Genomic DNA, 72,089 nt, shown 5'->3' on the forward strand with positions numbered 1-72,089 from the left:
TACACCAACACCACCCACTACGACCTCAATAATAAAGTAGAATAATCACCTTTATGACAAAAGCTGAAAATGTAAAAGCTTTGTAAACGTAGAATGTGTGGCAGAGCTGTTGTATTGACTTGCAATAGATTGCACAAGTGTACCTAATAAAGAAGCCAGTAAGCCCCACATTTACACCACCAATCCATGCCTGCTCTGGATCTCCCCGCAGCCCCTGGTTGCTCGGCAGCCTCAGTCCCTGAGACCATGCTGATCAAAAGTTATTAAAAGCTTTTCTCTATGTTAAGGGGTGTGGCTACTATGACGTTGCCCTCGCCACCAAATATGTTTGGCTTTTTGATGGCTTCAGCGACATCATATTCACATGAAATTGATACACAGGTCAAAAATGGCGATCTCTTACATCTGATAGGGGCATCGCCCATGTGACAAAATACCTCTATAGCGTCCCCTTGAAATTTTCAACATACCCTTCCCATAGGGTTTTTTTTGGAGTAGGAAGATGAAACGTCACACCACGTCAGGGTTAACTTACTCTGACTTTACACATAACCGCTTCAGTATTGCGCGCTGCTACCCCCCGCGTTGACGCGGGAGAGCGAGGGCCCGGGCACAGCTGCTTGCAGCTTTAATTATTATTATTCTTCTGTGCATATAATCCCCAATTTGACCCCTTTCCCAAATTCAAAAACTCACCAAATTTGGCACACGCGTTTGGTCTGGTGAAAAATTTTATAATCTATTGTCATCCTGAATTTCCACCACTAGGTGCCACTATAATCAAGGAAAGTGCGTTTTGGGTCATAACTCCCATATACTTTGTGGCACATTCAAAACCCTTATATCTACGCATTCAGTGAATTGTGCTGAATCTCGTGATATAGGCCACGCCCATTTTCGCCTCCTTTTTCTTTTTCCCGCAAATTCGCAAAATGTCGCAAACCTAAACAGATAAGATGGTGACAAGACGCAACTTCAGTGTTCATTTAAAGCTAGAAGTTTTGAAATATTCCGAACAAATGTCAGGGGAATACGCCGCAGGGCATATGACACCTGGTATGCAGAGGATGGCAACAAGACCTTCACAAAAGGAGGGAACATGAGAGCAGCTGACAAACGATAAAAAGATAACGACTTACAGGCGACAGACAAGTCACACTCCAGGTCCAGTAATTTCCTCTTTTGTTGGTGTCATGACTGCCCAGTAGTACCTGGACAACCGAGCCATGGCGGTACACAGGTATGTGGAGTGTCAGAGGAGAAACAAGCTGTTCACATTTCTCGTTAACAGCGTTAGGCTGACCAAACGTCCTCTTTTGCCCGGACATGTCCACTTTTCATGTCCCGTCCAGGGCGTCCGGGGTTTTTTTTATAAACTGATAATGTCTGGTTTTCCGTGTGTTTGTGTGTGTTAGAGTGCGGCATGGCCGCATATTTCTGTTCGAAGCCGTACCAAGCCCGACATTATTTATAACCAGAGCACTGAGTTTGTGCCACACTTTTGCTAATTGTGTTCCATTTGTGCTCTGTAACTACGGTTACAGGGTCTTTAACCCTATGGGCCCGAACGACGCATAGTCCGTCCAAATTCACACCTGTTCTTCTCTGCAGATTTTCTCTGTGACTGTACGTCATAGCGAGAAGCCACACATATCATGTGAAACAGTGGAATCATAGCTTTCCGACAATGGTAGTCCACTGTTTTCACAGCGAAAAAAAAATGATAAATTTACACTAAAATTATGTATAACTGAGCTTTCATACAGCTCTGCACACACATTACTCTTGGATGGATTACTCGCGAATGCAGCATCGCACAGAAATGCCACGCATATCACATGAAAGCGCAGGAGCAGAGCTTTCCAATGATACCACATATCATTGTGCTGTCATCCCATCATGCTATAAATACAGATTATTTGTCTACAAAATAAAAACCTGACGAATTTCTTTACAACCCATTATACAGATCTTGTTATCAGTCACTTCATATAGTGAGGAATATCATATCTTACTTGTCTTAGGCTTGCCTGTGTTTCTCCCTGTCTATCCACATTTGTAGTCCGGCTTTCAAGATGCAAATATCTCCATATTGTCCAGTTGACACTCCATCAAACTTTGTATGACAAAACCAGCCACTTCCCCTTTGCGCACCCAGACAACTGAGGCCTAATTATGCATGCCTGACAGGGCCGTAGTCACCATATACATTGAGGGGGACATGTGCCCCCCCCCCAATGCCCAAAATGCCCCCCCAGTATATAACTGAAACTGAAAAACAACAACAAACTTTGCAAACAAAGTGGCAAATATTATCTTGGAGGACATCATTGCACTTGGTTGACTATTTTTCTATGATCTTAGATGTAAATATTGCATGTTTCTTTCAGATAAAACACATTTTTGACTTGTGAATGAGTCAATGAAATTTCTTGCAATAATGAAAAAATACTGGCAATCATTTTCCACCTGGGACAAACCACAAAGTGACAGAATGTCCCACCATCATGGTTCTTATATTGCCAGATTCTAGAGAGTCTCCCCTCTTCATATATGGCAGAATATGTCATTTTCCAACTTGCTATGGTGAGATACATGTAAAAATGTAAGAATTTAGTCACACATATTTTTTTTTCATTGATATAAAAATTAATATAAAATACAGGCACATAGTAGGACATAAAATGATGGCAAATCTGGTTAGCCCAGATTGTCCTGAAAAAGATGTAGCATGTGTATGTAGCCTTTATAATGACTGTGATATGAGCTTAAAAGTAAGGGCAGTAAAAATACCCAAAAAATGCCTAGGGCCCATATTAACAGGTCAGGCGTGTGCCGTGGGTGCTCATCGGAGAGTGAGACCTCCGTGTTTGAAACAGGAGCGGAAGCGGGAGGCGGGAGCGGGAGGCGGGAAGTCCGATGCTTCCAGCGAGAGGAGAGGGAGACATAAAACAAAATAAGATAAAATAGGAAAAACCTGTCTCACTCTCTTATTTTATTTTCAGCGTTTAATCAAGGCGGAGGCGGGCGGCTGGAGGTCCGAGACTTCCAGCGTGGGGAGAGGTAGAAAGAAACAGCCAATGTGTGTCTATGTGTGTTATGTTCAGGTGTTGTCACGTAAATAACAGTGCCCAAGCAATAACCAGGACAGACAATAGGATTTTATTTATTTTTACACTACATTCTTACTGAAAGCTGACCGAATCCAACCCGAGCCCGAATACAATTTATATAGCTATAACGGGTCGGGCCGGGCTTGGTCAAAAATGTATCGCTACACTCTAGTGTGTATATGTGTCCCCTATAGAGGCCTATTTGAATTTCTGTCTTTGAGAGGTATTATTTTGTAATATAACTGAATTTTCTATCCATACATATAAATTTTAAATATATTAAAATTTGAGTAAACTGCGAGTATCATTTAAGTAGGCTATGTCGTGGCCGGCCGAGTGCTCTCTTTTTTGGAAATCAAAATATGGTCACCCTAGGTAACGGCCCACAAACCTCACCGCACTTTAGGGACTGTTCTTTAGTTATGGAGGGACTGTTCTTTACTTGTCAGGGGACGTGGGTGGCGGGTTGATATTTTTACCATACCATCTTTATCTTTGGAAGCCCATTTTCACCAGTAATGGAAAAAGAAATCACCATTCCTAATCAAAATTGTGAGACAAAAAGTCACAATTATGAATGTAGCCTAGTTTTAAAATTAATTTGTGGCATGTTGTCTTGTAAGGATTGTGGCATCACGGTGGCTGCAGATGGGACAGAGGATGAGATGATTCACTGTTTCAAGGCAGGACAACTAGTACACTGTGCTGTAGTAAATAGTAAATAGTGGTGAAAGTGGGTCAAAGACGAATAAGGATTTGAAAATTGAAAATAAATCAAATTGGCTAAAAGTACCAATTTAGGCACTTTCTATCTTTATTAGAGTGTTCTGTATACAACTCAACAAAAAGAATAAATTTTAAAAATGCAATTAACATTTTTCAGTCAATCATATGGATAATCCCATGGAAAATGTCCTTCCTGGGTAACGGGAATGGAACTGAAAATTAATTAAAATGTCTACCATTGTTGGCATATAAACGTTTATAGATAACTATAGTTAGAGCTCAATAAACAATTACTGCTCAGAAAACAACATTTTCATCAATTAATGTGATATATTTGGATATTTATACTGAAATGGGTTTATTAGTTGCTGTTGATCACACAATGTTCCATGCCAAAAAGAGAAAAAAGATGGAAAATGTCATAAAATGTTTTATCGTAAAGGTAAAAGGGTTGTTATTGTATCCTCAACTCAAGAAACATGATTGAGTAATATAACATGAAAACTTACTTGACTGTGTCATTGTTACCCGGAATGACATGCTGTTAGCCAGGAATGACATACTGCAAGATTTCAAAGTAATTATCATTAAAGGATGTCTCAGAACAACATTTTTTCAACAAAAATGCATAACACAAAGAGACTGACAGCTGTTAAAGATCTGAAAAGATGTTTTTTAATCTTTCATTTCATGCAACAATGTAACTCATTTATTAAGTAATGCAATGATGTTCCCGGTTCAAATTGACCCGGTGGATATTTAACCATCTGAAAGTAGTTCAAAACTAGAAAAGCACTCAGAGAGTGCAGACCTCCGCCAAGTAGGTGATATTCCCTCCCCCTCTGGATCAGATTTTGCAGCCTGCATCACAATTAGGTTATTTACATCACTATCATTATTAGGTTATAAATGCCTTCGCCATGGATACACTGTGGTGTATTTATTTCATTTTTATTTTGTACCAACACAGAGTATAATGGTGGGGTTTTTTTTGTATTTTTCAGTTTCTTTTTTCCAACACAGAACATTAATTTCAATTTTAGAATGTAACAATATTTAGCAAGTAGAACGAGACGTGCTTTCCGGTCACCAGATGGCGCTATTTTCACCGTCTTAATTGCTGCTGAGGCTGTCAGACCACAGACTTTATTTATTATTTTATCCACTTTGCTTCAACCAATTACCACCAAAATTTTATCATCTGTTCCTTGTCCCATTATCCGCCTTTCATAAATGTTTGAGTTATTTTGCAGACAAACAAACAAACAAACAAACAAACAAACAGACAAACGAACAAACAGACAAACAGACCAATGCCGGTGAAAATATAACCTCCTTGGCGGAGGTAAATATATTTTTCTCTATAAACATTATCGTTAGCTCAATTGACATTAATGTAATCATTATTTAATGTAATCAAGTGTTTCACCCCTTACAAATCATCGTTTACTTATGAGAATTCACTCGTTTTTCATTAAAAAAATAACTTTCAAACTGATTTCTTTTAGTACACTGGCAAAAATGAGGCATTCAATATTCTATTTGGCCATTTTTTGATATTAATGTTTCTCTTGGAGTTGATGGTCTGAAAATTCATCATCATGATCAGAGTTGACCTCAAGATCATCTTCATTCCTCCTCAACTTCACTATCCTGATCAAGGATATGTTCCAGAGCCTCCTGGGCTGTCATTCTCTTCTCTTGTGTCTCGATTTGCAAGAAATGTGATATTTTTACCCTTCCTCCATTATCACTGCCGCGTCAGTAGTCATTTTCATTTACATGTTCATTACACTAATCAAGTCCAGCAGAAACAGTTTCATGCTCCAGAACTTAATAAAAACATGTTTTCTGTGTTCTTAAACTTTGAAACGGGTCAGTTTGACCCACAACATAATAGGAGGGTTAACTAAAACATCTAAGCCTTTTGCAATGCGTGTAAACCTATTTTGATATTTTTTTTTCCTTTTTACTGATCTGCCTTCACTAAATCCCAATACCTTGCTCTCTTTTCCTCAAGATACTCAGCCCTAGCTTGTGGATCAGCATTCTTCCTGGCCCTGTGTAGTCTCTGCCTCTCTTTATCAGACAGAGGCATCTGGAAGAACAAAACCGACCCTGAAACATCAAAAGCTATACTAAAACCTTATTAAAAACATAAATATTAGATTATAGCATTATTATTGGTTCATTTTTAGACAATAACTTCACAAAAATCTATGATAATGGCCTGTGTTCATTGAATCAGATAAATTCAAGATAAATTACAGAAAATGCCATAAAAGTTAAAAAAAATACATAATATTGTTATTAATATAATATAACAATATCAAGTCAATGCCTAAAAAGTTGCAGATACTAATACAAATCTGCATTGATAAACATGTCCACTCTGGATAACAGAGGACATGTCCTGGGTAACAGAAGATCTTTCTTATCCAGGGAGGACATATCCTTGTCCAGGAAGGACAAAAAAAAAAAAACACTTTTCCCTTTATAATCAGGCTTTAACTAGGCCTACTGTGGAAAACTATAACTTAAACTTCAACGCATCACTGTCATATTTCACATGAAATAGGTAGTTTTTAAATATATAAACATCATAAATGTTTTATTAGCGTTATCCAGAAAGACACATGATTTGAGGACATATCACACCAATGACCGAAAAGGTCAAATATCAACATTTTAAGAGAGACTTTTTGACCTTGTAATGTGTTTTGGGGGTCTTTCAGAATCTTCTGGCTGATACAAGAATCTGTCACATGACTATCCAAATCCAAATATGGTAATATATAGCCACTATAGTCTGTTACCCAGGAAGGACATTATGGAAATCCAAATTTGGAGACAAAAGTATTTCTTGCGTTAAAATGTAAATAAGCTTAGCATTGTTACTATATTTGCATATGTCATTGCAAACATTAACACAATTAGATACCAGTAGATAATTAATGCCTTTATTAAGATTTCTGACATTTTTTGCATATTTTTGTACTTAGATTTAAGCGGGGACATTACCCAGGAAGGACAATTTGGTACTTTTGAGGTCAATAGCTCCTTAAATTTTCATTTCTTATAGTGAATACTCATATGAGTAAGTAAAGAGGGGAGAGTTGAGTAACATAATGTAGTGTTTTGAAATATTTATATATTTTTAACATTATAAATATGCTTTGGACACCAGAATTGACATGCCACGTCTTTGACCCAAATAATACAGTACTTTCTTTGTAATACTATATAGAAAATATACATTTTAACTATAAAGACAAGTTTACATAAATATTTCTGCTGTTTCAATTAAAAAAAAATACAGTATTTGTATTTTCAAATTTGGCTGTGATTTTTTTTTTTTTTTTTTTTTTTTTTGATTGAAAGCCTCCTTCAAATAGTAGCCTGCCCGTATTGTAGCCTTGTCCCAAACTATTTTTTTTGTTAATAGTAGCCCCGGCTACTATTTGAGGAAATACGGTATGTATGAACATACAGTCACTGGCCACTTTGTGTACACTTGTGTAATCTAATACAATCCAGTAGAACGACTATACCATGATTTTTTCCCCGAAGCTTATAAATTTTCGGTTATTATTGACATATTCTAGAAAGTGGTGATTCTACTTTGTTTATTATTGAGGTCATAGTGAATGGTGGTGGTGTACTGGGGTGGTCTCCTAATTTTGTCTAATTGAGGGGGACAAAATATTAGGAACACTTTTAAATATATTGCACTCCAGTACACCAACACCACCCACTATGACCTCAATAATAAAGTAGAATAATCACCTTTCTGACAAAAGCTGAAAATGTAAAAACTTTGTAAACGTAGAATGTGTGGCAGAGCTGTTGTATTGGATTGTATCAGATTGCACAGGTGTACCTAATAAAGTGGCCAGTAAGGCCCACATTTACACCACCAATCCATGCCTGCTCTGGGTCTCCCCGCAGCCCCTGGTTGCTCGGCAGCCTCAGCCCCTGAGACCATGCTGATCAAAAGTTATTAAAAGCTTATCTCTATGTCAAGGGGTGGGGCCGCTATGACGCTGCCCTCGCCACCAAATATGTTTGGCTTTTTGATGGCTTCAGCGACCTCATATCCTCACGAAATTGATACAGGTCAAGAATGGCAAGCTCTTACGTCTGATAGGGGTGTCACACATGGGGGGGATAAAATGCCTCTATAGCGCCCCCTTGACATTTTCAAAAACACCCTTCCCATAGGGGTTTTCTTGGAGTAGGAAGATGAAACGTCACACCACGTCAGGGTTAACTTACTCTGACTTTTCACATAACCGCTTCAGTGATGCCTGCTGCTGGCCCCCCGCATTGATGCGGGAGAGCCAGGGCCCGATCCCAGCTGCTTGCAGCTTTAATTGTAATATGAAATTGTAATATATAATTGTAAAATTGTGTAATATATTTTTTATATAATATAATTTTAATATAATATAGTAATATAATAGTAATATAATTTTTTGTAATATAATTTTCATAACAATGTTTCCATGAGCTGAAACTAGGAATCGATTTATTTTCTTTACACAGATAATTGAAGAACTCATGTAACACAAGTTAACCTTGACCCCGATCTTACAGTACAGCTGCTGCACATTGGCAGGTGCTATCTGTCTGTCCTACATAGTTTTGGCCTTACAACAGAGATTTATTATTATAGTCCCTCTCTCACCCTCCCCACTGGTAGAGGACTACTATTTCTAGTCAAGGACACATTTAAAATAACCTTATCTGGGTATTTATTGTCATGTAGACATCCAATTCCACTCTATACTCAGGATATGGACAATACAGGAAAAAAATGTAGTAGTAGTAGTAGTAGTTATGAGCTCTGAACATTTAATTTTCTTCAACAACTAGAGTTGCTACCCTTCAAACTCCTCAAATATGAGCTCATATGCTCATATGTTTAAGGTGAAATGGATATGACTGACCTAACATGGATTCTCCGTGATGTCAACCCAATTGTTGGCAGGGCTTTCCAACAGATCCTTCACTCTAACCTGTGAGCACCATTTAGGTTGAATGATGAATACATAGAGGCTGATCATATCTTATTGCAGATACAGTCAGGTCCATAATTATTTGGACAATGATACAGTTGTCGTCATTTTGGCTCTGTACACCACCACAATGGGTTTTAAATGAAACAATGAATACCTGCTTAAAGTGCAGACTCTCAGCTTTCATTTAAGGCTTTTTTCAAAAATGTAGTATGAACCGTGTAGGAATTATAACCATTTCTTCACACAGTCCCCCAACTTTAAGGGCTCATAAGTATTTGGACAAAGTAACATAATCATCAATTAAACAGTCAGTTTTAATACTTGGTTGCAAATCCTTTACAGTCAATGACTGCCTGAAGTGTTGGACACATAGGCATCATCAGATGCTGGGTTACTTCCCTGGTGATGCTCTGCCAGCCCTTTACTGCAGCCGTCTGCACTTCCTGCTTGTGTTTTGGGTGTTTTGCCCTCAGTTTTGGCTTCAGCAAGAGAAACGCATGCTCAGTTGGATTCAGGTCAGATGATATGACTTGGCCATTGCAGAACATTCCACTTCTTTGCCTTAAAAATGTCTTTGGTTGCTTTTGCAGTATGCTTCAGGTCAATGTCCATCTGCACTGTGAAGCATCGTCCAATGAGTTTTGAAGCATTTAGTTGAATCTGAGCAGATAATGTAGCCCCAAACACTTCAGCTTTCATCCTGCTGCTTCATGTACAGAAATTTTGAAGCAGTTAGGATGAATTATGTGGGAGAGAGAGCTGCTTGAATGTGCATGGCGATGGATCAAAAATGGCAGCACCATAGCAGCCACGCCCTTTGACCTACAGACGTGCAGAGCACAACTTTTGATCAGCATGGTGTCTGGATGATCTGTAGAAAAATTGAAGTTGATTGGATGAAATCCCTAGGACTAGTTCGTTAAAATACAACATGTGGAAATCACGCCAAAATGACAAGTCAAAATCAAAATGGCTGACTTCCTGTTTAGAGTAGACCATTGGTGCCAGAGACTGTTATGTGCGTCTGGACAACACATAACATACACGCGATTACAATAGGGTCCTACGGACGACTTTGTCGTCGCTCGGGCCCTAATAAAGAGCACGATTACAATAGGGTCCTCACGGACGACTTCATCGTCGCTCTGGCCCTAAATATGATTACAGTGTGAAAGGTTATTATTGTGCACATTAAAATATTTATCAGAAACACGTCTTCATGGTCAGTCATTAATCAGAATGATCTAATCGCAGTATAATGATCGTCATAATCCAGGAGGTCCAGCAGTATCCGAATATACGGAACTGCGAGCAGACCTCCACAGGCTGATGCATAGCCTGTAAAATGAACTTGTCTTTCCCAATTGAATTGTGATCATTTTGGCATGTAAATCACAAAATCAAAGTTATGAAAACGTTTGATGAACTTTATTTTGACATAAACACAATAACCGCTTCTGTGAACTAAAAACATAAACCTAGTCCTACAAGTACAAATGTATATGTAAAAAAAAAAAAAAAAAGCTTTTAGAATGTAAAACTGAAGATCATCTTGTCAGGAGGAGGAGGAGGAGGAGGAGGAGGATGACGATGACCCCAGCTCTGCAGCCAACACACTGCCAGACCAGACAGGCCCGGGTGCAGCCATGGGACCAGCCCTTCCTGCACCTTCAGGCCGGGGGGTTCAGGATGCTGGAGAGAGAGCTGGGCTCTCTAACCTCCCGAGTTAAAATAAATTACATTGAATAATTTACAATTTGTTGACAGCGTTTCTCTCGTGTGCACGCGCTCTCTCTTTCTCTCTCGCAGTCTCACTCTGTTTCTTTTCTTTTGGCTTTTCTAAGATGACAGATGCTGAATATATACTCCCTATCTGATGCTGTGGCTGTTTGTGGCTGGCTGAGAGGGATGTGAACTTATTAGTTTGCAGCTGTGTTAATCAAATCAGGTTGGGTTTCCATTACGCGTGCCAAACGTGCCAAACGGTGCCAATCCCCTTTGATCTGACATCAGATGTGACTGGACAGTCGATATAGAGATACATTTATCATCTCCTCAGCTGTAAAACGCTCACTCTTTCCAGTTGGTAGGTCCACCATCTAACTAGCTCTCCGCCGTGCGCTCCAGTTGCGCCTCTTCTAAAGGGAATGAGAGGTGACACTCTGATTGGCTTATTGAATGATACGCCCAAAACACACCCATGACTAATTCACAGAGTAAGTCCAACCCTTTTAGGCTCTCTGCCATGGCGCACAGTCTGAAAACGCGCTGTCTAACTAGCGAGTGACTGGGACACACCTATGCACTGCACGCCTGGCACTTTGCATTTCAGACCATCTAAATAGGGCCCAAAGTGTGTCATGAGCCACACCTCCCTCTACCTCTGCTCTCCACAAATTGTAGCCCCTTTAGCTCTCGCAGTGCTCTCCACCTTGGAAATGCAAGGCCAATGTTAATCCGGGTTCTGTCCCTTCCTTCATTTTTCTTTCTTTATCCCTTTTATTAACTTCTTCGCCAACGACTCTTGTTTCTTTAGAGGTAATGTCGGATCTTGGTTGTTTTCAGGTGAATGTTTCGTTCTGCTCTCCGCCATTTCGCTTCAAAAATACGCACTGCCATTGCCCACTGGCTGTAGCCTTTTATAGGGAGGGAGGGCCAAGGGCTCTGAGAGGAGGGAGGAGGCAGCGATTCACATGAACGTACATGAACGTGCAGCCAGACCGGCTTGTAAACAAGGGGCTGGAGATCAACACAGAGAGAGGGTGTGTGACGTCATGCTATACTCCAGATTAAATTACACCTCTAATTCTTCACATAGTGAATTTTTAATTCCTTCATTCTAGAAATGATGAATTTCCGCTTATTGCCCCTTTAAAGAAGCTCGAAGCTGAAAGACATTTCTAGAAAAGATGAAAGCTAAACTGTAAGACTGTGAAAGCTTGAAGTTAAAATGAACTGTCTACAAGGGCTGACAGAAGGAATGCTTTCTATTAAATCACTAATATTATAACAAATTGTAAAAAAAAAAAAACAACATAATTTTTAAAAGTGGGGGGAAGCAAAATCATAGCAGAAATGAAAGAGAAAAATTAAAGATAAGGTGGGGGTCTCAAGTTAAAAAGCATAAGTAAGAGTGTGTTTGTGCATACTCGTGTGTGTGTGTGTGTGTGTGTGTGTGTGTGTGTGTGTGTGTGTGTGCACGCATGTGATAGAGGTACATGTAAGGTTCTCATCTAACAATTCAAACAGTCCTTGAAAGTGCTGCGACAATCTAAACAGGCAGAAACCGATGGAGGTCTAATCAACTAATCAGAATCACCTATGCGTCTGCCTGAAAGTGATGAGTTACGGTTAGGCATAATTGGTAGTTCTGCTTGGAAAAAAAAAGTCTAAATATAAATTATAGCTGCTGCCCAGCAGTGGGTCGGGGCTAGGCATTTTCAAAAAATGGTCTCATTACAATAAAGTGGTTAGTTATTGGGTCTAACATTATCACAGATGAGTACAATTGGTCTAATTGGATCCACAAGAGTCTCAGCTTTCCAGTAATGTCCAGAAATAGTCAAATATACACAGGCAAGAATAACATGTACTGCATGTAAAGAACTGCATGGTTTTTGACCAAAATTGAATGGCATTAGCATCATTCAGGACTTGAGCTGACAACCTCTGACACCAGTGTCTTACTGTGATCCAGTCAAGTTATTATATGTTAGTAAACCCCTACAGATAAACAAACTATTCTAAAGCCTAAGAGCTAAGCTTAACATAACCTACAAAAAAAGTGTTCAGAAAAGGAGGAAGAAAAATAAAAAGGAAAGAAGAAGAAGGGGAGAGAAAGAGAAAAAAGAAGAAGAGGAGGAAGACGAAACAAATCCATGGGAATTGCTGCCAAGAGAGGTGCAGTCTCAGCAATATATAAGATCATGTCTTCTGCTGTCCTTGACAACAACTTCCAAACTAAATTACAATGGGAAGGTGATGTGGGTATATCTATAACAAATACACAATGGGATGCTGCCCTTAAAAATAGCACTAAAAGATCAAAATGCATCAGATGTAAAGTTTTGCAAGTAAAAATCATACACAGAGCATATATTACACCATGCACATTAAAGAAAATAGACCATAACTTGTGCTGGCATGGTTGTGGAGCAGAAGGTACGCTGATGCACTTGTTATGGTACTGTCCTCTTGTTAAATAGTTCTGGTCAGATGTAACTAAAAACTTATCATTTCTTTTTAAAATAGATAGTTAAACCTTGTCCCATGTCCTGTGTTCTGGGTGTGAAAACTCCTACTGTGCAACCAAAAATTGTACACATCATTAAAATGCTGGCCTTTCTGTCAGCCAAACGTATAATTTTGATGAACTGGAAACAATATAAACCAAACTGTTTCAGCATGGAGAACTGGTATAAGGACTTTACAGACTTGCTATCGATGGAACAAGCTGCTCTATTTCTCCAAGACGATGTAATTCCTGATGAACTTGATGGTCCCTGGGACTTTATTAGATCCACCCAGGACCTTTAGGCACCAATGGCAAGTTGTTATCAAGTTGAGCTACCTCACCAGTGTAGAATTTAAAGGTGACTTTGCACCATGATACAGCCAAACACCAGGGTGCAGCATAACAGCTGTACATGCAAAGATACTCCTTTTGCATTGACTACTATAGGCTACATGATGGCAGAATTCAAAATACTGTCAAAAATTCAGAATTTCCCCCTCACTCTGTTTATTCGGTGACACATCAGTCAGAAACCTAAACACACCAGACCAAATCAAACTACTTCTTGTAGCCTTAACTATTGCCAAGAAAACTATCCTCATAAACTGGAAATCCAAAAACAACACAAACATCACACAATGGAAAAATTTATTTATCGATCGTATATCCATGGAAAACTTATCCGCTCCAACCCACCACCCTGCAATAGTACCTCTCCATCTGGTCACCACTCATAAACTTATTACAGTCTTAATTAAATTCAGTCATGTACCTCATCAACATCCTTTTTGCCTGGGAACCAATCACAACCATAGATCATAATATTACCATTAATACAAATAGGTACTACCTTATTGTAATTATTATGATTATTATTATTATTATTATTATCATTGACACGACATTATTAATGTGATGATTGTTTTGTTTTGTTTTCGGAGGAGGAGGAGGGATAACGGATACAACCATTATTATTATTATTATTATTATTATTATTGTGATGAGTATTATTATTATTATTATTATTATTATTATTGCCACTTTCCGTTAGACATAGGCTCTGCCTCGGGCCCCTGCTTGTTGGACCACAGTCTGTGGTCTCCTCGCTCCTCCTGGCCTCTACCCTTCCCCGATTTTCTGCCCTGGACAGTTCCCACGTGGCGCTTCACCTTTTTTTAATGCACTACTCACCAGTTTAGGAAAAGGAAGGGGGACATAAAACAAACAATCAAATCACAGCTCATGACACTCCTCCACCTTGTTTTTTTTTAATACATCACATACACTCTGATTTTAATGCACTACATGTATTAGAAAACACACACACCTTTTAAAAGAAATTATTTAAAAAAAAAATAACAAAAAAAATTATATGTATACATATAGAAGTAGGGTAAGGTGTTGCGCTACATGCATTCTGGGGCACCCGGGGGAAGGGGTGGGGGGCCCGGAGGTGTTGGGGGCTGCAGGATGGTCCCTTGCGGGTCGGTAGGGGCCTGAGGCATCCCGTAAAAAAGAAAAGGGGGGAAAAGAAAAAAAAAGAGAAAAAACCTCTGACCCCCTCCACCTCCATCCACCCTCCATATTGCTATTATTGTTATTCATTCACTATTCACTATTCATTCACTATTACTGTTGTCATTATTGTTATTATTATTATTAGTATTATTATTATTGCAAAAACTGTAAGTTGGCATTTCTATTTATTTATTTATTTTATTCATATTATTATTATTTTTTGTTTGTTTGTTTATTCATTTCTGTTATTGTTATTGTTTTTTCCTTTTGCCTGTCTGTTAGCTGTAGTGTTTATTATATTATTGTTACTATTATTATTATTATTATTATTATTATTATTATTATCACTGTTATTATCAAGCTTTATAACTATCATTATTGTCATAACTATCATAATTATCTTTGTAACAATGCAACTGTTAATACTGTTAGTTGTACTCTCAAGTGATACAAACATGCACATACACACACGCGCATAAAACCACAAATATCGTTGTTTGTTTGTTCTCACTTTGTCTGTCTGTCCATGTCACTGTATTGTCCTATTGCAGAATTAAAGAAAGAAAAAAAAATCAGAATTTGACATACAGTTCTGATATCAGACACACCTTATCTACCCTGAAAGCAAAATATTGTCTATTTTTTTCATGAACATTGGAGTTTTATTTAGCAAGAATTTGCAGTAGCTGTTTACAAATGCATAAGAGACATGTTTGGTGTAAAGTGAGCAAAAATGTGGGAGGAGATAGGTTTAATTTTTTTTTTTTTTTTTTACAGTTTTTGATAAAAACAGAGTGATGGACTTCATAATTTGCATTAGGTTGTAGGTCATATAGTGTCAGAAATGGGCCTACAATTTAGACAAAGTTGCAAAGCCATAGGGCATACAGGTGTTGCTGTAGTGCCACCATCAGGACTGTTGCCCCCCAATTCCTGTTGAAGAAGTTTAGCATGGCACTGGACCTATGTGGCAAGTTTTGGTTTCTATTCATGCATGAAAAGTTAGAAGGAGAAGGAGTAGGAGAAGGAGAAGGAGAAGGAGAAGGAAGAGAATATTGGCAAATACAAGAGGGACTGCAGAGCTGCCCGGCCCCAAAAAACCCCAAATTATAGCAGAGGACAGAGACAGAGACAGACAGTAAGACAAAGAGCGAAATGACGGACAAACCTTTTATCTAAAATCATATTATGATTTCATTTGATAAACAAATTAATTGATTGATTGACAGAAACAGAGAGAGGGACAAAGACAGATAAACAGATACATAGGGAAAGAGAGAAAATGACAGAGATACAGAGAAAGGAAGGCAGAGAGACAGACCCACCAATCAGAAACAGACAGAAAGATAATATGGTAAGATGGTCTTATCGGCCAATCACAGTGTGCTGCTGTCTATATCCAGGAAATGAAAATGTTTATTGTTCAGTAGAGCCGCTAGTTACATTGAGAAGTATTACTTGAAAAAAGAGATCCAAAACCACACTTTGTTATACTTAAGAATTGCTTTACCTTGATTATCCCAAGTCTTTGCTCAAGATGAAGACATGTCATTTGTGTGGATAAAAGACCACAGCACACTTTCAATTTTACATCAGTCTATCTCAGATGAGCTTGGGCTCAGAGAAGTTGGGGTGTTTATGGATGTTGTTGAATATAGCTTTCACTTTGCATGGTAGAGTCTTGACTTGCATACAGACAGTGGCTTTTCAAAGTGTCCTAGAGCTAACTATGTTGGTTTTTAATGCAGTGCAGCCTGAGGGGTAGAAGGGGTAGAAAGTAGAAGACATTCAATCAATCAATCAATCAATCAATCAATCAATCAATCAATCAATCAATCAATCAATCAATCAATCAATCAATTTTATTTATAAAGCCCAATATCACAAGTCACAATTTGCCTCACAGGGCTTACAGCATATGACATCCCTCTGGACCCTCACAGCAGATAAGGAAAAACTCCCCTATACATTATATACATTCACTGTTGGTTTTCAGCCTTGCCCCTTACATGCAAAGATTTCTCCCGATTTTCTGAATCATTTGATGATGTGATGATTGTAACTGGTGACATCCCTAAATTTGTTGCAATTGTGTGTTGAGAAATGTTCATAAACAGCTGGACTATTTGACTATGCAGTTTTACACAAAGGTGTGCAATATCGTTATATCCTAAAGGACAATGTTGCACTCAGTTGTTCACCTGAATATTTGTGTAGGCTAAAGAATGAAAAAGAGATCTAGAGAGATAGGAACATTTCTCCAGCTTTATTTCAAGTATTGAAACAGCAACTTGTTTGGAAACTTTCTCTTATATCATGATGATAGTTCACCAGAATGGGTTTCTGAAAACAACCGAGATGAGAAATAAGCTATGCTTGACTCCCCTGATTTGCATAAAGTAGCCTAGATCTCTACTTTGTGTAAATGAGGCAACGTGATGCTTGTCTGTCAAACTGCAATGTGGTGCTACCAGAATGCAGTGCACAGCTGCTTACACTAACATAAACGGAAGCGTGGAAACGACACATACTGACATGTACCATAACTGCAACCTGAAGCATTTATTTATGCTACAAGGCTATGTTTTGACAATATGCATGTTGATGTCCAATAAAATGGCACTGAATAATATAATTATCCACACTTTATAACCTAGGTGGAATGGTGCTGTCTCTACACAGAGCACAATGTGTTCTGCTCTGCTATGTAATCCAGCTCTACACTGTACAGCAGTAGTGGCAGTAAATGTATTTACTGCCACTACTGCACACTGCACAGAGAGCCTGGCTACTGCACAACACTTAAAAAATCATGGACAAGACAGATTCATTATAGACAGTCGCTTTAGTTTAGTCCTGAATGCTGTAAGACTGACATGACATTTGTGGTCCAGAGCAGTGGTTCCCAGCTGGAGGGTTGCAGTCCAAATGTGGATCGTGGGTTGTGGGTCCATTCTGAATGGACCTCAAATGACTCACGAATGTGTCAAGGTTGTAAAAATCACACTGGATAAACAGGAAACAGCTGATAGCAGGAATTAGCGAGCACCTAGTAGCAAGAGGGAAACGCAAACCTGACAGACACTGTAAAGATGAGTAACTGAGGAGACAAGGAATTGCGCGCCCTCCTTGCCCTCGCAAACAAAGAGGCCATTAACCATCAGATGACAGGAACGGTGAAGAACGGGCTGACTTATGAGAGAATCGCCAAAGGACTGACCAGCCGCGGCTTCCCTCCTATGTCACCTATGTCACTGTTTATGTCACACGCTGAGCTACACGTTTTGTTACTTGCCCCCCCATTGCCCCGATAAAGGCGCATTCTGTATAAACAGAAGTAGGTAGGCGGCAATTTTACGCCCTCCCCGATTTTGTTTTTATACTGCCAATGCTGAAAAAACACTGACTGGGCTTTCCTGCAATTACTATCTAAAAAGGGCTAGTGACTAATGGACACCTACTTGATAGAGACACCAAACTAGTTTGACAACATGGCAAAATGCAAGTATGATGCTGAATATGTTAAATTGTGAGGATCTTGAACATATGACTAAAGTTGGGAACCACTGGTCTAGATGGTGTAACAGCTCTCTGGGTTTTAGAGGCCATTGCAGTTACTGTAGCCTGTCTTGGTTTTTAGTCCCCTTTTCAAAACTTACTGAACTATAAGCTTTGCATGATGTTTTCTAATTTTGTTTCACATTTCTATGGCATAATTACTCTTTGTACTGTAAAAGAGATGTCACCGATTTACATTCTGGTCTTAATGTTTCATTTTAAGGCTTTGTCGGGCAGTAGAGGTGAAGTCTAATAATAAAAGTAAAAATAACAACAAGACTTTCATTTAAATGACCTGAGAATAACTAAGGCGCAGCTTGTCTACTCAGGTGCTGCTTGCGTGGCATCTGTGGTATAGATGGTATGATAGCTCTCTGGGTTTTAGAGGCCAGCGATTTACAAGCCAGAATGTCGTTACTGTGGCCGATCTTGGTTTTTAGTCCCATTTCAATAATTTTTGGGTGGGTTCTGTTGCTATTCTGTACGCTATTAATAGATGTCTCTCTCTTTCTCTCTCTCTCTCTCTCTCTCTCTCTCTCTCTCTCTCTCTCTCTCTTTCTCTCTCTACATATATATATATATATATATATATATATTTCTCCTCCCTTCATCACCCTTGGATTTAGGGGGATGGGTTGGGAGCTTTTTTAGTGCCACAGTCCTCCAACAGTAAAGACCAAAGCAGTTATTGCTAGCTGCATTTGTGCTGTGTCTCAGTGCAGCAGTGTGCCAGAGGCAGGGACGGACCAGCAGCCATGGATGACGTCTATAAAGCAGCGGTGAGTAAAGATAAGGCCAAGTGTGGTATGGTATTTTATTTCTCTTTCTGACGATCATTTTCTTCAAGGTGACTCTAAAGCATGTAAAAATAGAAACATCCTAGAACAGATCTTGCCCTTGTGTGTTGTGCAGTAAGAAAATAAAGAAAAAGGAAGCATGAAATGATATAGGAGTTCTCTGCTTGCATACTTGTATTTAATAAAGTTTAGAAGCCACCGTGAAAGCTGCTAACATTATCAGATGCTCCTGTAATTCTAAAGTCAATTTAATTATTAGTAGAACAAAAAGACCCACCCCAAGTAAAATCCAACACAGTAGCAATGCAGTAATTCCCACCTTTGTGAAGATACAACATTCCGTTTTTGTTGAGACTGTCGGAAGTTTGGATTCAGTCGAACTCTTTTTTAGTTTGTCTTGCTGTATTAATTGGTTTCGGTTAAATCGTCAGGAATTCTTGTTATTTTGTTCATCTTAACATAATAACCTATACATCATGTAGAGGAATACAGATCTGTATTCAGTGATGTAGACTGCATAAAAGAGTTTATCACATTTCTGAGGCTCTGACTTCAAGTGACTTTAAGTGATGTTAATGTAATATATTTTACAGTATTTGTCCTTGTATTGGATAGATAAAGTTAAAATAAACTTCTATAAATTAATGGGGAATTGTATGGCTTGTGGTTGTTTGCCATGACCACTGGCTAATGTTATAGTATATCTAAGTTTCTTTAACTTGTATGTCACTAAAACAGGCGTGATAAGCTCAGAAAGAGCACAGAGTGGCAGCCTGCTATGTTTGCTTCATATGTCTGTGCCTGACAATGGAACAAAGTGCTGGACAGTTCAGAGGAAAGAAGAGAAGGAACAGCTGATGGCTATTAAAACAAATGACCCAGCCAGATACCAGCAGTGGGGTCAGAAATCCCTCTTTGTACTCTGCCAAACAACAAGAATAGTAAGTGAGGAGAACAGTTTGACATTGTAGTCATACTGCACTGAGAACGGCACAGACTGAAGATTATTAGATTAGTTGCTGAGCTGAAAGTTCTTCTTAAACTGTACAGTGGTAAAAAGAAGTGAGGAAAACACAGTTATATTAGGAGTGTAACAATACATATATTAGTACTGAACCATTTGGCTTTCAGTTCGGTATGCATTAAAAACCAAACGATACTTTAATAATAATAATAAAAATAATAATAATAATAATGATAATAATACATTGGATTTATATAGCGCTTTTCAGGATACTCAAAGACGCTTATAATACTTACACTTTAAACTATCCTATGACATTTGGAAAGTAAAATATACAGCTGTGCTCAATATCACATTCTCTGTGCCACTGCGCTTATCAAGGCAGCCCACAGGAAGGAACAGGCAACATGCATCTCCCACCCCCAAACCAAAATACAATGTGCCAGGAATGAGTCCTAAAACCCGGAAATGAGTAAGCATTCAGTTCCCTTGTCTTGAAATTAATGGGGTTTTTTTTGGATTGGGTTTTGGTTAGATGCCTGAAATAAGGTATGTGGTTAAGACAAGCTTAAGAGACTTTCACTTTTTGTTCTACAACATTAAATTGGTTCTGGTCTCAGTTAATACCTCACTCATGAAGTTTGAAGCACCTATAGCCCCATTTCCTCCAAACACTTTCTGTGTAGTACCTTTGGAACCTAAAATAACCCTTCAAACATGGTACCTAGAACCTGGACCCATTTAGCGTTTCCATCGCAGACATTACTCTTAAATGTCGGCAGGGTTGTTGTCACTCACTGCTCCGTCCAGCTTTCACTGTATTTCCCATTCACCGGTGACACAGAGGGAAGTCTCCTTGTTTATCATCCACAGAACAAGGTTGAATGCCAACATTTTCAGAACAAAATAGAACAGGCTGCAGTGAGAATCTCTGTCAATGGGATATTTAAAAATAGCTGGTTGGTGCATTTTTTACTTGTCAGGCAAGCACAGGGGTTTAGTGTTGCTGTAGCCCACAGGAAAGATGCTCTGCCATGCTTTTTTTCTCTCCAAATGAGGATTAGAATGCATGCAGCTCACATAATCAGGTCAAAATTAATATATATTTTTAAATACTTGAAGATCCACTCATTACTAATAGTGTGTGTCATCCAGGAGAGACAATAAAAACTAATGGAATGGTCAAAGTTGTCATATTGAAATTTAAAGTGTGTTGATGGATTCACATTGTCAACTCATGCACTGAGTAACATTACGAGTAAATGTTGCACCTTAAAAGTTGCCGGCTGTCAGCCTAGTGAATTAATTAATTTTTTTCTCAGTCTACAACTGCTGCTAGAGACAGCAAAACATCCTTTCATTTTATAGTTATATACTGAACAAAAATATAAACGCAACACTTAGGCACACCTGTGCAATATTCATGCTGTCTAATCAGCATCTTGATATGCCACACCTGTGAGGTGGGATGGATTATCTCGGCAAAGGAGAAGTGCTCACTAACACAGATTTAGACAGATTTGTGAACAATATTTGTGAGAAATGGTCTTTTGTGTATATAGAAAATGTTTTAGATCTTTGAGTTCAGCTCATGAAAAATGGGAGCAAAAACAAGCGCAAAACAGGTTACAGTTTTGTTATGGTAGTGACATTAGGTCATGCTACTGTAGTGTAATTTGTTTATAGCCTAATGTTAGATTTTCACTAATGGCGATTGCATTTAGGCAATAATCATGAAAACTGTTTTAATTTGTGAAGATTATCTTTCTGAACAAAATGTGCAAGTATAATAACTATAATAAATGTTTGGTGTCGAAACGTTAGTCATAAATAAATTCATCACAAGTGATCTGAGTGCTCCAGTGCTTTTCTTGTGGATTCCTCCACGGGGTTATTTTGTATCATAAATGTTTGTTTGCCACAGAGTTTATTTTCAGCAATAATCCAAAATCTAATGGAAAAATCCCATAGGCTTTTTGACAACAGAACCAGTGTGATGGTAACTTCTGTGTCGGCCTACAGAAGAATGTCATCCCTGGAACACTCTACATTCTGCTCCAGTAAGATACGCTGAGAGACATGCTTTCCCCATAGCCAACACAAGACCAGAAATAGAAGATCATCCGATATCCTACGGGTTTGGTGTTTGGAGCCACCTTGGTTTCGCTGTGAATTATGACGGTGGTGGCGACAAAGCGGTGGATAAAATGAACATACTGAGCCAAAGAACGAGCTGCTGTGCATTTACAGACTTTCCTTAGCAGCTAACCTAGTAGCAAAGTAATATACACAACCCCTTAGCCAAAGCATGAACTGCTGCACAGCTACAGACTCTTGTTAGCAGCCAAGCCAGCAGCACAGACACCCAGAGCCAGGGAATGAGAGCCACTGTGCGGTGGCAGCCTCTCGGTCAGCAGCTAACAGCAGCTAACGTTAACACAAAGAGCACATCCACAGCATGAAGTCAGCTCTAATGTCAGTAGTAACAAGGCACTCAGGCCAACATTTTTTTAAGGTAAAAAAGATCATAATTTATGATGTTAGTTGAAATAAATCTATCAAATCAAACTGTACCATGCATTTTGTGAACTGTTACACCCTAATACCTACAAACATACATATATCTATATCAATATCTATACTGAAATCTATATCTATATCTAATCTCATCTATCAGGTACCAGATATCAGGTAAATATCAGGTACCAGTTAAAATGTTATACATAAAAAAGATACATATATAATGCATAAACATGAAAATAATTCTAAAATGATTTCAGTGAAAATTAAAGGGGCCATCCATTACTAAGAGTACTATTGTCTCTATCCTTTGAAATTGCCTTAAAGTAAGTAATCAGCTCTGATGATTTCACAGGCCATATTGATTTTGTTTTTTTGTACGAAGATTAATACTTATATGTTGTGACCACTTCAATTTCAACTCCTTGAAAAGTTGAGATCTTAGTAAGATTAGATATTAACTTATGTATGAATGTACAATGATCATTCTGGTTTTGTTTCCCTTAAGGTTGAGAATTTGACGGAGGAGCAGAAAAATGGTGAGGAAAGTGCTACTGCTGTTATTTATTGTTATTCTTACTACAATTATCTATGTGTGACATTAAATACCTAAGCTGATAATGCTTATAAGACTTGTCTACAAGTACAATATACCAAAATACAATGTGATAGAAAAATCTTACATAAGTTTTTTTGTTATGTTGAAAAAATGAAAAGGATAAAGAGATTTGCAATGGCTACTATACATCCATGTGGTCCCTTTCAGGGAATGTGAAGGGATAGGGGTCTATATGTGGTTCCTGAGCCATAAAAGGCCTCTGCCATAGGATTCATATTAGAAGGAGGGGCATTTCATGGCATTTTCTTGTCATATTTATTCATGTTAATAATATCTGGTCTGAGATAAAGAGAAACAATGTGTGAGTGGGAGAGACAGGTAACTGAGAAGGACTGACCTAGTCAATGAGAGAAATAATAAATATAATAAATACAATGACACCGCTGTTGTTTTGTCATGGGCAAAAGTTGTATCCAAAACAAAGCTGCCATTTTTAACCCATTAGTGGTTCAATGGACTAATCTTAATGGCAAAGGTCATTTGACTACTCTTTAGGTGTGATTGAAACACAAACAGCGGTTCCTCTGTTTAGTTCCTTGATCAAAAAAGAGGCTTTCAAGGTTTTTCTTTTGGTTCCAGTTTAACAGTACAGGTTTGAAGTCCTGTGTTTTGTGGAGGGTAACTGGCATGCATTGCCTCACTTCTCTATTGTAATATCTTTTTTATTTCTTCACTTAACAGCTATGCCATTTTCAAATATTTTGTAAATATTTTGTTGTTTTGTTAAATTAAATAACTCAACTTTATTAGTTCCACTGAGTTGCTAACTTAACATGGATAGTCTTTTGGTCTGCCACTGCAGTTTGATTAATCGTTAAAAAATATATTTAAAAAAAATATGTTCACAGGCAAGCAAATAATTCAACCTACATTGACAATAATGTATTTGTTAAGAAATGTTTAATGAATATTTACTTGGGTTGTTGGAGCTGTTCTGTTCATGAAGCTTCCTTTATAACCATTGCATAACAAAGATTTAGTGATAAATTCCCTGTTTCCACTTACATATGTGTACGGAGAGAGGCCAACTGGAAGTCCATTTACTTCTATGGGAATCTCTGTGATATCTGTTTTGCCAGTGAAACTCCTCCCCTCCGTAATATTTCGGTTCAAAATTTGCCTGTACGCTCAAAAAATTGGACTTTTGCGGTGGATTTCGAGACTCTATGACAATATGCTAGCTTGCTAGCTAGGCTAACAGGCTTCTAACTAGCTATTATTACTAGTTTTATGATTAAAAGAGCTTGTTTATCGAGCTTGAACACACTATGAATCTGAGAAATGTTACTCCGCTAAAATATGGTTATACCTCACGTACAGTAAGATTGTCACTATGACTTATTCAGCCATTCATATGTCTTTTAAATGAAATATTTCACAGAACATGCTATGTACCTGGCAGGCCATCATCTTCATTTATTTGTTGCCATGCAGTATTGGTGCTGTCCTAGAAATGTTCCAAGTGCATATTCCAAACTAGTGGATGGCAAAAAAACAGACAAATTTAGCCTCTCCTTCATGGCTGCAGGTAGTTTCTATCAGTTTTCTATCCATCCATAAAGAAATGTATGAGGGGCCGTACAAGACATAATTCATTCTCACCCTCTCTCACACATACATTCTCCTTACACATACATATATTTTCTCTCTCACACACATACATTCTCCTTACACACATACATATATTTTCTCTCTCACACACATACATTTTCCTTACACATACATATATTTCCACTCTCACACACATACATTCTCCTTTCACATACATATATTTTCACTCTTCTTTCACATACATATATTTCCACTCTCACACACATACATCCTCCTTTCAAATACATATATTTTCATTCTTCTTTTACAGACATATATTTTCACTCTCACATATATATACACTTTACTTTTCAACACATACACATAGGCTGCGGTCGGAAAGTCTTTTTTGCTTAGGAAGGTTCCTAGCTGAGTGAAATGACCCGGAAGTAGTTTAGTGGCCGCCATGATAAAAGCTGTTCGAATTCTCTAAACACTAAGGAAAGGAGGTTCAATACATCCTTTCAGATCTCCTTTAGCATAGGATACATCAGACCTTCCTAAGCAATAGGAAAGGAGATAATTCCATCCCACGAGTCACTGTGGTGGCAATATTTACGCACCATTCACAAACTCAAATGATTAGGAATGAAAAAGAGCAACATGACCGAGAAAGGAAGGAGATCACCATCTAAGTTACCGCTGTTTATGAAGCCTTATACATCTCATGCCATAACTTGTTCATATATATTTTTTCAACTTTCAACATTATGTTAAACTTAGATGCAAACTATGAACGTTTCACTACTATTGGTGTAGGCTACCCTCCGTCAACAGCTTTGTTTAACTTGTTTTATAACAGGATAAACAAATATACAAATATACAATGCATCATTTTAATTTTCCGATTTTCGTGTGAATGAGAAAAAACGGAAATCCACGTGATTTTCCCATTTTCGTCTTCAAATGGCTAATTGATATAGAAATTAAACCAAAACCAGAAACCTACTTGTTTTTCGCCTTTATTGTTATATCTATATTATCTGCCCCTACAGCATCTCAAAACATTGGCATCAGCTATGCTTATGGCCTAGACAGATAGATAGATAGATAGATTGATAGATTGACTGATTCAAGAGTATTATCTAGACCCGCTCTAAGTGCCCTGAGATGACTTTTGCTGTGATTTGGCACTATATAAATAAAATTGAATCTAAAAAAATAGATAGATAATCAATAAAGTAACGTTGCTGTGCCTCGTGCGTAAATGCGCATATATTTGGCGTATCTGGAGATTTAAATAATCAATGAAGTTACTGCTTCCCACTTTTTATTCCCCTGTACAGTGTTTCCCTGCAGAGCTACAGTGGAAGGATTATAACAAAAAATACAAAAGACTGTAACGTTAAAAGATATCTGCCTGAGTTTATTAAATACCTGCAATGAGCACCCCACCCCACCCCGCAGCAGAAACAATAAGCGCGATTCCCCATAAAGAGAGACGCTGTGCGCATTTACGCATGAGGCACAGCAGCGTTCCTTTTATTATTAATATTATTATTATGTAGTATTTATCTGTCTATCTATGCAGTAGGAGCACATACAGGGGTGTCGCTAAGGTATGGCAATATGACATGATGTCACAGAGCTACTGATGATGGAGTTTAAAAAATATGAACTTATATAAAACTTCACTTTGGTCTTTGACCTGTCAGAAGTACATACTATGCTACTGAAAACTCTTTCAAAGGACATGGAGCTGTTTCTCACATTCATAATACCTCATGTCTGCATGTAATGCATGACTTGGTGAGAGCAGTGAAAACATTGGACCTATTTCGGCGCATATTTCAGCACCACGGACAGCAAGCAGACCTTTAATTATCATTAGTCATGTGTTTAACTTCACAGAAAATAAAGAAAATAAATTAATTACAAGCTCATTTCTAGAAGATAACAAAGGGGTCCGGTGTATGAAACACAGTAAAACAAAGGCCAATTTGGTACAATACTGTATAGACGAATTTATTGGAGTGTCTCCAGAGACCGAAAATACAAGTTTAACATGCCGACATGAAGAAAAAACCCCACATACAATCAGACAGGCTTCAAGACATCATTTAGACAGGCTGTCTACAGCAACAGAGCAAAATGCTTTTACAACACATAGATACCGTATTTTTCCAAATAGCAGCCTGGGCGTTTATTTCACAAAATCGATTTTGACCCCAGGCATTTAAAAGAACCAGGGGCTATTTGCTCAAGGCTTTTTTTTTTTTTTTTTTTTTTTTTTTACACTGACCTGCACCAGGCTGTTATTTGGTTACAGTTCCTGTCCAGTATAATTTTAGTGCAAAAATACTGTATGATGTAGGGGTGAGTTCATGTACAAAAATCTCTAAACATTTAGAATGGGTCATTTAAACCCATGTACATGTGTACACGGGTTTCACTGCTGGGTGGTGCTATTGCATTATACCAGTAAAGCCCCAGTTATCCGAATACCAACTGAACGGGCCATTTAACCAACAGTTACAGGCCGCCACACCGAAATATCGCCATCCCGACGGTCCGCTGAATTCTGGTCCCTGAGTCCTGACAGTAAGCTATGGCGAGCCTGTAGAAGCTGTATTCCTCATGCATGTCAGCGATTTTCACCGGGGACGCACGTGAGTAATTCAGGCTCATTTTACCTGTTTTTCAGCGAACTCTTCTGGTAATTTCATTAAAAGGCATGGCATATAGGTCCACAGTAACTTATTATTATTATTATTATTATTGGGTCTTATAAGAGTGGGCTACAATGAGTACCGGGCCATCAAATCACAGCATCTGCGGTGAGAGGACACGGAATTGTGTGCGCTTTTACGCACGCGGGTGTAGGTGATCACTGATATTTGATGTGGGAAAGATGTAGGCAGATGTATTACCTGTTTTAGATACGTGGTTGTCTGTCCGTCCATCCGTCCGTCCATCCGTAGCACGAGTCATGTGCACCACTTCACCACCAACCTGTGCGTAAAAGCGCAAACAGTCCCTGAAGGGGTCAAACCCCCAGCGGCTACTAAGTGCCTGGCAGCTATTTGCCACCAGGCGACTATTTGGAAATATACGGTAACTCACTCAAAACTTGCGGAGGAGCGAAGTGGCGAACAATTTGATTCAATATCACTCGTATTAACTGATGAGCATGTTATTGACCTATTTAAGTGCAATACAATGAAAACAACCAGCCAGTGCACCTCAAATAATGACTACAGAACCTCTCTCTCTTTTTTTTCTCCCGATTCCAAGGTATGGCAGCTGCCATACCTCGCCATACCTGAATGACGCCTGTGGGCACCCGGCACATAATATTGATTTAACAATAAAGGCCAAACACAAGTTAATTACTGGTTGTTGTCTAATTTCTACTCCAATTGCCCATTTGAAGAAGAAAATGTCAAAAGCACGTGGATTTCAATTATTTTTTTTATTCACACGGAAAAACAAAATAATGCATTTAATATTTTTTTATCCTGTTATAAAACAAACAAGTTGAACACAGCTGTGGACGGAGGGGACATGCACAGTAACATATGCTCAGTTTGCATCAGTCATTTATTCATTTGAGCGTTGCTGTATTGCTAGCCTTTAGTAATATCATTAATTCATTTTACTACTTGGGATTCAGATGGGTGAGTGTGAGCAAACATTCTCAATGCGACAATTTCGTTTCAGTTTGTGGCTGGTAGCCTATATTCCTTTTTTTTAATTCAATTCCGACCTTAGTAATTAAACAATATCTTTCACTGTGTTGTCCACGTTTATATATCCTGCATGAAACAACACGATGAGAACGTGTTCTCATCGTGTGCATTCTGTAGTCCATCTTCAGAACATTGTAGTTTCACCACAGCAGATCCATGTCAATAACATCCTTCTCAGCCAATCACAGTGCGAGAAATTCTTCTTCGTTTGGTTTTATGGCGCGTTGTAACTATTGCTCATTAAGTGTATACCGCCACCTACTGTACTGGAGTATGTAGACAATAAATGGACTGCCTTTCGTTTCCACTATACTCCTTCCGTTTCCACTATACTCTCACTCACACATGCATACATTATTCTCTTACATACATATATTCTCTTTCAACATACATAGATTTTCCTTTTACATACATATATTACTTATAGTATTAAATGTATACATGACATGGCAGCGTGAGACCGCGAGACTGTGAGATTTTGAGATTCAACATGGCGGCGCCTAGCTGCTAGATTACATATCAACAAACTAGCCAAACAAATATATATATCTAACGGGTGACAATTCCAGCCTGCACCATCAGCCAGAGTGGAGGACCTAGAAGAGTTTATCGATCACTGCTACTACGAGTGTGTCATGGAGGGTCCTGCCGACAACCCCAATAAGAGGAAGAAGACCGACTCCGCTACCGATACACAAGACTTATTATCCTCCGAATTTAGCGTCTTGGAATCCATCAACAATAAGCTAGAAGTGCTCGGTATGCTCAAGAAACCCACTTGCTAAAGTCAGAAGAAAAATCTCTTAAAGATCCAAATTTTAATCAGATTTTTTCATCATCATCTGCTATAACAGCAGACAAAGAGATGTCTCTATCATGGTCCACAAGAGACTACCATTTAGTTTAAACAGCACGGTAACAGACCCAGAAGGCCTCTACATCATTATTCAGGCAACTATCTTTAACAAATTGTATACAATCGTTAATCTGTATGCCCCTAATAATGATGATCCAGCCTTCTTTCACACAGTCTTCTCTCTACTATCTAACCTATCAGACAGCTCAACAACTATAATTGGAGGAGACTTTAACATAGTCCTAAATGCTTCATTAGACCGATCTAGTAACTCAGTACACACAAAACAATCACAATCGGCTAAGGTAATACAGGAATATATGGATGATTTTGGGCTTGGCGATGGCTGGAGACTCAAATACCCATCGAAGAGGGAATATACTTTCTTCTCTCCTGTGCATCGCTCATTTTCAAGAATTGACTTTTTTCTATTAAATAATTCCATCTCACAAAAAATTACCACAAAAATACACCCGATCATTATCAGCGACCATGCACCAATATCACTGAGTCTGCAAATAGAAACCACCCATAAACGGTCCCCAACATGGCGCTTTAATATCTCTTTACTTAAAGACCCAGACTTTGACAAAATGGTGAGACGGGAGTGGGCAAACTTTCTTGAAGACAATGACTCTCCAAATTTATCTCCATCTTTAATATGGGAAACTGGGAAGGCAGTAATCAGAGGAAAAATTATATCATACTCCTCCTACAAGAAGAAACAGGAATTGCAAACAGAAAAAAACATTGAGGAAAAAATTTAACAACTAACACAGGAATATGCAAACAATCCAAGTGATCAAGTATGGACCCAATTACAGTGGACAAAATCGCAACTGGACAATATTCTATCAAAGAAAACTGAATTTATCATACAGCAACTAAGATATAATAACACAGTAACAAATCAGGAAAATTTTTGGCTAATCAGCTCCAACGCAATAAAGAAAAATCTCTGATACCAACAATCCAAGGGCCGTCCGGAAATTACACACAATCTCCCCAGGAGATTAATCAGATTTTCTGTTCTTTCTACCATAACTTATATTCAACAGTAAATAATCCAAACCCAGAAGACATTCAGGCTTTTCTCGATAACCTAAATTTACCTCAGTTATCCACGGAGCACAGAAATATCTTAGAGGCTCCCCTGACTATTAATGACCTACAGAGCGCATTAGACAAAATGCCAACAGGTAAGGCTCCAGGTCCAGACGGCTTTCCTGCCGAATTTATAAAACATTTCTGGACAATATTAACACCACTTTTCATCAGGACAGTGACAGAAATCAAAAAGAACGGAGGTATAAGACCTCACATGAATACAGCAGCAATCAAATTATTACTAAAGCCAGACAAAGACCCCACACTTCCTTCTAGCTACTGTCCTCTATCACTAATCAACAGTGATATCAAAATTATCTCAAAGGCACTTGCTTCTAGGCTGGAGAAAATAATTGCATCAATAATTCATAATGATCAAACGGGATTCATTAATGGCAGACACTCAAGTAATAACGTCAGAAGAGTTCTTAATCTGATAAGTAAAGTACAACGCATTAATACAAAAGCAATTATTGTTTCACTTGATGCAGAAAAAGCCTTCGACAAGGTCAACTGGTCCTTCCTATTTGCCACCCTGAGTGGATTTGGCTTTGGAGAGTCATTTATCCAGTGGGTATCAGCCTTATATAATTCCCCTAAGGCCACAGTCACCACCAACGGGATCACATCTCAAAGCTTCACTTTGCAGAGAGGAACAAGACAAGGGTGCCCACTCTCACCTCTACTGTTTGCAATATTCATCGAACCATTGGCTATGGCAGTCCGTCGGCACAGCAAGATCATAGGTATCCACTCTGCCAACTCAGAGCACAAAATTGATTTATATGCCGACGACATTTTACTTTATCTACAAGAACCGAAATCGTCTTTACATGAAGTATTTAATCTCATAACAAATTTTTCTAAACTTTCGGACTACTCCATCAACTGGTCCAAATTGACAATGCTGCCAGTAACGGAGAACTCTTGGAATTCTGCAGACCGAAAATTTTCTCTCCCTGTGGGCAACATAAGATATCTTGGCATAAATATTTCTTCCAAACTATCAGACTTGGTCCACCTGAACTTTAGCCCACTGCTAGATAAGATCTGTGGTGACCTGAAGCGCTGGAATAATCTTCCCATCTCCCTCCTGGGACGAATAGCCACAGTTAAAATGAAAATTCTTCCCCAAATTAACTATTTTTTTTCCATGATTCCATTCACACGCACATTGAAATGGTTCCTGTCATTAGACTCTGCAATTATAAAATTCTACTCAAAGAACAAAACAGCAAAAATTAGCCTAAGCACCTTCAGAAAAACAAATTGGAAGGGGGATTGGACGCTCCTAACTTTAAATATTACTATCTAACCAGCTACAATACCTATCCAAATGGTTATATCCTAACGAAGACTACAACTCCTGGCTCGAATTAGAACAGGCGGACTGCAACAATATAAAACTCTCTGACCTCCCGTTTATCACCACTACACTCAGACGACATAACTTTCCAAGCCTGGTGGAAAACACTAGAAATCACAAACTCTCAGATAGAACCTTGCTTGCTCTCTCCAATTTGGCACAACCCAGATTTTGAAATTAACAAAAGACCTCTCCATTTTAGCACATGGGAGATGAAGGGAGTAACTCATCTCCACCACCTTTTCCAAGACAATATACTTATGACATACACAAACTTATTTCAAATTTTTGAAATAAGAAATGGAAATTTTCTACAGTATTTACAATTGATAAAAACAATCAAGAGGAGAATTCCAGCACCTCAGGACACTTTGCAGCCACCAGAATTTGCCAAACATATTACAAAGTTTGCTCCGAGAAATAAGAAGAACCTTTCTAAGATTTATAAATTACTGTCAGTGACCAGTTCTATACATTTACCAATTTTAAAATGGGAAAAGGAGCTGGGTGTATCACCGGACCCTGACTTCTGGACTCAGATATGCAAAAATACATTCAAGATAACAAGACACACAAATATACAACTTATCCAATTTAAAGTACTCCACAGAACACACATCACCCGACCAAAGATGAATAGAATGGGCTTTAGTCAATCTGACATATGCACTCAGTGTACTCAGAACACTGCAGACACCTACTTTCATGCACTCTGGTTATGTTCACCCGCCCAGCACTTTTGGTCAACAGTCACTCAAAAACTCTCCTCCATTTTGGACTGCAGGATCCCATTATCTCCCAACCTGTGCTTAATTGGTGACCTGATGAAAATTGACCTCCCAAACAGCCTCTGCAATTTTCTTCTTGTACCTCTCGCCATCGCCAAGAAAACAATCCTAGTCAATTGAAAAGATAAACAGACCCTCAACATCAACCACTGGCTGAATCTCCTCGCAGAACATATTTCACTGGAGAAAATATCTGCTGGCCACAGAAACCAATTAACATACTTTACAGAAAAATGGTCACCATTTATCCACTCACTAAACCTGTCTGTATAGTGCCACTCATCCTGTGAGCATATGCCACCTGTACATATAAATATTACAACTCGAGAGAGAGACTGTTGTGTAATATGTAACGTGTTTCTGTTAATGATGTAACCCCGAATCCCTCTATCTCTCTCACCACAGTATACCACAGCGGTCCGTGCACCCTAGTGGCGCGCCTCGTCCTTCTGCTGGGAGTCGGGTTGCTGCGGGCGGTGTGGCCCAGGTCGGGACCATTGCGGGGGCCTGACGCTGCAGTTGCTTGGGGGGCAGGGTTGGGTGGGGGCCCATTGGGTTTCCTTGGGGTCCGCCTGGCCCGTTGTCCATGGGCGCTGGGGGCCTCGTGGCACCAGGGTCTGGTTGGCACCACCTTCTCATCCCTCTCATCCATCCCTCCAGCCTTCGGGCAAGGCCTGTACTGGCCTGGCCTCCTAAACTACATTTAGTTCACCCCCCACACATTCCACAGTTTTAACGCACCACATACATTCACTCTTCGAGGTGCAGACCACTGATGGATTGAGGGGCTTCATGATGGGGCAGGCTATGGGACAGTGGTGTCCTGTAGCCCTCCATACTGCCCCCCAGCCCATCCTTATCTGTCCTCCAATTTTAAAACACCACACACACCTACATCTTGGGGGACAGATGGGAACAGTTTCCAGGTGCCTTAAGGCCGCACGGGCTGCAGGACAGCAGTGTGCTGTAGCCATCAGCCTTGCCCCCACCTGTCTCCTATGTCCCTCAATTTTAATCACATCACATTTATGGGCACTCACATTCACACTCACGGTGTAGGGTTAATGTTTCTCCGTCAGGGATCGGAGAATCATAGTAAGAGGGGGGGTGGTGGGTTTAGACACACTGTAGATACGCATGGCATGGCTCGTGGGGCCCGGCCCTCCTGGGCTGAGGGTTGGAGCCAGGGAGCCCATTTACATCATGGTAGGTTTTGCTGGGTTCCCGGTGTCGGGGGGGTCCCGTGGCCCTGTGGCGGGTGGGCCGGGTGGCGCCCTGGGGGCTCTGTGGGGGTCCCGATGGGGGATTGACTGCTCGTGGTGGGCCGCTCTCTCGTGTGTTGGTGGGGGCCCGTCCTGGGGGGTTCGGGCGGGGGGCCCTTCGCGGTCCCCTGGATCCCGGTGCGCTGGGGGCGTATGCCTTGCGGCATCGCCGCCTCCTTGCCTGCCTCATCTGCCTGGGCCTGGGTGGGCTCTCACTACCTTCTGGTCCAGTGCCCGCTGGCGGCCGGCTCCTAGTGTGGGCCCGTCCGTTGCGGTGCTGGTCCTCTCCCCGGGGGTGGTGCCGGGCCCCCGCTCCTGGCCCCTTGGGTCGGGGTCGGTCCCCGGGTGTGTCCGTGGGTGGGGGTGGTGGTTGGGGGGCGGGTGGTCTGGGTTGGGTGGTGGTTGGGGGGGGAGTCCGCGTCGCTATCAGCTGCATTATCGGATGCCAGAAAAATGGGTTTTTTAATATTATTCACAGTCGTATTTTTTGTCCTCTTAAGGTTCACAAAAGATTTTCTGTTAAGTACATGTAGAAATACCGAGGCAGGAGTTTGATGACAGTGCAGGAAAAGAAGCACAGGTGTAATTAATAGTGGCTGCACTCATTTAGGTGTTCCAGTTTCAGGGAACTAGTATTAAGCATGCTGGTTCACTGGCATGGTTTTCCGGGACATTTACGTGGAACAGAGCCATTGTGATGTTTTTAGTTACACCTAAGCTTTACCTGCTGAGACAAGTCAGCTTTTGAAGAGGTCTCATTCACATTTATAGCATTCAGCGCATTTCAGTATTCAATTAAACACAGAGTTAGGAATGAAAAAGCACAATTTCAGATTATTAGAGAAGGACTGAAAAGCCATTATAGAGCTATAATGTGCATATAAAAAAAAAAGAAAAAAAAATGTATACATGATTGCATGTGCATGAGAGCAAAGTGTATGAATGTGTGCATAAAATATATGACTATGAGAGAAAAATATATCAATGTATGCGTTCAAATATATAAATATGAGAGTGAAAATATATGAATGTGGAAGTGAAAATGTACAAATGTGTGAGTAAAAATATATGAATGTGTGAGTGAAATGTATAAATGTGTGAGTAAAAATATATGAATGTGTGAGTGAAAATGTATAAATGTGTGAGTAAAAATATATGAATGTGTGAGTGAAAATGTACAGTATAAATGTGTGAATACAAATATATGAATATGAGAGTGAAAATATATGTATGTGTAAGGAGAATGTATGTGTCTGAGAGGGTGAGAATGAATTATGTCTTGTACGGCCCCTCATAGAAATGTGCTTCCTTGCATTGGACACTAGAGGCATCATCCATATATTTACAGATCTACGGACACCAGTCGTCGGACATGCGTAAGTGGAAATGAGGCATAATGTATCGGGTCACAAAAAGACTTGGCTGGCTTACTTGTAAATTGTTTTGTGAAGGTTGTGTTGTCTAACATTTCTATATGGTTTTTATGTCAGCGGTCATTCTTGGTGGATATGGATTGTAAATATTGATATCTTTGTTGGTAGTAATGAGTAACTTAAAGCCCTGTTTCTTTGTCAGAGAGTAACAGTTGCTGTGTCCCTTCTAGAGTTCAAGGCTGCATTTGACATCTTTATTCAGGATGCAGAGGACGGCTGCATCAGCACAAAAGAGCTGGGAAAGGTGATGAGGATGCTGGGACAGAATCCCACCCCTGAGGAGTTACAGGAGATGATTGATGAGGTGGATGAGGATGGTATGTCAGCAATATTAAGCCTGTCACATTGCTGCAGATATCAGAAGCATGTATGTTTTAATAGGGTAAAAAAAAAAAACGTTTTAACATTCAAGAAACTTCAGTGCAAATATAAGGGAAGGAAAACTTTTTAAAAGGTCCCATAACTGCAAATATGATATAGAGATTTGGAATCTTTAAAATATTTTGGTGTGTTCACAGGCAGTGGCACAGTCGATTTTGACGAGTTCTTGGTAATGATGGTCCGCTGCATGAAGGAGGAGAGCAAAGGAAAATCAGAGGAGGAGCTGGCTGAACTGTTCCGCATGTTTGATAAGTAGGTTTCTCTTTGTATTTCTTTTCACACAGTGCACAGAGTTACTTCAATATCACTAAGTGATGTGATAAAGAGAAATGAGAGCTGACTCCCACTATTAGATTGACAGATGGTTTAAATATCACTTAAGTCAAACAAAACACTGGTAACTTTGATAAAAAAAAATTCCAAAATATCCAAAAATCCATGAGAACACACTGTGGTAAGCTATATTCTCATTGGACACAGAAGCACCCTGACTGTCATGCAGCCATCCTTCAGCAGTCACCTGGCCCTTCACACCAGAAGAACATTTATCTGCTGCGCCTCCTCTGTAAACAGCCCAATTGCTTAACATGGGCGCAGACAGCTCTTCACTGTGGACGCTGCCACGTCCTGTGTGAACCAAGAGTTAGCAAGATATTATGTGGGTTAGCACAGTACACTCAAAAAAGTTTAGTGTAAATGGGTTAAAATCAGTAGATATTCCAGATAAGTATAAGACTGATTTCCTTATCTTGTGTTGAGGAACGGAGATGGCTACATAGACTTAGAAGAGCTGAAGGCCATGCTGGAGTCCACTGGAGAAGCCATCACGGAAGATGACATTGAGGAGCTGATGAAGGATGGAGACAAAAACAATGATGGAAAAATTGATTATGACGGTATGGAAGCAAGTCCACTGACAGTACAACAGACACCAAATGTATGTCCTACAAACACTGTTCATATGCAAAGATTTTGCATTTGCAATTAAAGATTGCAGGAAACACGACAACCAGTCCTCCAAACTGAACATTCTACATTTTTTGTCATCATTTCCCATAACATTACCTTGTTTGTCACTGAGAGTCAAAGTCATTATTTACACGACCACTAAAGATTCTTGTCTGAAAAACACAATGTATTTTTAAGTCTTTCAAGTGTAAACAACTGACCAGTGCCAGGGGTAGTTTTAAATATAATGCTATCCAGATTATACCATATCTTAAAATAAGATTCTGGACTTTCATGCTGAACTTTTACCTGCAGAACATTGGTACAAAACACCAGGGTGCATACTATTCCCAACACATATATTCAAGTTGGATGAGAGAAGAAATAATACTGAAAAGACAGAAATAAACAAGTGAACAAACAGCAGAAGTAACCCTATTTGAATGCACACATGCATGCATATCTACATGAGCATGAGAATGGGGGGGACGCATGCTCATGTTGTGCCCAGCCATGGGTTTTTTGGCAGCCTATGTTTTATGTTTTTAGTGAGTTTCTGTGTTTCTATGATTGACTGCCCATGATCGTCATGGTAAAGTGCTTTCAGACACTGTTCTATTAAACTGCAGTGATGGAGCTTTTAAGTATGGCTGTCTTGTGGATTTTGAATAATTTAACTCTTGTCTGCAACAAGAAAACCTAAGAAAACAGCTTTTTCTTTCATGGTCATGGGAAACATTCAGTCCCTGCAGAATAAACTTGATGAGCTGCAAGGAATCATACCATGGTCTGGGTGAATACTTGATTCTGATTGGCTGCAGGGTGTGATACATTAGAAAGTGATATAGGACACCTACTAAGTAGTTCTTTCTTTCTAGTTTAATGTGCCGGCATTATATTAGTATCAGCCTGTTTCTAATATGAGTAAGGGATGCTGTCAAAGACTCTGTATACAATTTATTTCCAAAATCTCAGGGCTGCCTTAAAACTGCACTTGCCTGGGCAACAAGAAGGTTTGCCTTGCATCAGTACAATAGTCAGAAAAAGAAGGGACTGCAGAGGAGATACTCGCACACCAATTCAGCTGGGCTGGACAGCCATAAAAAGGTGCACAAATCAATGCAAAAAATAGACTTTTTTCTGTTTGCAAGCTAATGTTAGTGACTGGAATGTTAACCATAGGCCTATGTTTCAACGAAGTATTACAAGCTTTAAAAGTCACATCATGCAAACATTTATATGAGTGAAGCTAGAAATCTTCAGCTGAAATGTACAGTTTGCTTGTACAGTTTGATTAATAGCAAACATTAAAGTAGCTAATGTTAGCTTACAAGTAGGCTAAGCTAGCTTGGGATAGGGACTGTGGTTAGCTGCCTAGCTAGCTATAGCACATTCTCTGGGGATTTGGGGGGCTGCAACAATTTCTGTCTCCCTTTTTTTTTTTTTTTTTTTTTTTTTTTTTTTAACTAACAATCTTGCATATAGTGACTCTGAAAGATCCCCAGTCTTTTTCTGTGACTAAAAACTCTGAATTCAATTTTTCAATTTTATTTATAAAGCCCAATATCACAAATCACAATTTGCCTCACAGGGCTTTACAGCATGACATCCCTCTGTCCTTAGGACCCTTGCAGCGGATAAGGAAAAACTCCCCCCAAAAAAACCCTTTAACGGGGGAAAAATGGTAGAAACCTCAGGAAGAGCAACTGAGGAGGGATCCCTCTTCCAGGACAGACAGACGTGCAATAGCTGTCGTACAGAACAGATCAACATAATAAATTAACAGTAATCCGTATAACACAATGAGACAGAAAGAGAGAGAGAGACAGAGAGAGATGCAGGACAGACGATAATGATAATAGATTACAACAACATTAATGAAAGTAATAAAATTATAATTATACTTCCGGCTATTGTGGTACAATATGTTGAAAGTATATATGAATATCTGATAGTATACATGTGTGTGTATTATAGGTGGTCCCCCGACAGACTAGGCCTAAGTCAGCCTAAATAGGGGCTGGTACAAGGCAAGCCTGAGCCGGCCCTAACTATAAGCTTTATCAAAGAGGAAAGTCTTAAGTCTAGTCTAAAATGTGGAGATGGTGTCTGAAGATGATTCCACAGGAGAGGAGCCTGATAGCTGAAGGCTCTGGCTCCTGATCTACTTTTGGTGACTTTAGGGACCACCGTGAGTAACCCTGCATTCTCAGAGCGCATTGTTCTGGTGGGATAATAGGGCACTATGAGCTCTCTAAGATATGATGGCGCATAACCATTTAGAGCTTTATAACTTAACAGTAGGATTTTAAATTCAATTCTGGATTTTACAGGGAGCCAGTGCAGAGAAGCTAAAATAGGAGAAATATGATCTTATTTCTTAGTTCCTCTTAGCATACGTGCTGCTGCATTCTGAATTAGCTGGAGAGTTTTTAAAGACTTATTAGAGCTACCTAATAATAGGGAATTACAGTAATCCAGCCTAGATGTAACAAAAGCATGGACCAATTTTTCTGCATCTTTTCAGGTGAGGATAGGCCTAATTTTTTGCAATATTACGTAGATGAAAAAATGCAGTCCGTGAAGTTTGTTTTAAATGAGAATTAAAAGACAAACCTTGGTCAAATATTACTCCGAGGTTTCTTACGGTAGTGCTAGAGGCCAGAGCAATGCCATCTAGAGAAACTATGTCATCAGATAAAGAGTCTCTGAGTTGTTTGGGGCCAAGAACAATAACTTCAGTTTTGTCGGAATTTAATATAAGGAAATTGGTGCTCATCCAAGTTTTTATGTCTTTTAGGCAATTATGAAGTTAAGTTAATTGATTAATTTCTTCTGGCTTCATTGATAAATACAATTGTGTATCATCCGCATAACAATGGAAATTTACAGAGTGATTTCTAATGATGTTACCTAAAGGAAGCATATATAAAGTGAATAGGATTGGTCTGAGCACAGAACCTTGTGGAACTCCAAAACAAACTTGAGTACGTAAGGATGATTCATTGTGAACATGAACAATCTGAAAATGATCAGATAAATAAGATTTAAACCAGCTTAGTGCAGAACCTTTTAAGCCAATTAAATGTTCCAGTCTCTGTAGCAGAATTTGATGGTCACTTGTGTCAAATGCCACACTAAGATTTAATAAAACAAGTATAGAGACGAGTCCTTTGTCTGAAGCAATCAAAAGATCATTTGTAATTTTAACTAGTGCTGTCTCAGTGCTATGATGCACTCTAAACCCTGACTGAAATTCCTCAAATAAATTATTATCCTGAAGAAAATTACACAGCTGGTTTTAGACTACTTTCTCAAGGATCTTTGACATAAAGGGAAGATTAGACACATTGTCTCTCAACGTGAGAGGGTTTCAGACTTGAGTCTTTAAAAGGTATTTTCAAATATTCTCGTGTGTGGCAGGCATTAACCACTTATGATGCAGCATGAATTCTTTTAGCCTACATGAAAATGCATCACACTTAGCATCAGCAATGAAACCTTATGATGAAGCATGCATTATTATAGATGAATCATTTGACTTTACCTAATGCATACAATGATAACTTATGATACTGCATGGACTATTACAACATTGTATGAGTCCTTACTACAGTTGATTGTTGAAGTGTGTATAGGTGATTATAATTATTGATAATGCATTTGTTGGGAACATAAATTCGGGCTTCACACAGAGGCACCAAATATGTTGGGATCAACATATTAGGCCTCACCAAGGAACACCAAATATGTTGGGATCAACATATATATTTTGGGAACATACTTCTAGGTCTCACCAAGGGGCACCAAATATGTAGAGATTTAATGGGCTATCGGAAATAATTAATAATTAATAATAATTCTTAATAATTATGTTAAATAATGTGACTTAATTAACATTAAATCACCTCATGGGGCACCATTCCCATAAAGGAAAATAAATAATAAATTGATTAATAATTAAATTAATGACAACAACCAAAATTAACAGTAACGCCTGAAGGATCTCAGAGTTCTTGACGCAGCAGAGGTTGACTATTCATTCAGTCACGTTAGATATCAAGTCATGGATGGCAGTGAATTTCCTACAGCTCAACCAGGACAAAACAGAGGGTTTAATTATTGGTCTTGAAGGCAAGAGAGATAAACTTTTACCAAAACTACAAGATTTTAAATCTTCACAATGTGTAAAGAACCTGGGCGTCATTTTTGACTCTGAGCTTAATTTTATTCCACACATCAAAAATGTAACAAAGATAGGTTTTTATCATCTTAAGAATATAGCCAGAGTCCGCCCGTTTCTCTCTCAGGTTAACACGGAGGTGCTGATGCATGCTTTTATCTCTTGTCGTTTAGATTACTGTAATGCCCTGCTCTCTGGTCTTCCCAAAAAGACCATCTCTAACCTGCAGCTACTCCAAAACTCAGCCGCACGAGTGCTGACGAGGACCAGAGGGCGGGCGCACATTACACCAGTTTTAAAATCGCTGCATTGGCTCCCCGTGTGTTTCAGGATCGATTTTAAGGTTCTTTTATTAGTTGTTAAATGTCTTAACGGTCTTGGGCCATCTTATTTATCTGACCTGCTTTTATCATATCAACCCTCGCGGATCCTGAGGTCCTCCGGCACCGGACTTTTAATTGTTCCAAAAGTCAGAACAAAAACCCACAGAGAGGCTGCATTCAGCCATTATGGCCCTCACTTATGGAACAGCCTGCCAGAGAACATCAGGACTGCAGAGACTGTTGATGTTTTTAAAAGGAGGCTCAAGACTCACCTCTTTAATTTAGCTTTTAACTGATTTCTTTTACTCTTTTATTTCTTCTATTATATGTTATTTTTACTTTCTAATGCTTTTAAACGATTTATTTTTAAAAGGAACCCCGACTAGTTAGACATGTAGTATATCATCAATATTAGTGTCTGTTATATTAATTTGATATAAATAACATTGTAGAAGTCTTTGTTCTAAAAAAAAAAAAAAAGAAAAAATAATTTCACTCGTAGGTCGCCATTGTTGTTTACGTCGCAATGCAGTGTGGGTAGTGACGTCAAACCGCTGTTTCTGACAACTGGTAACTGTGTGAAAAATGTCAGCTATTCAGCCGTTTCAATTCGAACCCGAGCGACAAGCTAGCGAGGAGGACAACACAGAAAATATACAGGAAGAACACGAAGATGTAATAGACGAACAGAGACATGAGGTGCGAGTGGGACAAAACAGCTGGTGTCAGTGTGGAAACTGCATCTCCATGACAGCCAAGCGAGAGAGCGTGTGTTGTCAGGAGCTTCAATTTTTGTCAGCAGCTGTTCAAGGTACCGTAAAATGTCATCCAATATCAATGATCCCAGAGATTAGCATCCACCACTGTCGTATACTTTATATGTTGTGATACACAGTAGACACACTGACAAGATGCTTACGAGTCTGATCATTGTTGAAGATATCCCGTGCATCACAGCACACGACACACTGCATCCGACGTGTCTTTAACATAATCCGTCTGAGTCTCTGCATCGGACTTAGTTGGAGAACACTGTACACTTACACTTACAAATTGAACGGGTGGACTGTCAGCTTCCTCCATAACCAGTCGTGTGTCCGATGGTTCACCTTCAGAAGCTACAGCAGCAGGAGCGGGTTCTTTGCAACACAAGAGAGCATCCAGCGTCTCCGTCAACTAAAGGCCTCAAAATCATCTGGGGAGAAGTGGCGAGAACAGAGCCGCGGTTCTTTAGGAAGTTCTGTTCATCCACAAGCACTTTCCCACTGCTTTCTTCCTCTTCTTATCACTAGGAAACATGTAAACTTACATCAGTTCCCTTGTTGTCTTTCGACTGGAAATTACATCCGAATGCAGCGCAATGTGGCATTTTCTCTGGTGATAGCGTCAGGTAGCAGCAGCCGTCAGGTCAGAGCAACCATTCTACGTCATCACCCCGGCATGCATTGCGCGAGTTAAATAATGGCGGCCTCCTGTGGTAAAGATACGTTGGAAACATTGAAGAAATGACAACATTTCATGTCTTTCTAACAACATATTTTAGTACAATAGAAAAATTGTGGCTTATTGAGCCCTACATGTCTAACTAGCTGGGGTTCCTTTTAAATCTTTATGCATTTTATTATTATTTAGTTTCTAAATCTTCATTTATTTATTTATTTATTTATCATTATTAATATTATTTTAATCTTTAAATTTTTAATTTTTTCTAATCTTACATTTGTATGCATTTTATCATTATTTTATCTCATATTTGTTTTATCTTATCATATTGCCTTTTAGTCTTTTAGTTTTTAGCTCCAGTGTTTCCTCATGGGGGGCCTCCACACTGAGAGGTGTGTCCCGTCTGCCCATGGGGACGTCACCCTGGAGATCCCTCAGGCCCAGAGGACCGGGGGGCTCTGCACCATGTGTGGAGTCCACCCCAGTCTGTCTGGGTCGGGGTGGTCTCTGTGGCGGCGTTCCCTGTGGCCGTAGGCTGTGGCACCTCTCAGTGTGGATAACTCCCCATAGGTGGTTCTTTCCTCACTTGGTTCCTCAGTACCCAGCCATGTTATTGACTATATTGACTGTGTGTGTGTGTGTGTGTGTGTGTGTGTGTGTGTGTGTGTGTGTGTTTATATGTGGGGGGGGGGGGCGGGTTTTCAATATGCATGTAGTATTTTTGTTTGTTTTTATTCTGTGAAGCACTTTGTGCTGCATTTTTAATGTATGAAAAGTGCTATACAAATAAAGTTTAATTTGATTTGATTTGATCTTGTGCAACATTAAACAGACAGCAGGTATGATTCCAAAGAATTATATTTATTCACAAACTAGCAAAGCAAACCAAAACACACAAATTCTAACTAACTATATACAAGCTTGGTGTGTGTGTGTGTGTGTGTGTGTGTGTGTGTGTGTGTGTGTGTGTGTGTGTGTGTGTGTGTGTGTGTGTGTGAGAGAGAGAGAGAGAGAGAGAGAGAGAGAGAGAAAGAAAAGAAAGACAAAGGCAAGTGTGGTGACCAAAGAGCCGTTTGGTCTACAAAACAAAATGGCTGACAACAGGGAACTTCAGGTCGGGGGAGGTATTTGTCTGACCGTGTGGTCAAGACAAAGGGAAAAAAGTGGGAACTTTGAGATGCCTGTTTGGGTGTAGCTCTGTTGAAAGCCTATTTGTTAATGAGTCTATGTCAGTGTGCTTTGTGTTGCAAACGGTCTGGATTAGTGCAGAGATTGTTTAGTTGTGTGCAAGAATCTGTTTGTGAACAGTATTAGCAAACTAAACACGTAGCTTTGGCGAAGCCAACTAACCAATGACCTAACTGCAAACAATCACAAGAATAACTCAATGACAGCATTAAATCACATACAACAACTTAAACAGTCTTGCTTAGCCTGTAAAGCTGTGATAAAGCTATGCCCAGTTGTTACATTACCGATGCTTGAGTGGATGGAAAAGAGTCACTTGGTGGTGTACTGCTTTGTTAGCCGGCAAAAGAAGACTGGGAGAACTGTGGTTCCAGCTGCAGTCTTTGTTGTGTCCTTTGTTCCAAAGGTGAAACTCAGAGGAAGCTGGTCACTCAGGGTTTAGCAGAGTAAGACACTGGGTGCTAACTCACTTAGTTCCTTGTTGCTGGAAAGCTAGTTGCAAACCTTGTGCTTGTACCTCTAAATTTCTGGTTCGGGTTAGAGAGTCTGTGATCAGTTGCCCCACCTTTGATGGTTCAGGGCAAGGAGCAAGAGTCTGAGCATCTGGGCCCAGCCGGAAAGAAGTGTGTGCTGCTCCACAGTTGGAGCAAGAGAGAGTTGTCTGAAGGGAGCAGACCTTGTACAGATGCCTGTGACATCAAAGTCACATGTCACTGTAAAGGTCCTGTCCAATCAAGTTTTGGGACTTGAGTCTCACTGAGGTGTGAGGTGAGACCTCCTGTGGAGATGGGTGTCACATAGCTCTCTTTGTTTGAAGACAAAGAGCACGCAGAGGAAAAAGCCTTCAAATGTTCCGTTTAGATTTTACCAAATGATCTTTGTGGTCCTGTGAATCCCAACACATTATAAGTCCCATCAGTCAACCTCTAGTTTATAACTAGGCAAGAGCATCCATAAGACACTCGACACTTATATTTATAAGTCACATCTATAATGTTTTATGACTGTTGATATAGTGTATCAGTAGGCATTTTTTGTGTTTACAAGTGCAGTCATAGAGCATTTTAAATGCATTGTAATTTACTATATTCTCTGACTTTAACAGGAATGTGGCTTTGAATGTACATAGCCACTCCTTCCCCATAGGCAGTTGCTCTCTCTTCTATATGTATTATATTCCTCTATTGCCACTGTAGCATCATCAAATGAGTCATCTAAGTGGGTCTCAGAGAGGACCAGAATACGAATGTTATCTAATGTTAATAAATTATTGATATCCCAAACCTTATTTCTGAGGCTGCATATATTAACACTGGAAAATTGCAAAAACTTTAAATGTGTCCCCAAGTGGAGTCGCAAAAACCATCAAGTGCTACAACGAAACTGGCACACATGAGGACCGACCCAGGAAAGGAAGACCAAGAGTCATCTCTGCTTCTGAGGATAAGTTCATCCGAGTCACCAGCCTCAGAAATCGCAAGTTAACAGCAGCTCAGATCAGAGACCAGATGAATGCCACACAGAGTTCTAGCAGCAGACCCATCTCTAGAACAACTGTTAAGAGGAGACTGCGCGAATCAGGCCTTCATGGTCAAATAGCTGCTAGGAAACCACTGCTAAGGAGAGGCAACAAGCAGAAGAGATTTGTTTGGGCCAAGAAACACAAGGAATGGACATTAGACCAGTGGAAATCTGTGCTTTGGTCTGATGAGTCCAAATTTGAGATCTTTGGTTCCAACCGCCGTGTCTTTGTGAGACGCAGAAAAGGTGAACGGATGGATTCCACATGCCTGGTTCCCACTGTGAAGCATGGAGGAGGAGGTGTGATGGTGTGGGGGTGTTTTGCTGGTGACACTGTTGGGGATTTATTCAAAATTGAAGGCACACTGAACCAGCATGGCTACCACAGCATCCTGCAGCGACATGCCATCCCATCCGGTTTGCGTTTAGCTGGACGATCATTTATTTTTCAACAGGACAATGACCCCAAACACACCTCCAGGCTGTGTAAGGGCTATTTGACCAAGAAGGAGAGTGATGGAGTGCTGCGGCAGATGACCTGGCCTCCACAGTCACCGGACCTGAACCCAATCGAGATGGTTTGGGGTGAGCTGGACCGCAGAGTGAAGGCAAAGGGGCCAACAAGTGCTAAACACCTCTGGGAACTCCTTCAAGACTGTTGGAAAACCATTTCAGGTGACTACCTCTTGAAGCTCATCGAGAGAATGCCAAGAGTGTGCAAAGCTGTAATCAGAGCAAAGGGTGGCTATTTTGAAGAAACTAGAATATAAAACATGTTTTCAGTTATTTCACCTTTTTTTGTTAAGTACATAACTCCACATGTGTTCATTCATAGTTTTGATGCCTTCAGTGAGAATCTACAATGTAAATAGTCATGAAAATAAAGAAAACACATTGAATGAAAAGGCGTGTCCAAACTTTTGGCCTGTACTGTATAGACAGATATTTTACAGGCTTTTCAGATTTGCAAATACCAAGTGGCGTACCTGTACAGGTTACACCAGTCCAGCACTGAGAGGCACAGGAAGAGCTTCTACTCTCAGGCCTCAAGGATCCTAAATGAAGACCCTACCTAATCCAAAACCTAACCCCATAGACATTTATTTATGATTACTGTTGACTCTTTGCTAAGCCCTGCCCCTTTGTGAAGGTCCATTGAGCTGTTTAAGATAGCATGGAGCCCACACTTTAACTAACTGCACTCCCTGAAGAAAAATTATCAAATTTTTGGAAAATCAATAAAACAATCTCAGAGAAAAGCAGACAAAGTGGTCTGTATTATGCATTTGAAAGATATATCCAGGATGTCAAACTCACACAGCAGTGAAAACAGCTTAAAAGATGAAGGTTGTTCGAAGCTAAAGCCTAACTTTAGGCTACAGATGACAGTGTAAACTGAACCACCATGTTACTGGTGGGACAGAAGACAGTGAATATAAGGGAAAACTTGACCAATATTCAACCAGCTGTAGTAGTGTGTGCTGATGAACAGCGTTTGACATCCCCCCATGCTGCCCTCAGCCAGCCATGGGAAGTCAAACAATGTTCATCTGCACACAGTGCGATGACAGACAGCTGGTTGAATAGTAGTAAAGTTTACCTGCTTCCTTTCACTAGTTCCTGTAGAGCAGGATAGGTCTTCATTCAGCATTATAATAATTAAAAAGCAAAAATAGCGTGTATACATTCAGTAGGCTATACCTTCAATAGCTAGCTAGCTAACCCTACACTTTTCAGGGTTTGATTTGGGTTTTGGAATGGGGAAGACATATCTCCCTCCAACTTCTCTGGGTAACGAGTATCATTAATATATATTAACGAATATCATTAATATACAGGCAAAAACTTTTGCTTGAAATCCACAAAACCAACCTAAAAGTAAAGGAAATCTGTAGAACAGCCATGTTGTTGTTGGACCCTTGACGGACATGGCCTAGGCAATGCTATGATTGGCCAGTCTGTATAAAATGGGGCTGGACTTAATGAAGGATTTTTGGGGGTTGCTTCAATATAGGAAGAAAAAAAATGCTAGATGTCTTAAAAACATATTTTCATTCTTGCATTTTCTGAATTAATTAATATTCTGCAGGCTGGACAAAAAGCTTTGGCTGGCCGTATGTGGCTGGTGATGATCGAGTTATATACTGCCACTGTGACATCTAATCAGAATCAGAATCAGAAATACTTTATTGATCCCCGAGGGGAAATTGTTTAAATGAAATGAAATCACATTGCATCAGTTTCCATTTTCCCCCTGGTTTACCTCAGTTGTGACACCACTAACCTCAACAACATGTTGTTCTTTGAAACTGTCATAAATTCATGAATGGATTGCTCAAAATTTCCTTCTGCTAAACTCAAAAAAAGACTGGGATACTTTTATTTGGCACTGACTCCTCCAATATTCTAATTATAAATGTCCTAGTATTTTTTTTTCTTATACTTTTGTTGGGATTCACTCTACCACAGATGATTTGTCATTTGTTAAAATCTGAACTGGACATGTGAAGGCTTCTCCTCTTGCCATCTGAAATGGTAAGAGATCTCATGTTCTTTGTTCTTCAGCAGAGGACAGCTATTTGACACCCATCTCCACAGGATGCTCCACCTCACACCTCAGTGAGAGACAAGTCTCAAAACTTGATTGGACAGTACTTTTACCGTGTCAGTTGAATCTGTGATGTCACCAGGCAGCTGTAGAAGTTCAGCTCCCTTCCCTGTCAGTCCTCCTCTTTCCTTATGGGCCCTTGACCAGCCCAGAGGGGCTCTCTTTCCTGCTGGGCCCTTGGCCAGCCCAGATCTCTTCCCTGCGGAGCTGCTGACCAGCTCAGAAGCCCTTTCGCCTAAACCACCGAAGGAGGGCAATTGCTCAAAGACTCTCTTTCTCCTGGACCACGATTTGCTCTCGCTCACAGCAGAGGCAAACCTGAAACCAGAGAAATTAGTGTGCAAATACAAGGTTTCCAACTAACTTTCCAGCAAGAAGGAGAACCAAGTTGAGTTAGCACCCCAGCATCTAACTCTGCACAGACCTCGAGCGACCAGCTTACTCAGATCTGCACCTTTGGAATAAGGACACAACAAAGACTGCTTCTGGAACCACAGAAGAACCACCCCTCCATCCATTCAGGGATTGGTAACGTAACAACTGGGCATAGCATTAGCTCAGCTGTATTGGCTAAGCAAGAATGTTTAACTTGTTAATTGTGAATTAATGCTGTTTATTGAGTCATTGTTATGATGTTGCAATTAGGTTATTGGTTAGTTGGCTTCGCCAAAGCTAAGTGTTTGGTTTGCTAATGCTGTTCACAGACAGAGTCTTGCATACAACTAAACATCCTCTGCAATAATCTAGACCCTTTGCAATGCATATCACATTCACATAGACTCATTTACAAATAGGCTTTCAACAGAGCTACACCCAAAGAGGCAACTCAGAGTCCCACTTCTTTTCCATTGTCCTTGTCCTGACCACATGGTCAGGCAACACCTTTTTTGGAATCATACCTGCTGTCTGTTAATGTTGCACAGGAGTGAATGAATAGTCAACCCCTGCTACGTTAAAAACTTAAAAATCCTTCAGCCTTTACTGTTAATATAGTAATTTTGGTTATAGTCATTAATTTAATCATAAATCAAAATCCCAAATTCCCAAATTGATAGTTTAGTAAACTTTATGAGACTGATATCTTAAACTGGCTATAATTTTTCCCTTTTTGGGAGTGGTGCCCCACGAGGTGATTTAATGTAAATTAAGTCGCATTATTTCACATACTTAATAATTATTATGAATAATTATTACTTGGATTATTATTTGGAGATCTATTACGAGGTCAAGCTTGTGTTAAGGCTTAAGTCCCAACAAATGGTGCCGCCATGTAAACCCGCCTGCCACAACATTTTGTGTGTTCCTGTGTTATTTGTTCCAAACAAAAAGTATCCCGGCCTAGTAGATTCCCTACAATTTTGGTGCCTCCGTGTGATGCCCAGTATTGTTCCCAACATTTTTGGTGTCCCCCCATGAGGCCTAATATTGTAATTTACAACACTTTTATCTTACCACATCACAGTGAAAAAAAACCTTGGTGTGTTATTTTGACAGCAACCTCACTTAAAACAGTCACATTAAATTCATCATACAGTCATGCTTTTTTCAACTCTAGAACATTTCCAAAATACACCATTTCATTCTACATAAAAGCTTGAAACAGTTATTTATGCTTTTATTATCATCACAGCTAGATTATTGCATCTCCCTTTTCTTCGCCTGCAGTAAAGAATCTCTTTCCTAACTACAATTAATCTAAAATGCAGCCACCAGGATTTTCACAGGTACCAGACAACGAGAACACAGTGCGCCCTAGAATCTTTGCACTGGCTGCCTGTCGTGTTAAAGTTAATTTTAAAATTGTCCTTGTCACTTCAAATCTTGGCCCCATGCTACATTTCTGACCTTTTAACTCCCTGCATGCCATCATGGGCCTGAAGTCTTAAATTAATCATTCTGCTGTTATTTTTACCACACACACTTTGTCAATCTTGTTCAAAAAGTTTATTTTTATCATTATTTGTATTGTTGTTATTATTATTATTATTATTATTATTATTATTATCATTGTTATTATTACTGACTTTGTGTGTTCTCTCTGACAGAGTTCCTTGAGTTCATGAAAGGTGTCGAATAAAGGATTCAGCTCAAGGCCTCATTGACTGCATCAAGATCTATGTCCATCACTGAAGACAATGTTGAACACAGAGCTTTATTCTGCATTTAACAATACAAACAATGCACCTGTCCTCAGCAGTCGCTTGTCCTGTAAGTTATTTTCAAACAACCTCACAGAGGCCCTGAAAGTTTTGCAAAAAGATCTCATTAATGAGAAATGTCTTTAATTCTGATACTGATAATTAATTGAAAATGTCATAATACAGACTATTTTCATTAAAAATGTTTTCATAATTGCATCCTTTGTCTGTCATAATAAAAGAATTTTCTGTGAAGAATAACACAGAACTTCTTATTTTAGCAGACTGTAGATTGGAGAGTCTCACAGCTGAAAGTGTAGTTGACTTTGGGGTGTGTGTGTGTGTGTGTGTGTGTGTGTGTGTGTGTGTGTTAGAATGTGTACTCTTGTTCATTCTATTGGATTTTGTTATAAGTATATCATTTAAGATTTTTACAAGCCACAATATAACAATATGAAAAGTTTGCCACAGTTTAAGTTTCATTAAGAGGTGATAATCCTGCTCTATTATCTAGCCTCACTTTTTTTACATGATCAAAGGAGTCATGTAGCAATTGACTTAATTTTCTCTTATATTATTTATTCATTGTTTGAATGAAGTCCCCTGGTAGCATAGGTAATGTCCCCGAAACACTCTTTAGGGGCAGACAATGTGCTGTGTGTAAAGACTCTAGCAGATGCCCAAGAGCTGGAGCGATGACATCAAAAAAGGCTGTAAGAGGAATAAGAACTTTTGCAGTAGTTAAATCGATATTCTGTTAAACTCAAAAGTAAGAATGTGATTTTCCAGAGTGCCAGTACTGGTATTACAGGAAAATCAAAAAACCCAGCAATGGCAAAACATCTGTGATGTTGTAAATGTCGTATCAGCAGCAGTGGTGGAGGATTATATCCTTCCTCTAGAACTCACAGATGCAGACATCCAAGAACTTTGCTTGATTGCCCCTGATGGTGCCATTCCAACCTGCACTGAAAATAAAGACAGTGACAAAGAAAGAAGGAAGGAAGTGCTGCTTGGATAAACAAGGCTCTGACTTGACAGGTGCTCTTCAGTGAAGTGGGTGAATTGATTTTGAACAAAAAACCAAGGAAGTCTTCTTCAGACCCTGCATAGGTTTGTCTTGTTGCCTTTGCTCAAATAAAAGTTACTTCATATATTTTTACCTGAAGATGGAGTGCCTCAGTTTTTTTCCTTGGTTGTCTGCATTTTTTACAAACAGCAAGACTTCCTTGGTTTTTTGTTCAATAAAGATGGTGACACTGACACTGCATCTGAGTGTGAGCTTGAGGATCTTCCAGAGTTGCCAGAGCCACTCAGTGCCCTGTATGACCTAACACTCTGACAGCAGGCACCAGGTGACCTCAGAGAGAAATGTGAGGAGGCCTTTTGCCACATAAAAAGGAATATCCATCCTGACCAGTGTAAGAGACTTGAAGCCATAACACAACAGCAGGCAACTTCACAAGACCGGTGTGCTCAACATTTTATAGTGCATGTAAAAGTAACCATATAGACAAAACAACCCTGATGAGCGTCATGCGATACCATGAAAACAACATACAGGTTCGGGTACAGGGAAGCCCTACAGGGTGCCCCAAGGTGACTCTTTACTAGAAATAGAATAGCCAGACACCATAGTTTCATTTAGAATTCTCTTTATTTGATTTTTTTCTTCAGTGTAATCAGACCAGTGTAAATAGTATCACAAGTGATTCACAATCATTTAGAACAAGTCAAATCCCATCTTTCTCAAAGTGAGCAGAGTAGAAAATCATGCATGTTTTGAGTCCATTGTTTTGCACACACACACATCCATCCATCCATTTTCTAACCACTTATCCTCTTGAGGGCCAATGTCGGGCAAGAGGCAGGGTACACTTTGGACATGTTGCCAGACTACTGCAGGGCTGACATGTAAAGACAGACAACCATTCACACTCATATTCACACCTACGAACAATTTAGAGTCACCAATTAACCTATTCCCAATCTGCATGTCCTTGGACTATGGGAGGAAGCCGGAGCACCCGGAGAAAACCCACGCTGACATATGGAGAACATGAAAACTCCACACAGAAGGGCTCCCGCACTCGGGATCGAACCAGGAACCCTCTTGCTGTGAGGCGACAGTGCTAACTAATATACAGTATTATACACAACACACTCGCTCTTTTCGAGGCACTACAAGTTTACAGAGATTGGTGAGAGCACCACATGTGATCACCATGTTATCCAGTAGGCTAACTTGGGAAATAGGAATAACAGAATGCAAAATTTTGAATCTCTTCCATCAGCTTATAATTGTCTCTACATGTATTCTGACACCAGACTGTTGTCTTGATGATTCTACTTCATTAGCAGGTAACTGACTCTTTCCTTGAAAGAAGCTTGATAAGAAGCTTGGTATACGCAAGGTGGCACCATATACAGCAAGCTCTTCCCTTATAAATAGCAAAAAAACAAAAAACACAGTTGGCCAAAATTTAATCTTGTGGCTCTAATAGTTACAAAAACCTTGATTCAAGTGTTATTTGGTTATCTGACACTCTCCCACCCCAGCCTAGGGACAGATATGAAACTGCCCCTGCAGGTGTTATTCCCACCAGGTATTTAATTGTGTTGTTATGCTTGTAATTGGACCAGGTTTGAGCTCTTGCTGTCAAGGTAGTAGGTCTCCATAAAAATAAACTCAGCTAATTCATAACACAGCGGCACATGTACTAACAGGAACTAAGAAACAAGATCATATTTCTCTTGTTATAGCTTCTCTGCACTGGCTGCCTGTAAAATCCATGCAGAAAAAAGAATTATTAAAGCTGCAAGCAGCGTTGGGAGGGACCTCGGCCCCATGCCATCGTCCCCCAGCCCACAATCAATCAATCAATCACTCAATCAATATCACAAATCACACTTTGCCACACACACACACACACACACACACACACACACACACACACACACACACAAACACACACAGGCTTGTGTCTGTCAGAGTGAAGCCATTGTTATGCTAATTAATGACCACGTACTTAGGTGACAGCACAGGCACTTCAAGCTCAGTTTGACTAATGACTAATGATAACAAAATCAGCAGGAGGCATTTGACACCACAGCAGCAACACAACCACATACGTCACACTATCCAGGCACCACTGTGATAGAAGTTAACCTGCAAGACAGTGGAACACAAAGGCTCTGGAGAACAGGCCGAGTTACTGACATGCAGTACGGCAGAGTTAGTGACATGCAGAGAGGGAGAGAAGGGAGAGAGAGGAGAGAGGGGGGAGAAAGAGAGACAGAGAGAGAGAGGGGGGAGAGGGAGTGGAGTGTTTGTGTGTGTGTGTGCGTGTGTAATTGTGTCACTAAAAATTGCAAATTATGAGCTGCAGGTTGCTCTAAGGTGACATTATTTTTTTTCTCCATGTCTCTCTCTCTCTCTCTCTCTCTGTCTATCTCTCTCTCCCTGTCTTTCTCTCTCATACATACACCCACAATGAATATTTGGTATGTATACTACTGACATGCAGTACGGCAGGCTTAGTGACATGCAGAGAGGGAGAGAAGGGAGAGAGAGGGGAGAGGGGGGAGAAAGAGAGACAGAGAGAGAGAGGGGGAACAGGGAGTGGAGTGTGTGTGTGTGTGTGTGTGTGTGTGTATGTGTGTGTGTGTGAGAGTGTGTGTGTGTGTGTGCGTGAGTGAGTGTAATTGTGTCGCTAAAACTTGCAAATTATGAGCTGCAGGTTGCTTTAAGGTTACATTATTTTTTTTCTCCATGTCTCTCTCTCTCTCTCTCTCTCTCTCTCTCTCTCTCTCTCTATATATATATATATCTCACTGGGGATTGGGGATTATTTATTAATATATATGAGTGAGAAATAGTGAAGCATTTCAAATCTTTAAATTTACTACATTTGTAGCTGATATAATGTCACTGAATGCTGTTGACTCAAGATACAAATTCAATCAATCAATCAATCAATCAATCAATCAATCAATGTCACACATGACAAATTGCCTCACAGGGCTTTACAGCATACAACATCCCTCTGTCTTCAGGAACCAATAAAGGTGGTGTGACTTTATATTTTGAACGTTGTATACTATCAGACATTAATATATACTTCCCCAATGTTGTACCACAATAGCCAGAATCATAAGTCAAACTCAATTTTAAAAACTGTAAAGGGTTCTTATGAAGGTGGTGTGAGCGTATATTTTGCAATTTGTAGACATAAGCCATGTGACCTAATGAAACTTTGACAGTTTGTGATAGAAGTTAACCTGCAAGACAGTGGAGCACAAAGGCTCTGAAGAAGAGGCCGAGTTACTGACATGCAGTAACAGGACACGAGAGAGAGAGAGAGAGAGAGAGAGAGAGAGAGATGGGGGGACAGGGAGAGAGAGAGAGAGAGAGAGAGTTTGCTGACATATTGACATATCTCACACGTTCACATACTTCCTGTTTGTGGCAGACAAAGTTACAGATTGAACGAAGTATACATAATGTTGTATGCATCAAAAACACAGCATTTAATTTTTCTGTCAATTACATCAAAAGAAAGGTGTTTGTTGAGACTACTGTGTTGTTGAATGTAACATTTCCTCAAAGATGTATATTCTTTCCTGATGTTTGTAACACTGTTACTGACTTGTACTTGAAATGAGGTGATTTACTGCAACCCTCCAGGTCAGTCTCTTGGATTCAGAGACATAAAATTGATAAAATACATGGAAATACTTTTAAGGTAATTTTTAAAGTAATTTAAAACCTCATGTGTGTGTGACCACACATACACACTTCACTCTGACACACAGACTGTCAGAGTGAAGCCTTTGTTATGCTAATTAAGGACTGCATGCAGCTGACACACAGAGCAGAATGGCTTGAAACTTTCTCAAACAAATGCTTCCAGATGCCAAACCGTGGGTCCCATCTTCAATCTGAAAACATCACCAGATAGATAAATTTGTTCTGAACGCAAACCTATAAAGCTTGTATGTCTATGGACTGAAAAATGTCACCTTAATCACAGGTTTACAGTGTGTTGGCCCTCATCTTTTCTTCCAGAGATCATCATGAGGAGTTGTGTCCTGCACCTTCTAACGCTTCTAAAATCCAAACCGTTCAAGTTATGACAAAGTCCTTCACAAGTAATGTTCAGCAGGGGTGGAGCTGTAATTTGTGCAAGTTTGAAGCAGTTATGATAAACGGTGTAGGAGCAAATAATTTTTGATCGACAGAATTTGTGAAAATCGCCATCTTACATTCAAAGACCGACAGCTCACTTCCTGTTGGAGTTAGGTCAGGGGTTGCAGCGCGACATTTGTAGGTCTTTATGAGACGAACGAGACAGTTTTAGTTTGGTCTTTCTAAGTGGTTCCTACACGTCGCACCGGGCATTTTAATGTGTCGAGGTGGCACAACAAATCCTCAGGAGGTTTTGGCGCACATCACCTGAAACGCGTCATAACATCCAAACCAGTCGAGGATTGAAAAAGTTACGCACAATAATTGATAAGGACACGTTGAAGAATAATGTGTGCGAGTTTGAAGCCGATACGATAAATGGTGTCGGACTAGTTGATTTTTAAAGGATTTTTTTTTTTTTGAGGAAAACTCTTATATTGAAAGGGAAATATCTCACTTCCTGTTGGAGTTAGGTCATGGGTGCGAGTGCGTGATTTGTAGGTCTTGATGAGACGAACGAGGCTCTTTTGGTTTGATCTTCCTACGACGTTCCTACTGGCTGCAGCGGCCATTTTTGTGTTTCTAGGTGGCGCTAGAGAGCCCATTTTGGCACTTTTCAGATTAATTTCGTCAGTTTATAAAATTTTTCGCCAGTCCTGACAGGCATGCAAATTTTGGTGAGTTTTCGAGCATGTTTAGGGGGTCAAATTCCAGTTCAAAGTCGCGTACGCTGAAAGAAAGAAAGAAACAATAATAATTAAAGCTGCAAGCAGCGTTGGGAGGGACCTCGGCCCCCCGCCGTCGTCCCCCCACACCGTCATCCCCCAGCTCAAGTTGTGTACATAAGCCATGTGACCTAATGAAACTTTGACGTGTGATGATCAAACAACACATCCATATTCAATTGAAATCATGTGACCTAGTGAAAGCTTGAGTGATATGTACCGGCTGTTGAGAGGGTCTAAGTGCAGCAAACAGAAACAAATATATACTAAGACCTACAAATGTTGAATTAATATCTGATTGTATACATATGTGACACTAATCATATGTGTATTATAACAGTAGAAGTATGACACACACAGACACCGACGGCCAAGTTAACGACATGCTGAGAGGGAGAGTAGGGAGAAAGAGGACAGAGGGGGAAGAAAGAGAGACAGAGAGAGAGAGAGGGGGGACAGGGAGTGGAATTTGTGTGTGTGTGTGTGTAATTGTTTCGCTAAAAATTACAAATTATGAGCTGCAGGTTGCTTTAAGGTTACATTATTATTTTTCTCCATCTCTCTCTCTCTCTCTCTCTCTCTCTCTCTCTCTCTCTCTCTCTCTCTCTCTCCTCTCTTTCTCTCTTTATCTCTCTCTCCCTGTCTTTCTCTCTCATACATACACCCACAATGAATATTTGGTATGTATACTCTGACTAGGAGTTAAAATAAAAAAAAATTAATATTTTTATGGTTGTTTTTCAACAAAGATAAAAAAAAAGTCCTGAGGGGAACAGTGTGTATTTTTATTGAAAAATAGAAACTGCCCCAAAAATGATAATGCATCAAAATTGGTGTTGTTATTTATCATTCACATATCACAGACTGTGATAATTAAAATAAAAAAATCCATCCAACATTTATTATATAGTTAATCTTAATTCGTTTTTTTTTTCAATTAAAGTAACAGTGACTTCATGTAAATAAAATGTCAAATATATTGTGAAAATCCTCAAAAGGAATGAATATTTGATATGCATAATCTGAGAACAAGTTGCTTAAAAGATTTAAGCAAAAAATGTAGAGAAATATGTTAATATTTAATATTTTCTCTGTTCACACCGTTCCGAAGGGGACAGGTGTGATTTTTTATAAGGGGGCCCGCAGGGTTAAAAATGCAAGGTTCTTATGAAGGTGGTGTGAGCTTATACTTTGAAACTTGTAGACACAAGCCATGTGATCTAATGACACTTTGACATGTGTGATGATCAAACAACACATCCATATTCATTTGAAATCATGTGACCTAGTGAAAGCTTGAGTGAGGTCTACTGGCTGCTTTGAGGATCTAAGTGCAGCAAACAGACACAAATATATACTAAGACCTACAAATGTTGAATTAAAGTCTGATTGTATACATATGTGACACTAATAATATGTGTATAATAACACTAGCAGTATGACACACACAGACAGACAGACATAGACGGCCGAGTTCTCAACATGCAGAGAGGGAGAGACGAGAAAAAGAGGACAGAGGGGAGAGAGAGAGAGAGAGAGAGAGAGAGAGAGAGGGGGGGATAGGGAGTGGAGTGTGTGTCTGTGTGTCTGTGTGTCTGTGTGTGTCCGTGTCTGTCTGTGTGTGCCATACTTCTCCTGTTATTACACACATATGATTATTGTCACATATGTATACTATCAGATATTAATATATACTTCCCACATGTTGTACCACAATAGCCAGAATCATAAGTCAAACTCAATTTTAAAAACTGTAAAGGGTTCTTATGAAGGTGGTGTGAGCGTATATTTTGAAAGTTATAGACATAAGCCATGTGACCTCATGAAACTTTGACATGTGTGATGATCAAATCAAACCTCTGTCGTTTTTATATTTGTTTGTCTTAATAACACTGTGCACAGGGATCAGACTGTCAGTCTGTCAAAGTAGCTCCAAAATGTTTATTGCACATAATGTAGCTTACAACAACATTAATAAAAGTAATAGTATGATAATTATAATTCTGGCAACTATAGTACAATATGTTGAATTAATATCTGATTGTATACATATGTGACACTAATCATATGTGTATAATAACAGCAGATGTATGAGAAACACAGACAGACAGACATAGACGGCCGAGTTCTCAACATGCAGAGAGGGAGAGAAGGGAGAAAGAGGACAGAGGGGGGAGAGAGAGAGAGAGAGAGAGAGAGAGAGAGAGGGGATAGGGACTGGTGTGTGTGTGTGTGTGTGTGTGTGTGTGTGTGTGTGTGTCTGTGTCTGTGTGTGTCCGTTTCTGTCTGTGTGTGCCATACTTCTCCTGTTATTACACACATATGATTATTGTCACATATGTATACTATCAGATATTAATATATACTTCCCACATGTTGTACCACAATAGCCAGAATCATAAGTCAAACTCAATTTTAAAAACTGTAAAGGGTTCTTATGAAGGTGGTGTGAGCGTATATTTTGCAATTTGTAGACATAAGCCATGTGACCTAATGAAACTTTGACAGTTTGTGATAGAAGTTAACCTGCAAGACAGTGGAGCACAAAGGCTCTGAAGAAGAGGCCGAGTTACTGACGTGCAGTAACAGGACACGAGAGAGAGAGAGAGAGAGAGAGATGGGGGGACAGGGAGGGAGAGAGAGAGAGTTTGCTGACATATTGACATATCTCACATGTTCACATACTTCCTGTTTGTGGCAGACAAAGTTACAGATTGCACTCAGTATGCATAATGTTGTATGCATCAAAAAGACTACATTTAATTTTTCTGTCAATTACATCAAAAGAAAGGTGTTTGATGAGACTACTGTGTTGTTGAATGTAACATTTCCTCAAAGATGTATATTCTTTCCTGATGTTTGTAACACTGTTACTGACTTGTACTTGAAATGAGGTGATTTACTGCAACCTCCAGGTCAGTCTCTTGGTTTCAGAGACATAAAATTGATAAAATACATGGAAATACTTTTAAGGTCATTTTTAAAGTAATTTAAAACCTCATGTGTGTGTGACCACACACACACTTCACTCTGACACACAGACTGTCAGAGTGAAGCCTTTGTTATGCTAATTAAGGACTGCATGCAGCTCAGACACAGAGCAGAATGGCTTGAAACTTTCTCAAACAAATCCTTCCAGATGCCAAACCGTGGGTCCCATCTTCAATCTGAAAACATCACCAGATAGATAAATTTGTTCTGAACGCAAACATATAAAGCTTGTATGTCTATGGCCTGAAAAATGTCACCTTAATCACAAGTTTACAGTGTGTTGGCCCTCATCTTTTCTTCCAGAGATCATCATGAGGAGTTGTGTCCTGCATCTTCTAACGCTTCTAAAATCCAAACCGTTCAAGTTATGACAAAGTCCTTCACAAGTAATGTTCAGCAGGGGTAGAGCTGTAATTTGTGCAAGTTTGAAGCAGTTATGATAAACGGTGTAGGAGCAAATAATTTTTGATCGACAGAATTTGTGAAAAACGCCATCTTACATTCAAAGACCGACAGCTCACTTCCTGTTGGAGTTAGGTCAGGGGTTGCGCGCGACATTTGTAGGTCTTGATGAGACGAACGAGACAGTTTTGGTTTGGTCTTTCTAAGTGGTTCCTACCCGTCACACCGGGCATTTTAGTGTGTCTAGGTGGCACAACAAATCATCAGGAGGTTTTGGCGCACATCACCTGAAACGCGCCATAACATCCAAACCCTTCCAGTAATGGAAAAGTTACGCACAATAATTGATAAGGACACGTTGAACAATAATCTGTGTGAGTTTGAAGCCGATACGATAAATGGTGTAGGAGGAGATGTTTTTTTAAGGAATTTCTTTTTTTTAGGAAAAATCTTAATTTGAAAGGAAATAGCTCACTTCCTGTTGGATTTAGGTCATAGGTGCGAGTGCGTGATTTGTAGGTCTTGATGAGACGAACACGGCTGTTTTGGTTTGATCTTCCTACGACGTTCCTACTGGCTGCAGCGGACATTTTAGTGGTCTAGACTGATAGGTGGCGCTAGAGAGCCCATTTTGGCACTTTTCAGATTAATTTTTTCATTTTATAAAATTTTTCGCCAGTCCTGACAGGCGTGCCAATTTTGGTGAGTTTTGGAGCATGTTTAGGGGGTCAAATTCCAGTTGGAAGTCGCGTACGCTGAAATAAACAATAATAATAATAAGAATAAACCTTACAAGAACAAGAGGGTCCTCGCCCTTCAGCCGAGGTCCCTAATTAAAGCTGCAAGCAGCGTTGGGAGGGACCTCGGCCCCCCGCCGTCGTCCCCCAGCTCAAGTTGCAGACGTAAGCCATGTGACCTAATGAAACTTTGACATGTGCGATGATCAAACAACACACACACACAAACACACACAGGCCTGTGTCTGTCAGAGTGAAGCCATTGTTATGCTAATTAATGACCACGTACTTAGGTGACAGCACAGGCACTTCAAGTTCAGTTTGACTAATGACTAATGATAACAGAATCAGCAGGACGCATTTGACACCACAGCAGCAACACAACCACACACGTCACACTATCCAGGCACCGCTGTGATAGAAGTTAACCTGCAAGACAGTGGAACACAAAGGCTCTGGAGAAGAGGCCGAGTTACTGATATGCAGTAAGGCAGTTAGTGACAAGCAGAGAGGGAGAGAAGGGAGAGAGAGAGGGGGGAGACAGAGAGAGAGAGAGGGGGGAGAGGGAGTGGAGTGTTTGTGTGTGTGTGTGAGTGTTATTGTGTCGCTAAAATTTGCAAATTATGAGCTGCAGGTTGCTCTAAGGTGACATTATTTTTTTTCTCCATGTCTGTCTCTCTCTCTGTCTCTCTCTCTCTGTCTATCTCTCTCTCCCTGTCTTTCTCTCTCATACATACACCCACAATGAATATTTGGTATGTATACTCTGACTAGGAGTTAAAAATCAAAAAAAAAAAATTAATATTTTTATGGTTGTTTTTCAACAAAGACAAAAAAAGTCCTGGAGGGGAACAGTGTCTATTTTTATTGAAAAAATAGAAACTGCCCCCAAAAATGATAATGCATCAAAATTGGTGTTGTTATTTATCATTCACATATCACAGACTGTGATAAATAAAATAAAAAAATCCATCCAACATTTATTATATAGTTAATCTTAATTCATGTTTTTTTCATTAAAGTAACAGTGACTTCATGTAAATAAAATGGCAAATATATTGTGAAAATCCTCAAAAGGAATGAATATTAGATATGCATAATCTGAGAACAAGTTGCTTAAAAGATTTAAGCAAAAAAATGTAGAGAAATATGTTAATATTTAATATTTTTCTGTTGTTCACACCGTTCCGAAGGGGACAGGTGTGATTTTTTATAAGGGGGCCCGCAGGGTTAAAAATGCAAGGTTCTTATGAAGGTGGTGTGAGCTTATAATTTGAAACTTGTAGACACAAGCCATGTGACCTAATGAAACTTTGACATGTGTGATAAACAAACTACACATCCATATTCATTTGAAATCATGTGACCTAGTGAAAGCTTGAGTGATGTGTACTGGCTGCTTTGAGGATCTAAGTGCAGCAAACAGACACAAATATATACTAAGACCTACAAATGTTGAATTAAAATCTGATTGTATACATATGTGACACTAATAATATGTGTATAATAACACTAGAAGTATGACACACACAGACAGAGAGAGATAGTCTGGCGAGTTCTCAACTTTCAGAGAGTGAGAGACGAGATATAGTGTAGAGAGTGTTGAGAGAGAGAGAGAGAGAGAGAGAGAGAGAGAGAGAGGGGATAGGGAGTGTGTGTGTGTGTATGTGTGTCTCTGTGTGTGTCCGTGTCTGTCTGTGTGTAATACTTCTCCTGTTATTACACACATATAATTATTGTCACATATGTATACTATCAGATATTAATATATACTTCCCACATGTTGTACCACAATAGCCAGGATCATAAGTCAAACTCAATTTTAAAAACTGTAAAGGGTTCTTATGAAGGTGGTGTGAGCGTATATTTTGAAAGTTATAGACATAAGCCATGTGACCTAATGAAACTTTGACATGTGTGATGATCAAATCAAACCTCTGTCGTGTTGATAATTATTTGTTTTAATAACACTGTGCACAAGGACCAGACTGTCAGTCTGTCAGATCAGCTCTGAAATGTTTAATGCTCATAATATGTAGGTCTTATTGTTTACATTTTAAAAATCTTTATGACGCTTCAAAGACGTACTATCAATGACTAATAATCTCTATCAATGATGTTATTAGTCACACTGATGGAACATAATTCCTATAGCCTAATATTGCAAATTATTTGTTAATATTTCTGAGTGAGCAATGGTGCAACATTGCAGAGTCTTTAAATTTACTACATCTGTAACTGAAATACTGTCACTGAATGCTGTTGAGTCAAGAAACAAATATCGATCAATCAATCAATCAATATCACAAATCACAATTTGCCTCACAGGGCTTTACATCATACAACATCCGTCTATCCTCAGGACCCCATGAGACAGAAGGGGAGACAGAGAGATGCAGGAGAGATGATCATGACAGTAGCTTACAACAACATTAATGAAAGGAATAATATTAAAATTATAATTCTAGCAATTGTGGTACAATATGTTGAATTAATATCTGATAGTATACATATGTGACAATAATCATATGTGTATAATAACAGTAGAAGTATAACACACACAGACATAGACGACCGAGTTAGACATGCAGAAAGGGAGAAAAGGGAGAAAGAGGACGGGGGGGGAGAGAGAGAGACAGAGAAAGGGGGGGGGGGGCAGGGAGTGGAGTGTGTGTACAATATGTTGAATTAATATCTGATTGTATACATATGTGACAATAATCATTTTTGTATAATATAAGGTAGTGGAGTGTGTGTGTGTGTGGGTGTCTGTCTGTCTGTGTGTCTCTGTGTGTCCGTGTCTGTCTGTGGGTGCCATTATTCGACTGTTAGTATACACATATGATTATTGTAACATATGTATGACAAAGTTTTAGGAATGAGTTTGGTAAATGTTATACTGTCATGTCTGTGTGACCCCACACACTTCACTCTGACAGTGTGTCAGAGTGAAGCCTTTGTTATGCTAATTAAGGACTGCATGCAGCTCAGACACAGAGCAGAATGGCTTGAAACTTTCTCAAACAAATCCTTCCAGATGCCAAACCGTGGGTCCCATCTTCAATCTGAAAACATCACCAGATAGATAAATTTGTTCTGAACGCAAACATATAAAGCTTGTATGTCTATGGCCTGAAAAATGTCACCTCAATCACAAGTTTACAGTGTGTTGGCCCTCATCTTTTCTTCCAGAGATCATCATGAGGAGTTGTGTCCTGCACCTTCTAACGCTTCTAAAATCCAAACCGTTCAAGTTATGACAAAGTCCTTCACAAGTAATGTTCAGCAAGGGTAGAGCTGTAATTTGTGCAAGTTTGAAGCAGTTATGATAAACGGTGTAGGAGCAAATAATTTTGATCGACAGAATTTGTGAAAAACGCCATCTTACATTCAAAGACCGACAGCTCACTTCCTGTTGGAGTTAGGTCAGGGGTTGCAGTGCGACATTTGTAGGTCTTGATGAGACGAACGAGACAGTTTTGGTTTGGTCTTTCTAAGTGGTTCCTACCTGTCACACCGGGCATTTTCGTGTGTCTAGGTGGCACAACAAATCATCAGGAGGTTTTGGCGCACATCACCTGAAACGCGCCATAACATCCAAACCAGTCGAGGATTGAAAAAGTTACGCACAATAATTGATAAGGACACGTTGAACAATAATCTGTGCAAGTTTGAAGCGGATACGATAAAGGGTGTAGGAGGAGATGTTTTTTAAAGGAATTTCTTTTTTTGAGGAAAAATCTTACTTTGAAAGGAAATAGCTCACTTCCTGTTGGATTTAGGTCATGGGTGCGAGTGCGTGATTTGTAGGTCTTGATGAGACGAACACGGCTGTTTTGGTTTGATCTTCCTACGACGTTCCTACTGGCTGCAGCGGCCATTTTAGTGGTCTAGACAGATAGGTGGCGCTAGAGAGCCCATTTTGGCACTTTTCAGATTAATTTTTTCATGTTATAAAATTTTTCGCCAGTCCTGACGTGCGTGCAAACTTTGGTGAGTTTTGGAGCATGTTCAGGGGGTCAAATTCCAGTTCAAAGTGGCGTATAATGAAAGAAAGAAACAATAATAATAATAATAATAAACCTTACAAGAACAATAGGGTCCTCACCCTTCAGCCGAGGTCCCTAATAATAAACACTACAAGAACAAGAGGGTCCCTATTAAAGCTGCAAGCAGCGTTGGGAGGGACCTCGGTCCCCCGCCGTCGTCCCCCCACGCCATCATCTCCCAGCTCAAGTTGTGTACATAAGCCATGTGACCTAATGAAACTTTGACGTGTGTGATGATCAAACAACACATCCATATTCAATTGAAATCATGTGACCTAGTGAAAGCTTGAGTGATATGTTCCGGCTGTTGAGAGGGTCTAAGTGCAGCAAACAGAAACAAATATATACTAAGACCTACAAATGTTGAATTAATATCTGATTGTATACATATGTGACACTAACCATATGTGTATTATAACAGTAGAAGTATGACACACACAGACACAGACGGCCAAGTTAACGACATGCAGAGAGGGAGAGAAGGGAGAAAGAGGACAGAGGGGGGAGAAAGAGAGACAGAGAGAGAGAGAGGGGGGACAGGGAGTGGAGTGTGTGTGTGTGTGTGTATGTATGTGTGTGTAATTGTGTCGCTAAAAATTACAAATTATGAGCTGCAGGTTGCTTTAAGGTTACATTATTATTTTTCTCCATCTCTCTCTCTCTCTCTCTCTCTCTCTCTCTCTCTCTCTCTCTCCTCTCTTTCTCTCTTTATCTCTCTCTCCCTGTCGTTCTCTCATACATACACCCACAATGAATATTTGGTATGTATACTCTGACTTGGAGTTAAAAATCAAAAAAAAAAAAAATAATATTTTTATGGTTGTTTTTCAACAAAGACAAAAAAAAGTCCTGGAGGGGAACAGTGTATATTTTTATTGAAAAAATAGAAACTGCCCCCAAAAATGATAATGCATCAAAATTGGTGTTGTTATTTATCATTCACATATCACAGACTGTGATAAATAAAATAAAAAAATCCATCCAACATTTATTATAAAGTTAATCTTAATTCATGTTTTTTCATTAAAGTAACAGTGACTTCATGTAAATAAAATGGCAAATATATTGTGAAAATCCTCAAAAGGAATGAATATTAGATATGCATAATCTGAATACAAGTTGCTTAAAAGATTTAAGCAAAAAAATGTAGAGAAATATGTTAATATTTAATATTTTTCTGTTGTTCACACCATTCCGAAGGGGACAGGTGTGATTTTTTATAAGGGGGCCCGAGGGTTAAAAATGCAAGTTTCTTATGAAGGTGGTGTGAGCTTATAATTTGAAACTTGTAGACACAAGCCATGTGACCTAATGAAACTTTGACATGTGTGATGATCAAACAACACATCCATATTCATTTGAAATCATGTGACCTAGTGAAAGCTTGAGTGATGTGTACCGGCTGCTTTGAGGATCTAAGTGCAGCAAACAGACACAAATATATACTAAGACCTACAAATGTTGAATTAAAATCTGATTGTATACATATGTGACACTAATAATATGTGTATAATAACACTAGAAGTATGACACACACAGACAGACAGACATAGACGGCCGAGTTCTCAACATGCAGAGAGGGAGAGACGAGAGAAAGAGGACAGAGGGAGGAGAGAGAGAGAGAGAGACAGAGAGACAGAGAGAGAGAGAGAGGGGATAGGGAGTGGAGTGTGTGTGTGTGAGTGTGTGTGTGTGTGTGTGTGTGTGTGTGTGTGCGTGCATGTTCTTGCACTTGCTACATACTGAGGACCAGCGCGGGTTTTTAACCAACAAAGTGAGGTCATTTTTGGGAAGTGAGGACATTTTGGCCGGTCCTCACTTTGTTTTCACTGAAATTTCACCACAAGGTAGTAAAAGGTTGTTAACATGTTCTAAACTGGTTTTCTCAAAGGTCCTCACTTGGGGCCAAAATTGCGTTTTTTTTGGTTGAGAATTTATTTTTCCCACCGGAGTTTCACACAGATTTTGCTCTCCGGCTCCCGCTACAGGCGATTTCTGGTACTGCACCCAAATTACTCCACAACTGCAAGGCTTGTAGTCCTCTCCTGCTCTCTTGCATTTACAGCCATAACAAATAGAATGAGCAGTTTTGTGATGATAATAAATAATAATATAAATAATAAAATAATATAAATGATAAGAAAATTATTAAATGCAAATCACTATATTGTAATTGCTCTGATTATTTTTCTGTATTGTTTTTTTTCTTATTACCCCAAAGTAAATAGTTTTTAGGGAGGCCAAGTTTACCTACGTGTATGAAATTCAGTACACATGTGTATCATGTCTGAACATACAAAAATATCTTTTGTGGAAAACCCTATACCGGTCAGGAAGTTGGCCATTTTGAATTTAGCAGCCATTATAGGTGTTTTGCACATGTCTAACTCCGTGACAAACATAATCTGATTTACATCAAATTTCACGTTTGATTAAAGTCCTTGCCTGGGGACATCTGCATGATGATTAAAAGTCATAGACAATGTGCCACCTATTGACACAGGAACTAAGCCATCAAACACCATCTACTTTCCATGAAATTTTCATGGTGTGGTCCATTGATTAAAGATGATTCAAGGCTGTTGTCTTGCATCACACTGTGGATGCATTAAGTGATGTTGGCTTCATTTGAGCTGCAATGAAACTCATAAAATTTCAGATCCCTGTCAGCGCAGGGTGTGGGGCATGATCATCAGTTTGAGAGGGTAGATTAATAATTTCAATTGATTCATAAAAGGTTTTAAAAAGTTAACCAAGTTAATGAAAGGAGATAAATTCATACCTGAACAGTAAAACTAGTATAACTGCAAAAATATGAATTGAGAAAATGTATAAATACATACAAATTCTAAGATAAACTCCTCTGTGCCTGCATATGCTTGAGGTGTATCTGGTTCTTAGTTTGTAAGTAAGGAGGTGCCAGTGTTCTGATGAGTTTTGCATCCAATTTTGCAAGCCCTTAATTACATCCACCTTCAGGAGCATGTAAGCACTAAACTTTAAGTTGACTGAACCTCAGATAGAAACTCACTCTGAGCATGTTAAGTATGAGTCCAGTTTGAGCATGGTGAATTAAAAAAGCCATTATCAATTGAGTATGGTTCATCATGATAAAATATAAAATAAAAGACATTTTAATAATGGATGTTCACATATTAATGCAAATGAATGGAGATAGCAGAGTCAGTTTCACATGGTTTTTACTGAAGTTGAGGCTATTAAATAGTCAAATACTAAGCAATACCAAACCAAACCAAACCATAAGCAAATAAGCAAACCACCAAACATGATGGCATTATGCATGAAATTTGGTTTGTCCAGTTACAAATTCCAAATATTGGACTAATACTGTTGTAATTTTATGTGTTTTGAGTGCACATATCTCAGCAACAATGCAACGTAGTGAGCTGGTTTCAAGACAGCTGTCCTCAGTCATGACATACTGTATGTGTATCAGCATCAGGATCTTGATGATGCATTCCTGTGAATTCCGTGGGGCTACATCACACGGTGTGATCATGGCAACAGATCCAAGTTCTGATGGCACCATGACACAGGAAGTTGATGAATTAAATTCACTATAAATTCACAGGAATGTCGTAGAGACCTAAAATCTTTCAGCTTGTTCACTGAATTGAGATGCAACTTTGCTACACTGCAACCTATGGCCTATTTTGATGTCAGTCACTCTGGTTATTTAAAAAACAAATATCTGGGACCTGCAAAGATGGCAGCTTAAGAGAAATTCTCTCACGGCAACCTAGATTAAATAGCCTTATAAATATACTAAACTTGCGTTAAACTTGAGCTCAAACCATGGTTAAGGGCTAATTCATGACAAAAGACTGGCAGAACAGAGCCAGAAGCAAGAAATCTACAAAGAGTGTTGATGCACATGATAACCCGAGTCATGTGTCTCTCCTGCTAGCTGCAGCTCACCAGCTAATGCTAACGGAGTAGAGGGCGTGGATGAGGACACGAAGATCAATCTGAACACTATATTCAAGGAGATATAAAAATTTCCGACAAGACAATAAGCAGCAACTGAGAGAAATCAAAGAAGAGATCAGCAAAACTAAACTGAGACTGAGGCTGAGCAACAGATTCTAAACAGGATTTAAATACGAACTATGGAAGAAGTGGTGAATGAGCTCATAAAACTTCAGACTCACCTGTTTTTTTGTTTTTTATTTATATTTTGTGAACACAAAGTAACTGAACCAGAACTAAAGAACAGAACAAACGTCTAACTAATCTATTAAGTATCCTATCAAACTACCTACTCTAAACTCTACTTACAAAACTAAACTTACAAAAATTGGAAATGTAGTCACCCCTTGGGTAGTGGTGAGGCAGGAGGGTTTGTCTTTGTTGGCCTTGTCCAAGTCGTTCTTCATGAGCATCAGGATGAGGTACTCCTCACTGGCTGTCTGCATTGTTTACCACCCAGTTCTCCATCTTGTCCCCACTCTCCTCTGGTCCAGGGATGAAGAAGGTGTTGACCCAGAAGTGGAACATTTTGTCCCTCTTCCTCAGCTTATTCTGTTTATGGAAGAACTCCACTTTGATGTCTCCACAAACAGGCAGTGGCTGAGGGAATTCAAAATAAATTTGCCTCTCCTTGTGCAGGGTTATATGTATTTATTTTCACCTTCAGTTGGTATAGCACAACGTGGGGTTAGGGGAGGGGGATCAGGGTTAGGATAAGTGCTGAAAAACTGTCAGTGGCTAAGGGGATTCAAAGAACATTTGCTTGTCCTCTTGAGCGGGGCCCTACGTGTGGATTGTTACTTTCAGCTGGTACAGCACAAAGTGGGGTTTGGGTAGGGGAACTGATCTTGGAAAGGAAAATACTGGCTGCTCCTGAAAGGTTGGAGATGTTGTTCTGCAGAAATGACCTCTCTTGCTGCTCTTTGCTCTTATACTGTCCCCAATTTGGAATTTTTATTTTTTATTTTTTTAACTGGGTTAGGTTGTGTAAGGGTTAGATTAGGAAATGATGGTCTTTCAATATTATTGTTTTTAAGGTTTCAGTTTTTTATTGTCTAATCCACCTTATTTTTCACGGAAACACGGAGGCAAAACAGAACGCAGCCAGCTTCCATTTTTTTGTGCGACACTTCCGGTCCAGCACTCTTACCACTGTGTAAATGGGAATGCCTTGTTGTTTACCTTGCTGAGTTTAGCTATATATATGTATATATCACATTTTTCACGTCACTATATCATCGTTTAGACTAATCTGATGTTTGTAAAGTCTATAAACACAATGACTGAACAAACATTAGTATTTCTCTGTATGTAATTAATAACATGGTTATTGTAGCTGGGCTAACCGTTAGCTGTTAGCCGTTAGCCGTGTCTGTAATAACTCACTAAACTCACAAAGTGGCCCGTGAAAAAAATATTTTATCCAGCGGATGTCTTAGTTACAACATGATTGAGCTAATTGGAGTAGTTTCATGTCGTATCCGACAACGGAAGGCTTTTAACGGATGACGATCCTGATGTTAGCTTTGCTGCTAGTGTTAACGTTAGCTGTCCCTGTCAGCTGCAGCCACTGATGCTTTCTAGACATCGTGATTTCCCAAAACTGAATAAATACCACACATAGCAACACAAAACTGCTTTGCTAGCTCAATCATGTTGTAACGGCTGGATGGTTGATGCGTACATGTTGATTCAGGTGCTATCAGAGCCGATCCGCATCACTATGGCTTAATAATCAATTCAGTCAATTAAAACAACCCGTCCTGTGTTAGGAGTGTATGTCGCTGACAGAAAGAAAGACAGAAAAGGGGAAAAAAGATAGAAAGCAGCGTACACCTCACATATTTATTTCTCACAGTTGAGCACACGTGTGGCTGGCATGCAGAAGCACCGTCTGTGTGTCGAGGGTGCGAGCCGCAGCTTCAGCTGCTCAGGTAGAGAGGCTGTGTAGCCCGGTGTGTTTTTCACTGATTCGGTTCTGCAGGTTCTCTGCTGGTACACTGAGACGGGGATCAAGCAGTTTGTCTCACTCGGGATAGATTGTGCTTTTTGGTTCATAGTTTATGATTGGCGTGCGATTTATTCGCATTTAGAGGGAATACATTTCTGTTATAACGGAACGTGGGCACAGTTATCTATACAAAATACACAGACTAACTAACTAACTGATTGACTAACATAAACAACTGAAAATTGAAAAAAAAAATAGCTTGCACCATTAGCTCCAGTAAGGGAAAGCATGAGGGAAAGCGGCTGACCGGAAGTCACGCACAAAAAAAAACGGAAGTTGATCACTATTTACTTCCGTGTTTGAAAATAAGGTGGATAGACAAGGCATAGTTTCCTTCAAGGGGAAATTTCAAATGACATTTAAAAAAAAAAACTGTAGGTAAGGGGGTGAAAATTGATAATCCTCGATGATGGAACCAGGAAGGTGGTAGAGCTCTGAAATTTGGTAGTTCTCTGGATGGGCTTTAGGCATGCAGAGTTTGGTGGGTTAGGATAGGGAACTGCTTCCATCTCCTCCTCAAAAGACAGGGGTGCACAGTCCATCTGTCCATGAAACTCATGAAAATTTGATATTTTATGCGTGTTCGGAATGGGCAGGGCAAAATGACTCGACAGCATCCCCTAAAGTGCAGCCCGGCAGCAAGTTCAAGCTAAAATTCTGAAATTCAGGTGGCACGAATACCATGTCCAGAAGCACAAGAAAAGTATCTTGAAGCAGTATCCTAAACCCCAAAGGAAGTCGGCCATTTTGAGTCGAACTTCAGACGCTAATGTTTCCATGTCCCCTTCTCTTCTTCTCTTCTACATCTGACTGACTTCTGGTTTTGGTCTCTGCATTCTTAAAGGGGTAAAAAGCGGAGTCGTTTCACTGCTAGGTTTGCTGTTGTGCACTGCCTGTAGACCAAAACAAAGTGTGTCATTAGCCACACCTCCCTCTACCTCTGCTCTCCACCCCCCACCCCACTTGCCTCGTCTGTGCAGCCGAGCACCGCAGCATCTCCATGGACTATTACATCCAGACGGTCTCGGCATTTCTTCTGCAGGCTCCACTTCACTCAGCTGCCCGATAAACCCGCTGCTTCTTCCCACATTAACCTGAATAACAAACCAGGGCTCGGTGCTCGGTTGGATCCAAAGCGGAGAGCTGGGGCTAAGGTTAGCTGGGAAGCTAGCGGAGGCGAACTGGCTGTGCTGGCAGCTGAGTGAAGTGGAGCCTAAAGAGGAAGCCCCAGTTTCAGTACAGGCAAGACTGGTCCAAAGTGGCACTGTAGTTTTGGAGGAAATGTTTTTCTAAAAGTCACAGGAGTCTGATTTTTTATATGTAGTTCAGGGGCCCAAGATGAGCTGGTAGACATCAGTTAGGTTCCGATCGGCTCCGTAGTTTCCGAGGCGGGCCTTGAAAGGTTAACATTTTTGAACCAATTAAGGCTCACCACGGCCACAAAAATGGACCGAACCACATGAAACTTGGGCTGCGGGCCTTACGTAAGACCTGTATCAGTCTCCCTGAGTCCCAACTCTGTAGACGCTCTGCAAAGCTAACTAGCTCTGCGGTGGTCGTATCGCAACGTGACCAAAAAATCTTAGCAGAAGGCTCTGTGGCACACAACATACTGGAAGGTCAGCCCCCTACCTCAAAGCATTGATGAATTATTAAAGAAAAGACAGTACTTTTTAATAAAAAAACATGTCTCTTTGGCCGCTGCATGGCGACCTTTGACCCCAGGGGTCCCAGATTCAGAACAGAGGATCACCCGGAGCCACTAAACAAAAATCTGGAACAATGCTATGAAAAAAATGTACAGAAATCACCAAAGGTATGACCTTTGACCTTTACCAAGGTCTCACGGATCTGAAACTTTGCACAGTGGTCGCCTGTGGCGTCTTGATGCTCATACTCAAAGGTCAGCCCCCTACCTCAAAGCATTGATGAATTATTAAAGAAAAGACAGTACTTTTTAAAGAACGTGTCTCTTTGGCCACTGCACGGCGACCTTTGACCCCAGGGGTCCCAGATTCAGAACAGAGGATTCCCCAGAGCCACTAAACGATAATCTGGAACAAAAAAACCCCAAAGTCCTGTAGATTTTTTTTTGCCTGTTT

At 39.7% G+C, this 72,089-nt stretch overlaps 1 protein-coding gene across 1 annotated transcript; it reads left to right on the forward strand.

Moving 5' to 3' along the window:
• The first annotated feature begins 18,780 nt into the window (after positions 1-18,780).
• tnnc1b (troponin C type 1b (slow)) lies at positions 18,781-50,113 on the forward strand. Its single transcript, XM_049581801.1, has 6 exons — positions 18,781-18,949; positions 22,960-22,990; positions 35,332-35,478; positions 35,680-35,794; positions 36,302-36,438; positions 49,802-50,113. Exons 1-6 carry the CDS (start codon positions 18,926-18,928, stop codon positions 49,831-49,833), a joined length of 486 nt encoding a protein of 161 aa, XP_049437758.1. The 5' UTR covers positions 18,781-18,925; the 3' UTR covers positions 49,834-50,113.
• The last annotated feature ends 21,976 nt before the right edge of the window (positions 50,114-72,089 follow it).

This window comes from Epinephelus fuscoguttatus, linkage group LG7, assembly GCF_011397635.1.
Source record: "Epinephelus fuscoguttatus linkage group LG7, E.fuscoguttatus.final_Chr_v1".
Taxonomy (NCBI): Eukaryota; Metazoa; Chordata; class Actinopteri; order Perciformes; family Serranidae; genus Epinephelus; species Epinephelus fuscoguttatus.

What these genes read in the sequence shown, in the direction of transcription:
- tnnc1b (XM_049581801.1), top strand. Translation starts at nt 18,926, where the DNA reads ATGGATGACGTCTATAAAGCAGCG. An exon ending in ATGACGTCTATAAAGCAGCG is followed by an intron (nt 18,950 to 22,959) that starts GTGAGTAAAGAT and finishes GTTTCCCTTAAG; the next exon opens with GTTGAGAATTTGACGGAGGA. An exon ending in CTGTTCCGCATGTTTGATAA is followed by an intron (nt 35,795 to 36,301) that starts GTAGGTTTCTCT and finishes TCTTGTGTTGAG; the next exon opens with GAACGGAGATGGCTACATAG.